Here is a 72,089-nt window from a genome sequence, read left to right on the forward strand (position 1 = left end):
AATGTTTAAAGTGAAAGGAGGGATTTAAAATAAGACATGAGAGGCTTTTTTTAAACAGAGGATGGTTTATGTGTGCAATTCACTTCCTGAGGCAGTGATGAATGAAAGTACATTTACAATATTTACAGGATATTTGGATCGATAAATGAATTGGGAAGTATCAGTGGAATTAACAAAATCTATTCATTCATGCCTAGTACATAATTTATTGCCCAGAGCGAAGTTCAGAATCAACCACGATATTATGGATCTGGAGTCACATCCCAGCCAGACCAGATAGGTATGGCAGTTTCCTTCCCTATCAGGCATTAATGAATCAGATCTACTGATTCAACATCATCATTAGACTCTAGGTATTTATTTAAATAAAATTCCAGCATCTGCCATGCCAGGGTTTGAACCCGTGTTCAGAGTTATATCTGGACATTCATATTAACAATGCAGCAATAATATCAAGAGCATTATTAATCCTCAGCAGTTACAAGAGCCGTCAGATGCGACTCGTTTACTTTGGCATTATGTTCAGTATGAGCTGGTAGGAGTAAAAGGCCTGTTTTCATGCTGTTTGAGTCTATGACTTTGACGCTATGAAACTGGCAGCTGGTTCGAATTAACAGCAGCGTTGACAGTTTAGTTGATCTCCTTCTGGGATATGTAATCTTGCTGGTTACTCTGGAGGTTCTTCTGCTCATTGAGCCCTTCCCACACGCGGGATTGTTGAATAGTATGTCCCCAGTTTGACTGAGTAGATGATTTTCCACTTCAGCAGGTAATTGAATCCCGTATTGCCCTGGTTTCTCTGTGATATCGGTGCCTTGTATATACCCAGGATGAACGATTGGTTCAAATCATGTCCATGCAGACGCAAGTCCCGTTGTCCATGTTGTGAATATGTTTTTATTCTTTCTGATAAACCTACAGGGTGTGGATGTCGCTGGTCAGGACAGCATTTGTTGTTCTTCCTGATTCGCTGCTGCCTCGCTGCACAGAAGACATGGATTCGATCCCAGTCTCGTGTGACTGTGTGCAGTTTGCACATTCTCTCTTTGCTTGAGTGAGTTTCCTCCCACAGTCTGAAGGTGTGAAGGTTACTGGGGTCAGCCATGGGAAATGAAGGGGAACGGAATAGTTATGGAGTGTGGGTCTGCTAGGATGTTCTTCAGAGAGATGGTGCCGACTGGAACGGCCGAATGGCCTGCTTTCCCACACGGTCGTCATTCTCGGATTAAGGGTCAGCTGTTTTGTTCAGGTCCTGGAGACACAAGTAGGCAGGATTGGGTAAAGACGGTAGCATCTCCTGTTTCAGCGACATTCATGAATGGGATTGCCGGAAAATAAAGACATGTCCACTATTCCTGAGATCAGGCGTTCATTCCAGGTTTTATTCATCGAACTTTAACATTACCAGGAAGCTGAGGAAGAAACAGGGTAAATCAATTTAGATGTCTGCGCAGAAACATTTTCCGCAGCATCATGAGGAAAACTGACAAATTGCTCCTCAGAACTGTTAGTTCACAGAGATGTTTTTTGTTCCACTCAAGCCCTTAAGAAATTGAATAACAATTTAACTAAGACTTGCAATGTTAGAACACACCAGGCGACGATTCACGTCTGGAAACTGTGTTTCCAAGCCAGATGTTTGATAACTGATCATGATGCAATAGGCTGAAGTACCATTGGCCATGTTTTTAAAAACTCAAAAACTGTCATTTTTCACCTGAACAAAATAGGCAAAAACAAAGTCATCAAGAAAAGTTCCAAGCATTGCACATGTCGTCCTTGGTGCGAACGTGCTGAAATGCAGCTGTCTCACTGCTATTTCCCAATGTTGATTTCCAGTCAGGGAAAAAAAATTGTTGTTCCTTATGGAAATCTTAAATTGAACATGAGTTCCTGACATTACAAAACAGCAAAGGTAACAGTTCTGTCAGAGTCAGTGAGAATTTCATATCGGAGATGAAATCAAATGGGAAGAAACGCTGAAATCAGTTGCCTTTGCCTGCTCAGACTCAGTACTACAAAATGATCCTTATTGAAACATAAAGGTATTTTCAAGGATTTAATAAGTTGGATGCAGAAAGTTTGGTTCTGTTGCCAGAGCACTTCGTATCGAATGACTTGGAGATGCCGGTTGTGGACTGGGGTATGCAAATTTGAATATCATACAACCCCAGGTTATATTTCAACAGGTTTAATTGGAAGTACTAGCTTTCGGACCACTGCTCATTCATCAGGTGATTGTGGAGTCCACAGTTGGAAGTCACAGAATTTATAGCATCTGTTTACCAGTGTGATGTAACTGAAATTGTACATTGAAAAATACCGTGATTGTTTGCTAAGTGGCCGATCTGTTAGAATATCCATGTTAGCTTCACTTCCTTCATATGTAAAGTGCAAAACTTTTTTATTTTAAAGTTTCATTCTCAGGTGAATTTTAACAACTGGTGTCTGACCCCCCTGTGCTGCTCTCTGTTCCATAATGTTTAGAATGATTCTAATTTATAAAAATGAGTTACCAGAGTCTTACATGGATTCATGCAGTTTTTCAGCAAAGTACAATGGAAATCTGCAAGTACAAATTCACCCCACAGACGTAAATATGTGTGTGTGTGTGTGGAGGAGGGTCTCTGTTTGTAGATAGGGCAATGGGATCACCTGTACTGTGACATGAACCCAATGACCATGGGTACCGAATTTAGCTATCAGTCTCTGTGGGGGCACTTTTAGCTGCTGCCTGTTCCGAAGACCGCCTTGGAGGATTGTCACCTGAAGATCCGAGATCGAAAGTCCTGGATCACTGAAGTGCTCTCCAACTGGGAAGGGGCACACCTGTCTGTTGATTGATGTGCAGCGCCCATTCCGTTGTTATCGCCTGTGCTCAGCTTTGCCAATGTACCATGTCTTAAGGGCATTCTTGCCTGCGATGTTGTTTTTTTTTTAGATTAGCATCAGTCTAAATATTATGGCATGTACGCAGCATACAGGGACTAACACCTTCAACATATTATCTGTGATGACACTAATTGGTAAAGTCCACCTGAGAACGTAACTGTTAAAATAAAGTTTTCCGATTTACATAAGAAAGAAATGAACTTAACATAGTCATTCTAACAGATGGAAGACTTAACAAGCAATCAAGGTATTTTTCCAATGTATAATTTCAGTGACATTACACTGTAACCTTTCGCTATATATTTTGTATCTCCACAGCCACCTGATGAAGGAGCAGCTCTCCAAACGCTATTGCTTCTATTAAACCTGTTGGACTATGACATGGTGTTGTGCGATTTTTAACTTCGTATTAGAATGCCGATCTCACAATTAAAATAGAGACGAAGAAGCATTTATTCTCTCAGACAGTTCTGGATCAGTGGACTTTCTTGTCGCAGAAGGCTTTTGAGGAAGTGTCATTAGGTGTAATGAGGCTGAGATTCGCAGATCTTCAAACTGCAAAGATATCAAGCGTTATGGCGAAAGGCAAGAAAGTGCAGTTCAAGTTTATCAGATCAGATATGAAATCATTCAATAGCGGAGTAGACTTGATGGTCTGAATGGTGTCTATCTGTTCCTAAACCTGTTGGCCTCAATATGAAGCTGCAAAACCGATCTCAGTAAAATGTGCCAAATTTAAAAAAGCGTGGTCCCCCAGAGCACTGACCGATGTGAAATGTAAAAAGAACAATACACAAAGGGCAGACGATATTGGGTAACTGATCTGCAGTGATCAGTATACCAAGATAAACAGGAAAACCGATATTCATTATCTACATTGAACCTGGCTCCACGAGGCATGTAGTTAACTCTCACAAACCACTATTCCCCTTCCGTTTTCCTGACGCCCCCTCCGTTCTTGTTTTAAACAAATTGATCGTCAGGCAATTGCAGATGACATTGCTGATGTGGAACTGTAGCATATAGAACATAGAACATTACAGCGCAGTACAGGCCCTTCGGCCCTCAATGTTGCGCCGCCGTGTCATACTAATCAGAAGCCCATCCCATCTCCACTATTCCATGTACGTCCATATGCCTCTCCAATGACGACTTAAATGCACTTAAACTTGGTGAATCTACCACCGTGACAGGCAAAGCATTCCAATACCTAACTACTCTCTGAGTAAAGAAGCTACCTCTGACATCTGTCTTATACCTATCTCCCCTCACTTTAAAGTTGTGACCCTCGTGTTTACCGTCCCCATACTTGGAAAAAGACTCTCCTTGTCCACCCTATCTAAACCTCTGATTATCTTGTATGTCTCTATTAAGTCACCTCTCAGTCTTCTCTCCAACGAGTACAGCCTCAAGGCCCTCAGTCTTTCCTCGTAATTCATTCCTTCCATACCAGGCAACATGCTGGAAAATCCCCTCTGCACCCTTTCCAAAGCGTCAACATCCTTCTTATAATGCGGTGACCAGAACTGTTCGCAATACTCCAAATGTGGCCTTACAGCTGCAGCATAACCTTCTGATTCGAGAACTCAATCCCTCTATTAATAAAGGCCAAAACACTGTTTTCCTTCTTAACAACCCTGTCAATCTGGGTGGCAACTTTCAGGGATCTGTGTATATGGATACCGAGATCTCTCTGCTCATCTGCACTCCCAAGAATCTTACCATCAGTCCAGAACTCTGCATTCCGATTACTCCGGCCAAAATGAATCACCTCACACTTGTCCACATTAAACTCCATTTGCCACCTCTCAGCCCAGAACTGCAGCTTATCTATGTCTCTCTGCAACCGGCTACATCCTTCGTCACTATCCACAACTCCACCGACCGTAGTGTTGTCCGCAAATTTACTAACCCACCCTTCTAAGCCCTCATCCAGGTTATTTGTTAAAATGAGGAATAGCAGTGCACCCAACATCGACCCTTGCGGAATGCTGCTAGTAACTGGACACCAAGATGAACATATTGCATCAACTGCAACACTTTTTTTTTCAGCGAGCCAATTACTGATTCAAACTGCTATGTCTCCCACAATCCCATTCCTCTGCATTTTGTATAATAGCCTACTGGGGGAACCTTATCGAACACCTTGCTGAAATCCATATACAGCACATCAACCGGATTACTCTCATCCACCTGTTTGGTCACTTTGTCAAAAACCTCATAAGATACGTGAGGCACGACCTACCCTTTACAAAACCGTGCTGACTGTCCCTGATCAGATTATTCTTTTCTAGATGATTATAAATCCTATCTCTTCGAACCTTTTCCAACACTTAACCAACAACTGAAGTGAGACTCACTGGTCAGTAATTACCAGGGTTATCTCTACTACCCTTCTTGAACAAGGGAACCACATTTGCTATCCTCCAGTCCTCAGGCACTATTCCTGTAGACAATGATGATTTCTAGATCAATGGCACAGGCTCGGCGATCTATTCCTTTGCTTCTCAGAGGATCCTAGGATAGATCCCATCCGGCCCAGAGGACTTGTCTATTTTCACACTCTGCAGTATTTCTAATACCTCTTCCTTGTGTACCTCAATCTCTTCGAGTCTAGATGCAAGTATCTCTGTATCATCGTCGCCAACAATTGCATTTTCTATAGTGCACAGTCAAAAAATATTTATTTAGTGTTTCCCATGTCTCCGCTGACTCCACACACAACTTTCTACTATTATTCTTGATTGGCCCTAATTTAAATCTCGTCATTCTTTTATTCCTGACATACCTGTGGAAAGTCTTGGGGTTAACCCTGATCCGATCCGCCAACAACTTCTAATGTCTCCTTCTGGCTCTTCTGAGCTCTCTTATTAGGTCATGCAGGGAAACTATTCTGTCTGCTGCACATCATTCTGCTTCGAAATATCAGGCAGTATTTCATATTGATTACTGTAAACGTTAACCTTTAAGAAGACATGACAGTAAAATCACTGAATCCTCATCACTATACTACCAGGGAAGATTTATGTTAACATCACCCTGGACACCATGAGATTCGCCATTCTATTCTCCAATCCTTCTGTGCGTGATCCCCTCGGCCCGATTCCGGTCTTGTTGGTTGGTTTACAATACTGAGGCCATCCAATCATCTTTGCATTTCAGTTTCTAAAGAACGAGACCTTCTCTCTGAGCTGGCAATGTGCGTGCTCAGTGGTGATAATACTGTCCTTGTAAACTAGAAAAGTGCTTGAAATAGGCCATTCCTGTTTTTCATTCCAAGAACTTGAGACAAACCGTTTGGCAGGACAGGAAATAGCGGGCGTGAGCAGTGATCAAGTTTGGCAGCAAGAACGAGGGAAGGCAGTATAAACTACAGAGCAATGGGGAAACAATGGGCCATAAGACCATAAGCCCATAAGACATTGGAGTGGAAGTAAGGCCATTCGGCCCATCGCTTCCAAACTGCCATTCAATGATGGCTGATGGGCATTTCAACTCCACTTACTAGCATTCTCCCCGTAACCCTTAATTCCTCGAGACATCAAGAATCTATCAATCTCTGCCTTGAAGACATTTAGCGTCCTGGCCTCCACTGCACTCTGCGGCAATGAATTCCAGGCCCACCAATCTCTGGCTGAAGAAATGTCTCCACATTTCTGTTCTGAATTTACCCCTTCTAATTTTAAGGCTGTGTCCACGGGTCCTAGTCTCCTCGCCTAAGGGAAACACTTTCAAGCGTCCACCCTTTCCAACCCTGCATTATCTTGTACGTCTCTATTAAGTCTCCCCTTAATCTTCTAAACTCCAATAAATACAATCCCAGGATCCTCAGCCATTCCTCATTTCGACCAACCATTCCAGGGATCATCACTGTGAATCTCCGCTGGACACGTTCCAGTGCCATTCTGTCCTTCCTGAGGTGTGGGGACCAAAACTGGACACAGTACTCCAAATGAGGCCTAACCAGAGCTTTATAAAGTCTCAGTAGCACAACGGTGCTTTTATATTCCAAACCTCTTGAGATAAGTGACAACATTGCATTCGCTTTCTTAATCACGGACTCAACCTGCATGTTGACTTTCAGAGAATCCTCGACTTGTGCTCCCAGATCCCTTTGTACATTGGCTTTACGAATTTTCTCACCGTTTAGAAAGTAATCTATGTTTTTATTCTTTTTGCCAAAGTGCAAGACCTCGCATTTGTTCACGTTGAATTCCATCAGCCATTTACTGAACCACTCTCCCAAACTGTCTAGAGTATTCTGTAGCCTCCCCACTTCTCCTCAGTAAAACCTGCCTGTCCACCTAACTTCGCATCATCTGCAAACTTCGCTAGAATGCCCCCAATCCCTTCATCGAGATCATTAATATATAATGCGAACGGCTGTGGCCCCAACACTGAACCCTGCGGGACACCACTCGTCACCAGCTGCCATTCCAAAAAAGAACCTTTTAGCCCAACTGTCTGCCTTCTGTCAGACAGCCAATCCTCAATCTATCCCAGTAGCTCCTCTCAACACCATGAGCCCTCACCTTGTTCAGCAGGTTCCCGTTTGTCGCCTTATCAAAGGCCTTTTGGAAGTCTAGATAGACGACATCCACTGGTTTTCCCGGATCTAACCTACTTGTCACCTCTTCAAAGAATTCCAACAGGTTTGTCAGGCATGACGTCCCCTTACTAAACCAATGTTGACTTATTCTAATCAGACTCTGCTCTCAGAATTTAGAAACCTCATCCATAATGATGTATTCTAGAATTTTACCAACAACCAAGGTTAGGCTAATTGGCCTATAATTTTCCATCTTTTGTCTTGATCGTTTCTTGAACAAGGGGTGACAACAGTGATCTTCCAATCATCCGGGACTTTCCCTGACTCCAGTAACTCTTGAAAGATCTCAGCCAATGCCTCCGCTATTTCCTCAGCCACCACTCTCAGAACTCTCGGATGTATCCCATTGGGGCCAGAAGATTTATCAATTCTAAGACTTTTTAGCTTTTCTCGCACTCTCTCTTTTGTAATGGCAACCATACTCAACTCAGTCCCCTGACCCCCTTTAATTGTTGGGATATTACTCATGTCTTCCACTGTGAAAACTGACGCAAAGTATTTGTTAAGTTCTCCTGCTATTTCCTTTTCTCCCATCACTAGGCTTCCAGCATCAGTTTGAAGTGACCCAAAGTCTACTTGTGCCTGTCGTTTGTTTCTTATGTATTGAAAGAAACTTTTACTATCATTTCTAATATTACTGGCTAGCCTACCTTCATATTTGATCCTCTCCTTCCTTATTTCTCTCTTTGTTATCCTGTTTGTTTTTGTAGCCTTCCCAATCTTCTGATTTCCCAGTGCTCTTGGCCACTTTATAGGATCTCCTTTTCTTTAGTACATTTCCTGACTTCCTTTGTCAGCCATGGCTGTCTAATCCCTCCACGGATAATCTTTCTTTTCTTGGGGATGAACGTCTGTAGAGTCCTCAATTATACCCACAAACTCCTGTCATTTTTGCTCTACTGTCTTCCCCGCTAGCCTCTACTTCCAGTCTATTTTTGTCAGTTCCTCTCTCATGCCCTCATAATTGCCTTTACTGAATTGTAACACCATCACATCCGATTTTGCCTTCTCTGTTTCAAACTGCAGACTGAACTCTACCATATTATGATCGCTGCTTCCTTAGGGTTCCCTTACTTTCAGATCTTTTATAAAGTCTGGTTCATTGCAAAGCACTAGGTCCAGAATAGCCTGCTCCCTTGTGGGCTCCATGACAAGCTGTTCCAAAATGCCATCCTGTAAGCATTTCATGAATTCCCTTTTTTTGGATCCACTGACATTATTTACCCAGTCCACCTGCATATTGAAGTCTCCCATGATCACCGTGACCTTGCCTTTCTGACATGCCTTCTCTATTTCCCGGTACATGTTGCGTCCCTGGTCCTGACCACTGTTAGGAGGTCTGTACACAACTCCAATTCTGTCTTTTTGCCTTTGTGGTTCCTCAATTCCACCCACACAGACCACACATCATCTGACGCTATGTCATTCAGTGCCATAGATTTAATTTTGTTCTTAACTAACAAGGAAAACCCACCCCCTCTGCCGACCTCCCTCTCTTTTCGATAAGTTGAAAATTATTGGAGGTTTAACTGCCAGGCCTGACCCCCCTGTAACCAAGTCTGTCTGATGGCTACCAAATCATAATCATTCACTATGATCTGTGCCATTAGTTCATCTGCTTTGTTATGAATGCTACGAGCATTCAGGTAAAGTGCCTGAATGCTAACTTTCTTATCATTAGAGATATTGGAAGTCATATGATGTCCTAAGTTATCCTTGCTCTTTTCTGCATTCCCAGTCTGCCTCAATTTTAAATCCACCTGGACACATGCTGTCCTGCTGCTGATCTTTCCATTTAATGCCATACTCCCTGTCGCTTTCATTTTCCCTTCCCCCCAACTCAGAAGTTTAAAGTCCTACTGACCACCCTATTTATCCTCTTCGCTAGAACATTGGTACCTGATCGGTTCAGGTGGAAACCGTCCCAACGGTACAGAACCCCCCCCGTTCCAAAACTGATCCCAATGCCCCATGAAGTGGAATCCCTATTTCCAACACAAATCCCTTAGCCACGCGTTTACTTGCCTAATGTTCTTGTCCCAATGCCAATTGGCACATGGCTCGGGCAATAAACCGGAGATTATGAACCTTGAGGACCTGTGCTTCAATTTCCTGCCCAGTGCTTCGTAATCCCCAAACAGGTCCTCCACCCTAGTCATGACTATATTGTTAGAACCAACGTGGACCACAACAACTGGATCCTCCCCCTCCCGCTCCAATATCCTTTTAAGCCGATTGGTGATGTCCTGCACCCTGGCACCGGGCAGGCAACACACCTTGCGAGACTCCCGATCCGGCTTGCAAAGGATACTATCTGTTCCCCCTAATTATAGAATCCCCTGTAACAACTACTTGTCTATTAACTCCCCCCTCTTGAATGGCCTTCTGCACCATGGTGCCTTAGTCAGTTGGTTCATCCTGTCCAGAGCCCTTTTCCTCATCCAAACAGGGAGCAAGAATCTCTTACCTGTTGGAAAAGGCCAAGGGCTGTGGCTCCTCCACTCCTGAACTCAGGTTCCCCCTACCTGCCTCACATACAGTCACACTCAGATGAGCCTGATCACTAGCTGAATGTGAATTACTTAATCTCCCAGGTGTGACTGCCTCCTGAAACAAAGAGTCCAGGTAACTCTCCCCCTTCCGGATGTGCCACAGTGTTGGAAACTCAGATTCCAGATGAGCAACTATGATCCGGAGTTCTTCCAGCAACCAACACTTGCTGTAGATGTGGTCACTGCCATTCACAATGGGATCAGCCAGCTCCCACATCATACAGCTACAGCACATCACCTGCCCAGCCATCTCTGCTGAGTTAATTAATTACTTATTTACTTTGCACAAGTTTGAGATAGAATACTTTCTGATACCTCTCTGCTATAGTCTTTCCCTAATAACGAATTAATATATATATATATATATACAAACAAAGTAAATTTTTAACCAGTCACTGGTAAAGAAATAGAAAATCCTTACCTTAAAAAAGAACAGTGTAGTTAAGGAGGTTAGAAAGGAGGGTGGGTGGGGGATATACCGGTGTAGAATCTCAGGTTTAGCCGCCTTCCTGATTTGTATACTCACTGCTTTCCTTTCCGGCTGCCCCTCTGGTAGCTATCATTTCATCTGCTGCTCCCGCTCTTTCTGTGAAGGTAAGTAATTTTAAAACAAACTGTCATACCTTAGCTGTAGTCTTCCGGGTTAGTTTTTACTCAGCCGCTGCTTCCACTCAAATGGGCAAGGAACACTGGGACGGGAGGGTTTGAACACTTCCTTTCTTTGCTGTAACCAGACATTGGTGTTGAACTCTGAAATGGGACAACATCAGACAAGTTGGTGAAATCTTACTTTCTGCTTGTTTTCTCCCGAGGCCTGTGTCACACTTGGGGAAATGTGTCTGCGTGCTTCGGTCTATGGGTAAAAATGGGCTTCAGTTCCCATCTCAAATTTTAATCCCATTTATCGTGTTTTACGAGATTAAAACGTTACAGAGAAATTAGCATTCAGGTGAAACGTCAGGGTTTACAAGGTTACAGACCAAGTGCTGGGAAGTGAGATGAAGGGACCCATTTCTGTGCTGTAAACACTCGATAATTCAATCATTTTTGAGGGGAAACATATCTGCAGTGACATAATTCCAAAAACGGTGTTATGAAGAAACGGTGCAAATGCTTCTGCCCTCATCCCTGGCGGTCTAGTGGTTAGTATTCAGCGCTTTAACTGAGTGGCCTGGGTTTCATTACCGTTCAGGAAATCAGGACTTCTTGATCCTGATGCAGAGAGCGCAGCTTTACCAGGAATCTGTTTCATGCCTTTGATCAGTCAATACCCCAGCTCTTCAAAGAAGGGAAAAGTGCCTTCCCTCTCTCTGCACAGTCGGACAGTTAATCCTTCATTCTCCTCTGATTCCACTTCCCAAAGAGTTTCAAAATATTGTCAAAACTGAGTCTCAGCTATTTCTTTTCTGTGCTTTTTATCCATAGAAGCTGCAGCGATTGATTGCGTTGGTTTTGAAAACGAAACGTACCCATGAGCAATGTATTGGGCTATTCCAAGATTGCCTTCTCTGACAACGGTGGGACATGACTGACGTTGTCTATGATATGGAAGTGCCAGTGTTTGAGTTGAGTAGACAAAGTTAAAAATTACACAATATCAGGGCAGAGCCCAGCAGGTTTATTTGGAAGCACTAGCTTTTGGAGAGTCGCTCCTTCATCAGGTGGGTGTTTTTCTGCAGAAACTTGGTGTGTACGTCAATATGCGCGATCTTTTGGAAGATCATCTGGACTTTAACCGACCGTTCGTGGTGTCGACGGTCCCCATGACTTGGAGGTGTTGGTGTTGGACTGGGGTGGATACATTTAATAATCACACAAAGAAATTTTAGATTCCAAGAGGTGACAAACACATGATGAAGAAACAGTGCATGGAACACTGGTGCTTCCAAATATGTCTGTTCAATACAATCTGGTGCTGTGTGATTTTTACTCTGATAGCTCTTGGCAATGTTTAACTGATCGAAGACAGTGAAAGAATTTTCGTTCGTGGAGATGAAAATTTCCAATATTACCCACCTCAGCATAACAAAAATGAGTAGGTTGGATGTGTGATGAATCTCCATAATGCGCTTGCGCAAAGTAAAAGTTGAACTTACAACCGCCTGATGCGTTGCCAGCTTTCCGAATGGTTGTGCCACTGGCCAGATGCACAGCTGAGGTTTTACACGCTGCAGAGCTGTGGTGTTAACAAGGACATGAGCAATAGCAGTAACAGTCACAAGGCGAACAAAGAACAAAGATAATCAACATCATTGATTCACTTCAAATTGTCCTCAAAAAAACGACCATTCACAATCTGATCAGCCAATCAATGAGGTCACTGCTGATCTTGGAAATTGCAACTGACTTTGCTACGTTTTCACCAAAATTTGAAGTAAACTCCAGCCTAATCATAACATCGCATATTCCCGTTAATTTTCAGCTTTAGATTACGTTAATGATCTGTCCGTATTTGCTGGAAATGAGTGAAAACGTCCTTCCGGTGAAGTAATCCAGTGCAGAGACTGCCAGAAATGAAAGGACAAAGACATGAAACATCACTCCCATTTCTCTCTGTACCAATGCGTTTTCCTGAGTTGAATATTTTCAGGACTTGTCTTTACTATCTAAAGAATTAATTATTTTCCCGGGAAAGATTCTTCGTAAATCAATTAACATCTGAGGTGTTGAAACATATTTTACTTTAGATTAAAATAGTTGAATATCCTTTCCCCCAGCCTAACGTCCCAATCCTCCCTCCTCTTCCATGTAAATGCAAGCTGATCCAGGTGATGTTGGAGCTCCCAACCTGACGTTCCAATGCTCCTTGCTGCTCCATGTCAATAGAAGCGGTTCTACTTGAAGTTGGAGCGCCCAGTCTGATGTCATAATGCTCCCTGCTCCATGTCAGTCGAAGTGGAGCAGTTCAGGTTAGACCTACCACTCTGATGTCCCAATGCGCCCAGCTGCTAAATGTCATTAATCGCTGATCCTTGTGAGGTTGGAGCTCCCAGTCTGATGTCCCAATGTTCCCTCCTCCATGTCAATAGAAGTGGTCCAGTTGAGGTTGGATCTATCACTCTGATGTCCCAATGCTACCTGCTGCTACATGTCATTAAAAGCTGCTCCAGGTGAGAGTGGAGCTCCCAGAATGATCTCCCAAAGCTCCCTGCTCCAGGCCAACTGAAGCTGCTCCAAATAAGGTTAGATCTTGCATTCGGATGTGTCAATGCTCCCTGCTGCTCCATGTCAATGGAAGCTGTTCCAGGTGTGGTTGGAACTCCTAGAATGATGCTACAATGCTCCCTGGTCCACGTCAAAAGACGCTGCTCCAGATGAAGTGGGAGCTCCCATCCCTGGCAGCTCACATACGTCCATACCATCATAGAAATACTGCCCACTGAACATTTCCACCACTGGAGCCATTGGTGGAATATCCACATCATGAGAAGCTAATATTATTTTTAGTCACCACCGAATCATCATTTCCAAAATTCATTCTTTCTTAAACCTTATTTAGAATGTGCATACTGCAGTCAATCCGAAGTAAGATAATGGTGCGAATTGATCTATGCTTAATAAACATTACATCCTATTTTTCATGTTGAGTAACTGCGAGTTAGCAAGGACAATGTTTATATTGAAATCACACTTTTATTCCAGGTGAGAGATTGTGGTTTGCATTTTTTAAAATGAACTTGTTCACTCTGTAAAATGATCAAATGAATCTCAATTTCAAAACAAAATTGGTAACGTTGTCATCTATCTTGAAATGTGATGTCTTCTTCTTTCAACCAGACGGGTATTATAATGAAAAGTCTATTAATGATATGCGTATAAAGACACTTTAAATCGCAAGGTTTGTGAAGGTTTGTAGCTCAGTTTGAGGTTTAAGGTGTAGGTTTGCTCGCTGAGCTGTAGGTTTGATATCCAGACGTTTCATTACCTGGCTCGGTAACATCATCAGTGGCGATCTCCAAGTGAAGCGAAGCTGTTGTCTCTTGCTTTCTATTTATACCTTTCTCCTGGATGGGGTTCCTGGGTTTGTGGTGATGTCATTTCCGGTTTGTTTTCTGCGGGGTTGATAGATGTGTTTGTTTATGGCATTGTTGTTGGAGTGCCAGGCCTCGGGAATTCTCGAGCATGTCTTTGTTTAGACTGTCCCAGTATCAACGTGTTGGCCAAGTCGAACTGGACTACCAAAAATCCATAAACCAGGATCCCCCTCAGACCCATAGTCTCATTACCCGGAACACCAACTTACAGACTGGACAAAGAACTACACGCAAGACTGAAATACCTCATAGAAGAGTCACAGCACTCCATCCACTCCACCCAGGAATTCCTAAAAATCATCAAAAACACCAAAGTAGAGGAAGGGGAAGCAATGGTCTCATTCGACATAATAGCACTGTTCACCTTCATCAACATCGACCTGGCAAAGGAAACACACTTTTACAAGAGACCATCACACACACCAACCACCATCAATCACATTACCAACGAAAACATCATGAAGCTTGTGGACCTGTGCCTCACCACCCACTTCACTTTCAACAACATAGTCGACAAACAAACCCCCAATGGCCCATCCATGGGATCTCTGCTATCAGGATTCATAGCAGAAGCAGTAATGCAAAGACTCGAACAAACAGCCCTAGCAACAATCAAACCAAAATCTGGGTCCGCGACGCAGATGACACCTTTGTCATCACAAAACGAAACAAGATAGTAAAGACATTTAACATCATCAACAACACTCTCACAGGCATAAAGTTCAACAAGGAGGAAGAAACCGACAACAAACTCGCATTCCTGAAAGACACAGTAGAAAGAAAGGACAACAGAGAACTACAAACCTTTGCATACAGAAAAGCGACAAACGCTGACCAAATACTTAACTACACCAGTAACCATCCCATCATACACAAACGAAGCTGCGTCAGAACAGTATTCCAACGAGCCACCACACACTGCAGCACAGACGAACTTCGGAAAACAGAGGAAAACCACCTTAACAATGTAATCGAGAAGAACAGATACCTAAAAAAATACAGTCCACACATTCCTCAAGAACAAACCACGACAAGCAGACCAAACACAGCCAGAAACCATAAGCACCTTACCATACATCAAAGAAGTTTCAGACATGACAGCCAGACTACTAAGACCCCTCGGAATCCTAGTAGCACACAAACCCACCAACACTCTCAAACAAAAACTAACAAACTTAAAAGAACCAGAACAATCCACAGACAAAACCAACGTCATCTACAAAATTCCATGCTAGCCAAAAAAAGACACGACCTTCTCTCCCTCGTAGCCCTACACACGGATTAAAAATACCACCATTTCGACTGGGACAACACATCTATCCTGGGACAGGTTAATCAAAGACACGCCCGAGAATTCATAGAGGCCTGGCACTCCAACCACAACGCCATAAAGAAACACATAGATCTCGATGCCATCTATCAACCCCTCAGAAAACGAACAGGAAATGACATCACCACAAACCCCAGGAACCCCATCGAGGAGAAAGATATAAATAGAAAGAAGGAGACAACAGATTCGCTTCACTTGGAGGTTGCCACTGATGATGATGTTACCTAGCCAAGTAATGAAATGTCTCGATATCAAAGCTACAGCTGAGCAAGCAAACCTACACCCTACATTTTAAATTATTTTTCATGTTTATATTGCATGAATCTGCGGTTATTGATCCACAGTTTAGTTTCACTCCCTAAAGGTAACATGCTGATTTCTCCAGTTGTTCATAGTTCAATGTGATGCATCCAGTGTGTGCATAACGAGAGGGAGCTTGCTTCCCACATCTTGTGTTTATCTGTGCCTTATGTCCAGCATTCATCAATGGCGAGAGCAAGGTGCGAGGGCGAGACCAATATGTAAGTCTTTCCGTGCCCATGCACGGCACCCACATTGGCAATTCTCCACTGTGCATTTACAGCCAGTTCTCAGTGCCCCTACACCCACGCCCTGCCCCTTTGAAATATCGCTATCATTTTGTGCTGTCTCGCTGTGCTCTTCTCACCATGATGAATTACTTCTATTCAATCTCCTTCAGATTTCATCTGACAAAACGTTCATTAAGAATTCCTTTGCATAAACATGCACTTCGCAGCTCTCGTTATTTGATTTTCCTGGATGTCTTTCATACTAAAAAACGTTCACAGCAACTTGATTTGCAAAAGGAAACCGCGCTCCCTTTCATTATCCAATGCAACCTACATTTCAATACAGTTTAGTCAACAGGCTCAGACCATTCTTTGAAATTTTGTAATAGTGTAAATGCGTATAAACTGACCATTAGCGTTGCAGTTTCAAAATGACAGCTGTGATCATCTGGAAACAGCATCACGAAAATGCTGTTGATGACAGCGACGAGAGCGGGATTCGAACCCACGCGTGCAGACCACAATGGATTAGCAGTCCATCGCCTTAATCTCTCGGCCACCTCGTCACAGAGGCAGCGACGGCTATGACCTTATGAATAATTGAATTGGGTAAATTATGCAGAGCAGCAGATATTTCTCCCTGGTGTTGGTAAAATGATAAATAACACAGTACGGTTCCAAGACTATGGTCTGACCCCTGGGTTGTGGGGCAAATGCACTCCCACTGTCACACTATGCACACAGTGATCTGAACAAAAATGAGGAAATGACTATGTAACAAGGTCTGTTGAATTCTGTGAAGATTTGAAGCTTTCGGAATGAAGAACCCGAGACAGCAGGAGGTGTTCTTTCAATAAAGAGTTGGATAGAGCTCTTAAAGAGAGTGGAATCAAGGGTTATGGGGATAAGGCAGGAACAGGATACAGATTGAGGATGTTCATCCATGATCATAATCAATGGTGGTGCTGGCTCGAAGGACAGAATGGCCGACACCTGCACCTGTTATCTATTGTCTATTAAATTGCCTGTGAAGAATTGTTTTCCAGACTGGAGGAGAGTGCACAGTGCTCAATGTCACTATTCGGAACACGTAACTTCCGCTCAGACGTTTTTGACACGCACTTGTGTACAGAACACAATTTCAAAATCCAAAATAAGGCTAAACTGACAATTGAACTCAACAATGCAAAAACCTTGATCTGTATCATGTTCCTGGGCCGTGCGACACCAAGTCACTGTATGATCACAGCAATACAGTGAGCAAGTGTCAGAAGGAATATGAGTGCAGTGCCAGTGCGCATGCAGGGAGCAGCAGGTGACACAAGGGGAAGTGGATTTCCCACAACAGGAACACTTCCCAAACAGCGGACTGCGGTGGAAGAATTCAGAGGGGGTTTATATTTTGGAATTTGATGCCAGAGACACAATGGAGATCTGCCATTGAGCCGATTCAAGATGAAGATTTTAAGATTGCTACAGTTGTAAAACAAAATAAAAAGCTCATGGGTTAGTGAAGGCAAAAGATGAAATTGTACATTTCATCAATCTACCCATCTTTACAATAAGTACCTCACCACTTTCCTCACTCGGGGACAGAACCACTGGTGAAGATGATCATATAATCCCCGTTACTAGCCATGGAATCAGAGAAAGTCGGTTTCCCAAACGTTCAGGTAAAACAAGGAATGTGGAGGTAAGCATTAATGTGTTGCTCCTGTGCTGAAGGTGACTAGTGCACGGTATCTCTGTTCCAGTACAGTGGGCTGTGCAGTGCCGAAGGTTTAATTTTGAGCCTCACATGGAGCAGTTCAATTTGTCGTCGTGTTGAGGGATCCGGACAGAAGGTGATATTGAGCAAAGCCAAGTTTATGGGAAAATACTCGTGTTTTTGGATTGAGAAACAACCTTTTCTGGATAATGACTCCTTGATCAACAAATATACTGCAAGTGTCTAAAACGTGAAGAGACATGTGTGTAGAGAGAGCCGAAGGTGATTTTTCAGCAGATGAATAACGTTTCCCATGTGCACTGCGTTAAATTCCGGGAAAATAGATATTGAACTGGTTTCATATTACAGAGTTTGTTGCAAATTCACAAACGTTATTGCAATAATAAAAAAAGAAATCACATAGGACCGTTTGAATATTGTATTGAACTGAATTTTGGTCTGAGCATATTTTATCTGAAATGGTGTGCTGCAGAGAAGTACAGAGGTTTAACAATACAAAAGGACAGAGTCTTCTTGGTGGATTTCTTGGGTGGAGTTAAGAATGTACGAAATATACATAGCATCATATGAATGTGGTCAAATCTTTAAAGTAGGTGTTGCGTCTCCAAGTGACGATTCAATTCCTACTCATTTGGATATCACTTCCGTCTGCAGTTATTTTACGACATCAGCTCCATTTACAGAGTTTCACCTTGAATAATACGCCACACCTTACCAATCCATGAACTTTTTATACTCAGTCTTATTCAGTTGTACGTGTTCATGAAATATCTTTGTTTCTGAAGTCAACAAATTCTAAATTGTCACGCAACCACACGGACTTTCACTCAATGGTAAATTCTCTCCTTGAACGTTTGTTCGTGTATCTTTTAAAACACTGTGAAATCAGCTTCTACGTTTTATTTCTGGAAAGTCGTTCACGATTTAAATAACTCTATTGAGTGGAAGACACTCTCATCCAAACTTTTGTTAATCATTCACTAATGGTTTTCAAGCTCTAACTAAAGTTATCTATTCACTAGAAAGAGGGACTTTCCCCGATTTACTCATTCAAACCTCGCGTTATGTGAAAATCTCATTTGTTTACATCAAACTTGCGTGTTTCTGCTCCAGCATTTCCAAATCTCGTGAATAAATTCCTTCATTCTTTCTATCATCCCGTTTGTATCCTTTCTGATATTTTTATGTCTCAGTAAACAACGTCACTTGGCTTTCTAATATCTTGCTCTCCAGGAAACAGCATCTCTGCTCTTTCTAACTTCTTCACATGTTTTTGGTGAAGAATGAGGACAAGGATTATACACAATGTTCCCACTGAGAGTGACCAAAAGATTTTACAGTTACGCTATGAACTCTTTGCTTTTTAAATATGACTCCTCTATTTATAAACTCCAATAAGGTAAATTACCATCTAATCAGTTCATGAACATGGTCTCCATGGAGACGAGAATTTTCTATGTCTTCCTTTCTTCTTCCACGGAATGTCTGAAAGGTTTGTAAGGCCAACATCTCTAAATCCCCATGTCCTGAGTCAGTCTCAGCTATTTCTAAAGGCGACTGAAGTTCAAATACTTCATAGGGTGTCTCCCATCATTCCAGTGCAGACTGGTTCTGGACAGTAAATGCTATCAATGAAGGCCACCGTGAATCTGAAATCAACAGTTTTCTCTTCGTAATTCTCGTAGCTATTGTGTATCGAATGTTCGTGGTCTTGTTCAATTTGTTCATCATTTCATGGGTCCCTGTGTTGAATTCTACTGAATGATTAATTAGTGAATGGAGACATTCCCTTCACCACTCAGTCGAAACTCCATGGAACATTGAAAGAATTTACTCATACGCTTCCAGAGGACAGTCCTGCCATTACTGGGATGAATCAATGAAAATTGCCCACGTATCCTCAAAGGCAAGGATTTCATTTTCCATTTTAGCAGAGCATTGCAGCACTGAATCCCATGAGTGCGTTCATTAAAACCAAAACAGTTGCAGCAAGAGTTTAAAACTAAGATTTTGCAATCTGCTTGCATTGTTTGTCCCAAAAATTACATTCCATATTATGGTATGTTTGTGGATGAAAGCACTTTCTGAATCTTGAGCAATTATATTTCAGTTTTGTCAATACATTATCAGTCGCTGTTCTCTCTTTCCCTTCCAGTTTCCCGTTTTATATCACGTATTTATCAGTTTATCTTAAGTATTCAATAATTTCAATCAATCTTCCTCCTGATTACCAATCCGAGAGAATGCCACAATTTGTCAATTTATATGCAGTGCAGCTGTAGTGCGCGGTGACCAAGTGGAAAGGCATTGGTCACGTGAAATAAAAGGAGCCGGCTGGTGGAATCTGGCTGTTCCATCACAGTCATATTTAAAACATTTAACGTAATCTTTAGCCAAATCATATTGGCAGAAAATAAGAAAACAAAAATGAAAAAATTGCTGATGTTGAAAATCAAACAAAAACAGACTTTGCTGGAATATTTCAGGACGTCTGGCAGCATCTGTGGAGAGACGGACCCAATGGATGTGAAATGTTAACTGTGATTCATCTGCACAGATGCTGCCAGCACACCTGTGATTTTACAGCAATTTCTGTTTTTGTTTCAGATTGGCAGATTTTGTCGCAGTCCATGAGAACAGAGCTCATTTGAATCAAACAGACAGCATGGATCTTGTAGTGTGAAATGAGAAAGTAATAATGAATGAGTGGAGAGTGTTGTACTGGAAAAGCACAGCAGGTCAGGCAACATTCGTGGAGCAGGAGAATGGACGATTTAGGCATAAGCCATTCATCAGGAATTAGGCTTGTGAGTCGGGCAGAGGAACAAAGCTGAAGCCAGGTGCCAACTCGCAGGCACCTCCTCCTACAGACCACGATCACAATCTCTCCTCCCCTCAACAAACTATCATCTCCCAGACCATCCACAATCTCATCACCTCTGGGCATCTCCCATCCACAACCTTCAACCTCATTGTCCATGAACCGCGCACTCCCCGATTCTACCTCCTTCCTAAAATTCACAAATCTGACTGCCCCCGTCGATCTCTTGTCTCATCCTGAGCCTGTTCCATCCGAATAATCTCTTCCTACCTTGATACAATCTTCTCTTCCCAGTTCAGGAAATGCCCACTTACATTCGTGATACCCCTATGCACTTCACCTCCTCCAAGAATTTCGTTTCCCTGGCCCCCAACGCGTCATCTTCACCATGGACATCCAGTCCCTGCACAAATCCATCTGCCATTACAGAAGTCTGCAAGCCTTCCATTTCGAAATCTCACACCATCCGAACCAGTACCTTTCCACTGACTTCCTCATCCACGTGGCTTAACTGGTCCTCACAATCAACAACTTCTCTTTCCAATTCTCCCACTTCCTCCATCGAAACCCGCATAGGACCTAGCTATGCCTGCCTGTTTGTCAGATACGCGGAACTGTTCATCATTTCGCAATTACACAGGCACCATCCTCCACCTGTTCCTCCGCTACATTGATGAATGTTTGGGACCACTTGGTGCTCCAACGAGGAGGTTGAATAGCTCACCAACTTTACCAACACCTTCCACTCCGACCTCAAATTTATCCGGATCATCTTGGCAACTTCACCCATCTTCCTGGACCTCTCCATCAGCGACTCTGGCGACTGACTAATTACAGTCATATACTACAAGCCCACCAACTCCCACATGTACCTAGACTACATCTCCTCCAACCCTATCTCGTGTAAGAACGCCATTCCTTATTCCCAATGCCTCCACCTCCAGCACATCTGTTCCCAGGATGACCAATTGCACCTCAGGAAGAGCCAGTTAGTCTCCTTCTTCCACGATCACAAATTGCCTTCCCACGTGGTTGACAGCGCCCTCACGTTCATCACCTCCATTTCACACACCACCACCCTTGAAGCCATGCCTCTCAACGCAACAAGGACAGAACCACCTGGTGCTCACCTTACACCCCCATCAAACTGCGCATAAACGCATCATATTCTGCCACTGATGCCACCTCCAAACAGACACCACCACCAGAGATATATTTCGCTGCCCAGCCCTGCCAACATTCTGGAAAGACCATTCCCTTAATGAACCCTTCTTCAGGTCCACACATCCTCCCACCAGCCCACAACCCTCTCCTGGCACCTTTCACTGCCACCAAAGGAAGAGTGAAACTAGCACCCACACCACTCCCCTCACCTCAGCCAAGGCCAGAATGGACCATTCCACATCCATTAGAAATTCACCTGTACAGCTACCAATGTCATCTACTGAATCCGTTGCGCCCAGTGTGGTCTCCTCTACATCAGGGAGACAGGAAACCTTCTTGCAGATCATTTCAGAGCACATCTCTGCGACACCCGCACCCACCAACTTCACCGTCCTGTGGCTGAACACTTCAACTCCCCCTCCTACCCCATCAAAGACATCCAGGTCTTGAACCTCACCACTGCCAAACCGATACCACCCAACGCCTGGAGGAGGAAAACTACACCTACCGGCTTGGGACCCTCACACCACACGTTATAAATGTGAATTTGAACAGTTACCTCATTTCCCCTCCCCCAAGCCCAAGCCTTCAACTCGCCACCGCCCTCTCAGCCCAATCCATCACTGGAATATCTGACCTAATTTCTTCTCCCTCCTATTCATCCATCTATTGCTTTCCAGCTATTTCCCCTCAACCCCACACCATTTCCATTTATCTCTCAGCCCGACTCACATGCCTTATTCGAGATTAAGGGCCTAAGCCTGAAACCTGAATTCTCCTGCGCCTCGGGTGCTACCAGATCTCCTGTGCTTTTATAGCATCACACTACCAACTCTGGTCTCCAGCATCTGCAGTCCTTACTTTATCCTTGGAATTATCAATGACCTGAGAGTGAATATAGCCCTCGATTGCAGTGATCACAGTGTGACTGAGTTTTCCATTTATTTTGGGTGAGGGCAGGCTGGATCTGAGACGAGCGCTCAACATCTAAACAACGGGAATGGTATCAGATCGCAAAGTTTGGGTGGGCTGAAGTGAAGTGGAAAATTATGTCAGAAGATGGGTCAGTACAACTGCATCACATCACCCAGACTGTAAATGACAAGCAGAGATAGAAAATCAACTTCAGTGTTGCAACAATGACAGGTAAAGTGGAAAGGAGACAATAGAAGACACTCAGGTGCAGTGGAATTAGTTATGTGAAAGGATTCGATATATAAGCTACACCTTTACATATGGACTGCCCTCACATTGGACAAAGGAATTTCCTGCAGTATAACGGCGATATTTGCCTGTGACATCACAATGCTGAGAGACACTGACATAGTTTCTTCTGAAGCAGCGTGGCCTCGTAAAAGCATGATCGTCCCATCAACCAGAATTCAATACTTCAAAGCTCTCCTCTGCGCTGTACAACTTATTTGCTGCTCCTGTAGTCAGATCTTAATCGCTTCACTGTGTATCTTCTTCTGCTTCCTGCTTCATGGAAACACTTGAAACGTGAACAATTCCACTTTCCACTTTCACCAATCTTTTGCAACTCCCGAGTTGGCACAGGTATGAGTGACCGCTTGGCCTTCTCGAGCGCTCTCACTCTGGTATGATCTGAATGATAAAGTGGACTGTGTCTGATCTGCAGAATGTCCCCACGCGGGACAGTGCTGTTTATTCCATCCCCAGGGACTGAGGTGTCTCTATTGGCAGAATATTCAGCCATTTCCCTCCACTTGCAGGCATTATGATGGGATGTAAATGCGGATATGCTCTGAAGCTTCCTCTCACGTGTTCAGCCAGGTGCAAGAGCCCTGCTGGAGCTTATCAACTTTGATTGCGAACTTCCTCCAAATATCATTTATTTGAGAGAAAGAGAAAGGCGCTGAGCTAGTGGGAAAGAGAGAAATGGGCCGTGGACTCTCTTCCCTCAGTAAAATGCAAATAAGTGCATTTTTGTGCTGCCCCTTTGATGTTCAGAATCAATCTTCGCAGAACAATCCAGCAGAAAGGCTTTTGATTCACAGGCATCGGTTTCTTTGCTGCAATCGGACTTCAGTTAACATCTGAGTCCCAACTGTCCCAGATGAAGCCACTCCGAATGAAACCCTCACTCACTGAGAACCAACCCCACAGCCAGGTGCTACGGGGCTGCAGGCAGTCCAAAGCGGAAAAGAGGATTAAAAACGAGCCATTATTTCTCCCTCAGCCACTCGGTCACAGAGACAGACAGAGGGACGGCAGAGACGTGTGACGTCATTCACGTGCCGACAGAAGCCGTTCAGCCCATCGAGTCCATGGTAAATCTCTATCGCTTGCTTCTCTCTGAGGTTATTCATCATCAGTGCTGCTTGTTCTAATATGAATGAACTGTATCTGTGTCGAAATGCTGTCTCCAACATGCTGAACCACATGTCATTCACGGCTGTTCATTTTACTGGAGGACCCTGCTGTGTGACACAGCGTGGGGAAGAACTGCAAGGCTGTTAAAATAATGACTGCAGATGCTGGAAACCACATTCTGGATTAGTGGTGCTAGAAGAGCACAGCAGTTCAGGCAGCATCCGTGTATCTTCGAAATCGACGTTTCGGCAAAAGCCCTTCATCAGGAATAAAGGCAGTGAGCCTGAAGCGTGGAGAGATAAAGCTAGAGGAGGGTGAGGTTGGGGGGAAAGTAGCATAGAGTACAATGGGGGAGTGGGGGAGGGGATTAAGGTGATAGGTCAAGGAGGAGAGGGTGGAGTGAATCGGTGGAACAGGAGATAGGCAGGTAGGACAAGTCCGGCTAAGTCATGGGGACAGTGCTGAGCTGGAAGTTTAGAACTCGTGTGAGGTGGGGGAAGGGGAAATGAGGAAACTGTTGAAGTCCACATTGATGCCCTGGGGTTGAAGTTTTCCGAGGTGGAAGATGAGTCGTTCTTCCTCCAGGCATCTGGTGGTGAGTGAGCAGCGGTGAAGGAGGCCCAGGACCTCCATGTCCTAGGCAAAGTGCGAGGGGGAGTTGAAATGTTGGGCCACGGGGCGGAGTGGTTGATTGGCGTGGTTGTCCTGGAGATGTTCCTTAAAGCGCTCTGCTAGGACGCGCCCAGTCTCCCCAATGTAGAGGAGACCGCATCGGGAGCAACGGATACAATAAATGATATTAGTGGATGTGCAAGTAAAACTTTGATGGATGTGGAAGGCTCCTTTCGGGCCTTGGATAGAGGTGAGGGAGGAGGTGTGGGCGCAGGCTTTCCAGTTCCTGCCGTGGCAGGGCAAAGTGCCAGGATTGGAGGGTGGGTTGTAGGGGGCGTGGACATGACCAAGTAGTCACGAAGGGAACGGTCTTTGCGGAAGGCAGAAAGGGTTGGGGAGGGAAATATATCCCTGGTGATGGGGTCTGTTTAGACGTAGTGGAAATGTCGGTGGATGATTTGGTTTATGAGAAGGTTGGTAGAGTGGAAGGTGAGTACCAGGGGCGTTCTGTCCTTGTTACGGTTGGAGGGGTGTGGTCTGAGGGTGGAGGTGCGGGATGTAGACGATATGCGGTGGATGGCATCTTTAACCACGTTGGAAGGGAAATTGCCGTCTCGAAAGAAGGAGGCCATCTGCTGTGTTTTGTGGTGGAACTGGTCCTCCTGGGAGTAGATCCAGCGAAGGCGGAGGAATTGGGAAGACGGGATGGCATTTTTGCAAGAGTTAGGTTGGGAAGAGGTGTGGAAGTGGTAGGGTGGGAAGAGGTTTGCATCAGGTCAAATCTCCGTCACATTCGTGATTGTTGTTCTTATGTTTATTTCTTCTCTACGTGTGCTGAAGTAACACAGTGAGGGATCAATTACTGTTGTCAGACATACATGTAGGGGCGTAATAAATGCTGAAGTTGTGAGATTCGAGCAGTGTTTATTAACATAGACCATTCACTGTTCGAAGCTCAGGCTCAGGAATTTGACAGAGAGCGAATTTGAGCAAAGGTTGAGCCGGGGCGTTTACCCCATGATGTAACACGAGTTTCTGCGGTTGCTTTGTTGTTCACCTCATTTCTGTGTCTTGCATCATTGAGGATTTTGAAGTTGTCCCCTCTATATAAAAGGTCCGTGCTTATGCAACATTGTAAAAAAGATGCAGTCCAATAACAGCCGATGCGAATTCTGTCGACTTATCCAGATATTGACCCCTGGAAACAGCACTGTGCACTCTCCTCGAGTCTGGAAAACAACTTCCTCACATATAATGCTACATTCTCGCTCTCAAAGTGCTGTTCATTCCATCGGCTTCTGTTTTTCACAGAATCCGATTCAATAGATCTTGTCACTGTGTCATTTCTTTCCATGTGGTCAGATCTTGTGAACAGAATATCACAGTGGGAGTGCCCTGGGCCCATAACCCAGAAGTCAGAGCATACTCAGGGAACCGTATTCTGGTCTTGATCATTTCATGAACACCAGGAAGAGATATCTATGCTCTTCAAAATTTAATTACCTGTTTTAAGAAGAAAGGTAAACAGTTCCTGGTTCCTGCTTTTGTTACCACACGGACCAAGATTGTAAATGCTGGAACCAGTCGAGACTGTCCGCTCTCCCACATCCAACTTATCCCCAGGTTGTGTTAAGATGATGGTCTGAATCGCTTCCCTCTCTTCCCTGTCACTCTAGGATGATGTGAGTTGTGAAATCTTTGACGTGAAGTGGAGGCAACGTGGAAAAATGTATACACAGCAGGTGCGTGAGCGACGGGACTCGCTGCAGTAACATCCCATGCTGATTCAGACAGCAGAAGCCTCCCAGTGACTTCGAGAAGCACAGACACTGTTCCCGGATAATGGGGAGAGATTCACTCTTTCCTCGCAGTTCTGCATTTTCTAGCTCTCTCCAGTGGCATTATTTGGCCAATGGTTCCAAAAAGAAGATGATTTCTTGTGCATGCACGATCTCCCTTTTCTACACCTTTCCAGAATTCCCATACTTCCCACTCCCGCCAGCCCCCTACTCCGCTCCACACACCCATGTTTGATAGGGAGCTAGAGATCGCGTTCAAGCTGCTCGACACTAATACTGCGTGACAATGGAGGATGAGGTCGTCCAGTTCTCAATGAAGATCGCCCTGTTCCGGGAAAGCAGCTAGCACAGCCTCCTGGGAGAAGCGAGTCAGAATGGAAAGGAGCTGTTATTAAATCTCTGTGCTTCTTTCACTCCGAAACAGCAGAAATAGCCTTAGTTAACCAAAAACTCACCTGATTTCTGGTTACCACGTCTGGCGCCGTTCTGGCTCGTTTGTCTCGGGTGTGACATTGCTTCAGACAGGTGACATATGTGCGAGAGCTCTCGCGTTCACATTGCGGATGAGCCTTGGAATTTTGCACACTACTTCATTTTTGACTGTGAAGATATGATTTCGATGAGATCGGTTTCAGATAAAGATTCCAAAGCTTGAAAACATACACAAGCAAGTTCAAGAACCGCTTCTTCTCGGCCATTGCTGCTCTGAGAAATGGATTGTATAACTTGAAATAATGCTGAACTTGCCAATGTGGATTTTGCTGAGCGCACGTCCGATACGGAGTAACCTGAATTCTTAAGTCTGGCCAAATTTTGCTTTCCTCACGCTGTGATGTGCATGTCCTTGATGACTATGATCCGACTTTACCATCGCAAACAACGCTTTCCACTGTACTTAGGTCCATGTGACAATCAATCAATCAAAACACAGTCATTTCCTCATTGCCTGGAGCCAGCAGAGCGCAGGTGGGCTGCATGGCCTCAGTCTGCAGTGTGACACATTTTGTGATTCTGATTGAAATTGCAAATTAAACAGCAGAATTGGGGAAGTTACACGGTGGTTATATTGACACAGCCGGGACACATATGTGCCACAGTGTATCACACAATAACAGTGAAGATATTTTTACGTCATCCTCGAAGGTACATGCTACAAAAACCTGAAGACTACGGGAAACCGCTGTGGTCAGCGATAACAGAGCGGCCCAAAGGGATTGTGGTGGGCGCATAATCCAGAAATTAATGAATGAAAAGCATCCTCTGCTCGATGACAATTCCAGCTTTCAGTGTGTGTACTGCAACTGCCAGAGTTTCGCTATAACAGTGCTCCGTTCTTCACATTACATATTGATGAGCCATCTGCATCCTGTCACTCAATGGTATCTGAAATAAATACAACCGCCACATTTATGCATTTGAGGAAACACACGTTTGAAGTTATGGAATATTTTTTTGCTGTTCTCTGTAGGTCTGTTATGAAGTGATTCGCAAAGTCACTTGACTAAGCTGGGAATACACTGGCGAAGGTGAGAGAAATCAGTTGGTGTGTGGGCCATACCCCTGACGCCTTGCAGTTATTCCCCACGCTGTGTCACACAGCAGGGACCTCCGGTGAAATGAACAGTCATGAACGACATGTGGATCAGTATGTTGGACACAGCATTTCAACACAGACACAGTTTCCTATTATTACAACAAGCACCACTGATGATGAATACCCTCAGAGAGAAGCAAGTGACAGAGATTGACCGTGGACTCGATTGTCTGAACGGCTTCTGTCGGCACGTGAATGACGTCACACGTCTCTGCCGTCCCTCTCCTTGTCTCTGTGACAGAGTGGCTGAGGGAGAAATAATGGCTCGTTTTTAATCCTTCATTCCGCTTTGGAATGCCTGCAGACCCGCAGCTCCTGGCTGTGGGGATGGTTCTCAGTGAGTGAGGGTTTCATTCGGAGTCGCTTCATCTGGGACAGTTGGGACTCAGATGTTAACTGATGCCCGATTGCAGCAATGAAAACGATGCCTCTGAAACAAAAGCCTTTCTGCTGGATTGTTCCGCGAAGATTGATTCTGAACATCAAATGGGCAGCACAAAAATGCACTTATTTGCAATTTACTGAGGGAAGAGAGTCCACGGCCCATTTCTCTCTTTCCCACCAGCTCAGCACCTTTCTCTCTCTCTCAAATAAATGATATTTGGACGAAGTTCGCAATCAAAGTTGCTAAGTTCCAGCAGCGCTCTTGCACCTGGCTGTGCCCGTGAGAGGAAGCTTCAGAGCATATCCGCACTTACATCCCCTCATAATGCCTACAAGTGGAGGGAAATGGCTGAATACTCTGCCAATAGAGACAGCTCAGTCCCCGGGGATGGGATAAACAGCACCGTCTCGGTGGGGACATTCTGCAGATCAGACACAGTCCACTTTATCATTCAAATCATACCAGAGTGAGAGCGCTCGAGAAGGCCAATCGGTCACTCGTACCTGTGCCAACTCGGGAGTTGCAAAAGATTGGTGAAAGTGGAAAGTGGATTTGTTCACGTTTCAAGTGTTTCCTTGAAGCAGATAGCAGAAGAAGATACACAGTGAAGCGATTGAGATCTAACTACAGGGGCAGCAAATAAGTTGAACAGCGCAGAGGAGAGCTTTGAAGTATTGAATTCTGGTTAATGAGACAATCATGCTTTCACTAGGCCACGCTGCTACAGAAGAAACTATGTCAGTGTCTCTCAGCATTGTGATGTCACAGGCAAATGTCGCCGTTACTCTGCAAGAAATTCCTTTTTCCAATGTGAGGGCAGACCATATGTAAAGTAGCTTGTATATCGAATCATTTGACAGAAATTGTTCCACTGCACCTCAGTGTGTTCTATTGTCTCCTTTCCACTTTACCTGTCATTGTGCCTGCACTGAAGTTGATTTTCGACTTGTGCGAGTCTTTTACAATCTGGATGATGTGATGCAGTTGTACGGACCCATCTTCTGGCAGTATTCCACTTCACTTCAGCCCGCCCTAACTTCGCTATCTGATACTTTCCAGTTGTTTAGGTGTTAAGTGCTCATCTCCGACCCAGCCTGCCCTCACCCAAAATAAATGGAAAGCTCAGTCACAATTTGATCACTGCAATCGAGGGATATCTTCATTCCAAGGTTATTGATAATTCCAATGATAATGTTAGGACTTCAGATGCTGGAGATCAGAGTTGGTAGTGTGATGCTGAAAAAGCACAGCAGATCAGGTAACATCCGAGGATCCGGATAATTCCGGTTTCAGGCTTAAGCCCTTCATCAGGAATAAGGCTTATGAGTCAGGGCTGAGAGATAAATGGAAGTGGTGTGTGGTTGAGGGGAACGAGCTGGAAAGCAATAGATGGATGAATAGGAGGAAGAAGATAATAGGTCAGAAGTGGCAGTGATGCAATGGGTCGAGAGGGCGGTGGCGAGCTGAAGGCTTATGCTTGGGGGAAATGAGGAAACTGTTCGAATTCACATTTATCCCGTGTGGTGTAAGGGTCCCAAGGCAGAATGTTTGGCATTCCTCTTCCAGGCGTTGGGTGGTAACGGTTTATCAGTGGAGGAGGTCCAGTACCTGCAAGCCTTTGATGGGGTAGGAGGGGGAGTTGAAGTGCTCAGCCACGGGACGGTGAAGTTGTTGAGTGCGGGTGTCCCAGAGATATTCTCTGAAATGATCTGCAAGAAGGTATCCTGTCTCACTAATGTAGAGAAGACCACACTGGGCGCAACGGATGCAGTGGATGACATTGATAGCTGTACATGTGAATTTACAACGGATGTGGAATGATCCCTTCGGGCCTTGGTTGTAGATGAGGAGAGTTCTGTGGGTGCTAGTTTCACCCTTCATTTGGTGGCAGTCAAAGGTGCCAGGACACGGTTATGGGCTGGTGGGGGGAAGTGTCGACCTGAAGAGGGGGACATGGAGGGAATGTTCTTTCTGGAGTGCTCGCAGAGCTGGGTAGCGAAATATATCTCTGGTGGTGGTGTCTGTTTGGAGGTGGCACCCAGTGGCAGAATATGATGCGTTTTATGCGGAGGTTGGTGGGGTGGGAGGTGAGCACCAGGAAGCTCTGTTCTTGTTGTGTTGAGAGGCGTGGGGTTCAAGGGTGGTGGTGCGTGAAGTGGAGGCGATGCACTGGAGGGCATTGTCAACCAACCTGGACAGGCAATTTGTGACCGTGGATGAAGGAGACCAACTGGGACTCTCTGAGGTGTAATTGGTCATCCTGGGATCAGATGTGTTGGAAGCGGTGGAATTGGGAATAAGGAATGTCGTTTTTACACGGGATAGGGTTGGAGGAGATGTAGTCTACACACCTTTGGGAGTCGGTGGGCTTGTAGTATATGTCTTTAATTAGTCAGTCGCCAGAGACGGTGATGGAGATGTCGAGGAAGGCTGAGGAAGTTGCCAAGATGATCCGGATAAATTTGAAGTCCGTGTGGAAGGTTTTCGTAAAGTTGCTGAGCTATTGAACCTCTTCGTTGGAGCACCAAGTGGCGCGAATACATTCATCAATGTAGCCGAGGAACAGGTGTAGGATGGTGCCTGTGTAACTGCGAAAGATGGACAGTTCCGCGCATCTGACAAACAGGCAGGCATAGCTAGGTCCTATGCGGGTGCCCATGGCTATCACCGTCGTTGGAGGAAGTGGGAGAATTGGAAAGAGAAGTTGTTGATTGTGAGGACCAGTTCAGTCAGGTGGGTGAGGATGTCGGTGGAAGGGTACTGGTTGGGATGGTGTGAGATTAAGAAATGGAAGGCTGGCAGACGTCTGTCATTGCAGATGGATTTGTACAGGGACTGGATGCCCATGGTGAATATGGCGTGTTGAGGGCCAGGGAAACGAAATTCTTGGAGGAGGTGAAGTGCATAGGGGTGTCACGACTGTAAGTGGGCATTTCCTGAACTGGGGAGATAGGATTGTGTCCATGTAGGAAGAGAATATTCGGATGGGACAGGCTCAGGATGAGACAATAGGTCGACTGGGGCAGTCAGGTTTTTTTATCTTAGGAAGGAGGTAGAATCGGGGAGTGCGCAGTTCACGGACAATGAGGTTTGAGGTTGTGGATGGAAGATGCCCAGAGGTGATGAGATTGTGGATGGTCTGGGAGATGACAGTTTGGTGAGGGGAGGAGAGTTTGTGATCATGGTCTGTAGGAGGAGGTGCCTGCGAGTTTGGACCTGGTTTCAGCTTTGTTCCTCTGCCCGACTCACAAGCCTAATTCCTGATGAATGGCTTATGCCTAAATCGTCCATTCTCCTGCTCCTCGGATGTTGCCTGAACTGCTGTACTTTTCCAGTACAACACTCTCCACTCATTCATTATTACTGTCTCATTTCACACTACTAGATCCATGCTGTGTGTTTGATTCTAATGAGCACAGTTCTCATGAACTGCGACAAAATCTGCCAATCTGAAACAAAAACAGAAATTGCTGTAAAATCACAGGTGGGCTGGCAGCATCTGTGCAGATGAATCAGTTAACGTTTCACATCCATTGGGTCCGTCTCTCCACAGATGCTGCCAGACGTCCTGAAATATTCCAGCAACGACTGTTTTGTTTGATTTTCAACATCAGCAATTTTTTAGTTTTTGTATTCTTGTTTTCTGCCAATATGATTTGGCTAAAGATTATGTTAAATGTTTTGAATATGACTACGATGGAATGGCAAGATTCCACCAGCTCGCTACTGCTACTTGGTTCACGTGACCAATGCCTTTCCACTTTGTCACCGCGCCCTCAAGCTGCACCTCAGATAAATTGACAAAATGGTGGCATTCTCTCGGATTGGTAATCAGGAGCGAGATTGATTGAAATTATTGAAAATTTAAGATAAACCGATAAAATACAGGATATAAAACGGGAAACTGAAAGGGAAAGAGAGAACGGCGAATGATAATGTTTTGACAAAACTGAAATATAACTGCTCAAGACTCAGAAAGTGCTTTCATCCACAAACATACCAGAATGTGGAATGTAATTTTTGGGACAACCAATGCAAGCAGATTGCAAAATCTTAGTTTTAAAGTCTTGCTGCAACTGTTTTGTTTTTAATGAACGAACCCATGGGATTCGGTGCTGTAATGATATCCGAAAATAGAAAAGGAAATCCTTGCCTTCGAGGGTACGTGGGGAATGTTCACTGATTCATCTCAGTAATGGCAGGACTGTCATCTGGAAGCATATGTGTAAAATCTTTCAATGTTCCATGGAGTTTCGAATGAGTGGTGAAGGGAATGTCTCCATTCACAAATTAATCATTCAGTAGAATTCAATACAGGGACCCATGAAATGATGAACAAATTGAACAAGTACACGGACATACGATACACAATATTTACGAGAATTACTATGTGAAAACTGTTGATTTCAGATCCACGGTGGTCTTTGGTGATGGTATTTGCTGTCCAGAACCAGTCTGCACTGGAATGACGGGAGACACACTATGAAGTATTTGAACTTCAGTCACCTTTAGAAATAGCTAAGACTGACTCAGGACACGGGGATACAGAGATGTTGGCCTTACAAACCTTTCAGACATCACGTTGAAGAATAAAGGAAGTGATCGATAATGTTCGTCTCCAAAGACGATGTTCATGAACTGGATAGATAGTAATTAACCTTATTGGTCTTTATAAATGGAGACGTCATATTTAAAAAGCAAAGAGTTCATAGTGTAACTGTAAAATCTTTTGGTCACACTCAGTGGGAACATTGTGTGTAATCCTTGTCCTCATTCTCCACCAAAAATATGTGAAGAAGTTAGAAAGGGCACAGACGCTGTTTCCTGGAGAGCAAGATATTAGAAAGCCAAGTGACGTTGTTTACTGAGACATAAAATTATCAGAAAAGATACAACCGGTTTCATCGTGATGATAGAAAGAATAAAGGAGTTAATTCACGAGATTCGGAAATGCCGGAGCAAAAACACGCAAATTTGATTTAAACAAATGAGATTTTCACATAACCCAAGGTTTGAATGAGTAAATCAGGGAAAGTCCCTCTTTCGAGTGAATCAAGAACTTTCGTTCGAGCTTCAAAACCATTACTGAATGATTAAGAAAAGTTTGGATGAGAGTTTCTTCCACTCAATAGAGTTTTTTTCAATCGTGAACGACTTTACAGAAATAAAACGTAGAAGCTGACTTCAGAGTGTTTTAAAAGATACACGAACAAACGTACAAGGAGAGAATTTACCATTGAGTGAAAGTCAGTGTGGTTGCGTAACAATTTCGAATTTGTTGACTTCAGACACAAAGACATTTCATAAACATGTACAACTGAATAAGACTGAGTATAACAAATTCATGGATTGGTAAGGTGTGACGTATTATTCAAGGTGAAACTCTGTAAATGGAGCTCATGTCCTAAAATAACTGCAGACAGAAGTGATATCCAAATGAGTAGGAATTGAATCGTCACTTGGAGAGGCAACACCTACTTTCAAGATTTGACCACATTCACATGATGTTATGGATATTTCGTACATTCTTAACTCCACCCAAGAAATCCACCAAGAAGACTCTGTCATTTTGTGTTGTTAACCCCCTGTACTTCTCTGCAGCACACCATTTACGATAAAATATGCTCAGACCAAAATTCAATTCGATGCAATATTCAAACGGTCCTACGTGATTTCTTTTTTTTTAATCATTGCAATAACCTATGTGAGTTTGCAACAAACTCTGTCCATGAAACCAGTTCAACATCTATTTTCCCGGAATTTAAAGCAGTGCACATGGGAAACGTTATCCATCTGCTGAAAAATCATCCTTGGCTCTTTCTCTACATACGTCTTTTCACGTTTTAGATACTTGCAGTATGTTTGTTGATCAAGGAGTCATTATCCAGAAAAGGTCGTTTCTCAACCCACTAACACGGGGTATTTTCCCATAAACTTGGCTTTGCTCAATATCACCTTCAATCCGTACCCCGCAACACGACGACAAATTGAAGCTGCTCCATGTGAGACTCAAACTTAAAACTTCGGCACAGCACAGCCCACTATACTGGAACAGAGATACCGTGCACTGGTCACCTTCAGCACAGGAGCAACACATTAATGCTTACCTCTACATTCCTGGTTTTACTTTAACCTTTGGGAAACCGAGTTTCTCTGATTCCATGGCGAGTAACGTGGATTATATGATCATCTTCACCAGTGGTTCTGTCCCCGAGTGAGGAAAGTGGTGAGGTACTCATTGTAAAGATGGGTAGATTGATGAAATGTACAATTTCATGTTTTGCCTTCAATAAACGATGAGCTTTTTATTTTGTTTTGCATCTGTAGAAATCTTAAAATCCTCATCTTGAACAGACTCAATGGCAGATCTCCATTGTGTCTCTGGCATTAAATTTCAAAGTGTAAACCCCCCCTGAATTCTTCCACCGCAGTCCGCTGTTTGGCAAGTGATCCTGTTGAGTTAAATACACTTCCGTGTGTGTCACCTGCTGCTCCCAGCATGCGCTCTGACACTGCACTCATTTTCCTTCTGACACTTGCTCACTGTGTTGCTGTGATCATACAGTGACTTGGTGTCGCACGGCCCAGGAAAATGATACAGATCAAGGTTTTAGCATTGTTGAGTTCAATTGTCAGTTTAGCCTTATTTTGGATTTTTAAATTGTCTGTTCTGTACAAAAGTGCGTGTCAAAAACATCTGAGCGGAAGTTAGGTGTTCCGAATAATGACATTGAGCACTATGCACTCTCCTCCAGTCTGGAAAACAATTCCTCACAGGTAATTTAATAGACAATACACACAGTTGCAGGAGTAGGCCATTCTGCCCTTCGACCCAGCACCACCATTCATTATGATCATGACTGAACATCCTCAATCTGTATCCTGTTCCTGCCTTAGTCCCATAACCCATGATTCCACTATCCTTAAGAGCTCTATACAACGCTGTATTGAAAGAAAACCTCCTGCTGTCTCGGGTTCTTCATTCCGTTGACTTCAAATCTTCACAGAATTCAACAGACCTTCTAACATATTCATTTCCTCATTTTTTATCAGATCACTGTGTGCAGAGTGTGACAATGGGAGTGCACTTGCCTCAGAACCCAGAGATCAGACCATATTCCTGGAACTGTACTGTGTTATTTATCATTTCACCAACACCAGGGAGAAATATGTGCTGCTCTGCATAATTTACGCAATTCAATTATTCATAAGTTCATCCTCGTCCCCGCATTGGTGACGTGATGGCCGAGAGGTTAAGGCAATGGTGTACTAATCCATTGTGCTCTGCACGCGTGAGTTCGAATCCCACTGTCATCGACTGGTCTCCAATGGCTACAGATGTTGTATTGAAATCGGGACTCCAATGGTCAGTTTGTCTGAATCAACGCTATTCTGCAATCTCAAAGCATGGTTTGACCCTGTTGACTAAACTGCATTGAAATGTCGGTTGCCTTGGGATAATGAAAAAGAGCGTGATTGTCTTTTTCATGTCAAGTTGCTGTGAACGTTTTTCCGTTTGAAAGTCATCCAGGAAAATCAAATAACGAGAGCTGCGAAGTGCATGTTTATGGAAAGGGATTCTTAATGAATCTTTTGTCAGATGAAATCTGGAGGAGGTTGAGTAGAAGTTATTCATCCTGGTGAGAAGAGCACAGCGAGACAACAAAAAATAATGGAGATACTTCAAAAGGGGCAGGGCGTGGGTGTAGGGGCACTGAGAACTGGCTGTAAATGCACAGTGGAGAATTGCCGCTGTGGGTGCCGTGCATGGACACGGAGAGACTTACACATTGGTCTCGCCCTTGCCCCTTGCTGTCGCCATTGATGAAGGCTGGACATAAGGCACAGATAAACACAAGATGTGGGAAGCAAGCTCCCTCTCGTTATGCACACACTGGATGCATCTCATTGAACTATGAACAACTGGAGAAATCAGCATGTTACCTAGAGGGAGTGAAACTAAACTGTGGATCACTAACCGCAGATTCATGCAACATAAACATGAAAAATGATTTAAAATGTAGGGTGTAGGTTTGCTCGCTGAGCTGTAGCTTTGACATCCAGACGTTTGTTTACTTGGCTAGGTAACATCATCATCAGTGGCGTCCTCCAAGTGAAGCCAAGCTGTTGTCTCCTGCTTTCTATTCATATCTTTCTCCTCTAACGGGTTCCTGGGGTTTGTGGTGATGTCATTTCCTGTACGTTTTCTGAGGGGTTGATAGATGGCATCTCGATCTAAGTGTTTGTTTATGGCATTGTGGTTGGAGTGCCAGGCCTCTAGGAATTCTCTGGCGTGTCTTTGCTTAGCCTGTTCCAGGATAGATGTGTTGTCCCAGTCGAAATAGTGATATTTTTAATCCGTATGTAGGACTACAAAGGAGAGAAGGTCGTGTCTTTTTGTGGCTAGCTGGTGTTCCTGTATCCTGGTGGCTAACTTTCTTCCTGTTTGTCTTCCGTAGTGTTGGTGGCAGTCCTTGCATGGAACTTTGTGGATGACGTTGGTTTTGTCCACGGGTTGAATCTGTGTCTTTTAAGTTTGTTAGTTTTTGTTTGAGAGTGTTGGTGGGTTTGTGTACTACTAGGATTCCGAGGGGTCTTAGTAGTCTGGCTGTCATTTCTGAAACTTCTTTGATGTATGGTAAGGTGGTTAGGGTTTCTGACTGCGTTTGGTCTGCTTGTCGTGGTTTGTTCTTGAGGAATCTGCGGACTGTATTTTCTGAGTGTCTATTCTTCTCGAATACGTTGAATGGGTGGTTCTCCTCTGTTTTCCGAAGTTCGTCTGTGCTGCAGTGTGTGGTGGCTGGTTGGAATAGTGTTCTCATACAGCTTTGTTTGTGTGTGTCGTGATGGTTGATGGTGTAGTTAAGTATTTGGTCAGTGTTTGTCGGTTTTCTGTATACGCAGTTTTGTAGTTATCCGTTGTCCTTTCTTTCTACTGTGACGTCCAAGAATGCGAGTTTGTTGTCGGTTTCTTCCTCCTTGGTGAACTTTATTCCTGTGAGGGTGTTGTTGATGATGTTAAATGTCTTTACTATCTTGTTTCGTTTTGTGATGACAAAGATGTCATCTACGTAGCGGACCCAGATTTTTGGTTTGATTGTTGGCAGGGCTGTTTGTTCTAGTCTTTGCATTACCGCTTCTGCTATGAATCCTGATACCGGAGATCCCATGGGTGTGCCATTGGTTTGTTTGTAGACAATGTTGTTGAAAGTGAACTCGGTGGTGATGTGCAGGTCCACTAGCTTCATTATGTTTTCGTTGGTAATGTGATTGATGGTGGTTGGTGTGTGTGATGGTCTGTTCTAAAAGTGTGGGAAGTGTTTCCTTTGCCGGGTCGATGTTGATGAATGTGAACAGTGCTGTTATGTCGAATGAGATCATTGCTTCTTCTTCCTCTATTTTGGTTTTTTTGATGATTTTTAGGAATTCCTGGGTGGAGTGGATGGAGTGCTGTGACTCTTCTATGAGGCATTTCAGTCTTGCGTGTAGTTCTTTGGCCCGTCTGTAAGTTGGTGTTCCGGGTAAAGAGACGATGGGTCTGAAGGGGGCTCGTCGTTTATGGATTTTTGGTAGTCCGTTTCGACTTGGGAAACGCATTGATCCTGAGACAGTCTCAGCAAAGACATGCCAGAGAATTCCCAGAGGCCTGGCACTCCAACCACAACGCCATAAACAAACACATAGATCTAAATGCCATCAACCCCTCAGAAAACGAACAGGAAATGACATCGCCACAAACCCCAGGAACGCCATCCAGGAGGAAGATATTAATAGAAAGCAAGAGACAACAGCTTCGCTTCACTTGGAGGTCGCCACTGATGATGTGACGGAGACAGATAATGAAACGTCTGGGTATCAAACCTACAGCTCAGCGAGCAAACCTACACCCTAAACCTCAACCTGAGCTACAAACCTTCATAAACCTTGCAATTTAAAGTGTCTCTATACGCATATCATTAATAGACTTTTCGTTATAATACCCGTCTGGTTGAAAGAAGAAGACACCACATTTCAAGATGGATGAAAACGTATCCAATTTTGAAATGAAATTGAGATCTATTTGATCATTTTACACAGTGAACAAGTTCATTTTAAATAATTCAAACCAAATTCTCTCACCTGGAATAAAAGTGTGATTTCAATATAAACATTGTCCTTGCCAAGTCGCAGTTATGCAACATGAAAAATAGGAAGTAATTTTTATTAAGCTTACATCAATTAGCACCACTATCTTACTTCGGCTTGACTGCAGTATGCACATGCTAAATAAGGTTTAAGAAAGAATGACTTTTGGACATAATGATTCGGTGTTGACTAAAAATAATATTAGGTTCTCATGATGCAGATATTCCACCAATGGCTCCAGCGGTGGAAATGTTCAGTGGGCAGTATTTCTATGATGGTATCGAATTATGTGAGCTGCCCGGGATCGGAGCTCCCACTTCATCTGGAGCAGTGTCTTTTGACGTGGATCAGGGAGCATTGTGACATCAGTCTGGGAGTTCCAACCACACCTGGAGCAGCTTCTGTTGACATGGAGCAGCAGGGAGCATTGGCACATCCGAATGCAAGGTCCATCCTCATTTGGAGCGGCTTCAGTTAGCATGGAGCAGGGAGATTTGCGAGATCCATCTGGGAGCTCCACCCTCACCTGGAGCAGCTTTTAATGACATGTAGCAGCAGGGAGCATTGGGACATCAGAGTGATAGATCCAACCTCAACTGGACTTCTTCAATTGACATGGAGGAGGGAACATTGGGACATCAGACTGGGAGCTCCAACCTCACAAGGACCAGCGTTTAATGACATGTAACAACTGGGAGCATTGCGACATCAGAGTGGGAGCTCCAACTTCAAGTAGAGCCGCTTCTATTGACATGGAGCAGCAAGGAGTATTGGAATGTCAGGTTGGGAGCTCCAACATCACCTGGCAAAGCTTGTATTTACATGGAAGAGGAGGGAGGATTGGGACATTAGGCTGGGGGAAAAGATATTCAACTATTTTAATCTGAAGTAAAAAATTATTCAACACCTCAGATGTTAATTGATTTATGAAGAATCTTTCCCGGGAAAATAATTAATTCTTTAGATTATAAAGACAAGCCCTGAAAATTTTCGACTCAGGAAAACGCATTGGTACAGAGAGAAATGGGAGTGATGTCTTATGTCTTCGTCTTTTCTTTTCTGGCCGACTCTGCACTGGATTACATTACCGGAAGGACATTTTCACTCATTTCCTGCAAATACGGACAGGTCATTAACGTAATCTAAAGCTGAAAATTAATGGGAATATGCGATGTTAAGATTAGGCTGGAGTTTACCTCAAATTTTGGTGAAAACGCAGCAAAGTCAGTTGCAATTTCCAAGATCATCAGTGACCTCATTCATTGGCTGATCAGATTGTGAATGGTCGTTTTTTGAAGACAATTTGAAGTAAATCAATGATGGTGATTATCTTTGTTCTTTGTTCACCTTGTGACTGTTACTCTTATTGCTCATGTCCTTGTTAACACCATAGCCCTGCAGCGTGTAAAATCTCAGCTGTGCATCTGGCCAGTGGTACAACCATTCGTATAGCTGGCTACGGATCAGGCGGTTGAGGTTCGGCTTTTACTTTGCGCAAGCGCATTGTGGAGATTCATCACACATCCAACTTCATCATTTCTGTTATGCTCAGGTGGATAATATTTGAAATTTTCATCTTCACGAGCGAAAATTCTTTCACTGTCTTCGATCAGTTAAACATTACCAAATGCTATGAGAGTAAAAATCACATAGCACCAGATGGTATTGAACAGACGTATTTGGAAGCACCAGTTTTCCATGTACTGTTTCTTCATCAGGTGTTTGTCAACTGTTGGAATCTAAAATTTCTTTGCGTGATTATTAAATGTATCCACCCCAGTCCAACACCAACGCCTCCAAGTCATGGGTACCGTCGACACCACGAACTGTCGGTTAAAGTTCAGATGATCTTCCAAAAGATCGCACATATTGACACACACACCAATTTTCTGCAGAAAAACACCCACTTGATGAAGGAGCGGCTCTCCGATAGCTCGTGCTTCCAAATAAACCTGCTGGACTCTGCCCTGATATTGTGTGATTTTATAACTTTGTCTATTCAACTCAAACACTGGCACTATTCCCAATTTCTCCGCCATGCCATCCCGTATTCCCAATTTCTCCGCCTCCGCCATATCTGCTCCCAGGAGGACCAGTTCCACCGTAGGACACACCAGATGGCCTCCTTCTTTAGAGACCGCAATTTCCCTTCCCACGTGGTTAAAGATGCCCTCCAACACATCTCGTCCACATCCCACACCTCTGCCCTCAGACCCCACCCCTCCAACCGTAACAAGGACAGAACGCCCCTGGTGCTCACTTTCCACCCTACAAACCTTCGCATCAACCAAATCATCCACCGACATTTCCGCCACCTCCAAAAAGACCCCACCACCAGGGATATATTTCCCTCCCCACCCCTTTCCGCCTTTCGCAAAGACCGTTCCATCCGTGACTACCTGGTCAGGTCCACACCCCCCTACGACCCACCCTCCCATTCTGGCATTTTCCCCTGCCACCGCAGGAACTGTAAAACCTGTGCCCACACCTCCTCCCTCACCTCTATCCAAGGCCCTAAAGGAGCCTTCCACATCCATCAAAGTTTCACCTGCACATCCACCAATATCATTTATTGTATCCGTTGCTCCCGATGTGGTCATCTCTACACTGGGGAGACTGGGCGCCTCCTAGCAGAGCTCTTTCGGGAACATCTCCGAGACACCCGCACCAATCAACCAAACCGCCCCGTGGCCCAACATTTCAACTCCCCCTCCCACTCTGCCGAGGACATGGAGGTCATGGGCCTCCATCACCGCCGCTCCCTCACCACCAGACGCCTGGAGGAAGAACGCCTCATCTTCTGCCTCGGAACACTTAAACCCCAGGGCATCAATGTGGACTTCAACAGCTTCCTCATTTCCCCTTCCCCCACCTCATCCTAGTTTCAAACTTCCAGCTCAGTTACTGTCTCCTTGACTTGTCCGACCTGCCTATCTACTTATCTACCTATCCACTCCACCCTCTCCTCCTTGACCTATCACCTTCATCCCCTCCCCCACTCACCCATTGTACTCTCTGCTACTCTCTCCCCAACCCCACCCTCCTCTAGCTTATCTCTCCATGCTTCAGGCTCACTGCCTTTATTCCTGATGAAGGGCTTTTCCTCGAAGCGTTGATTTCGCTGCTCGTTGGATGCTGCCTGAACTGCTGTGCTCTTCCAGCACCACTAATCCAGTATTCCATATCATAGACAACATCAGTCATGTCCCACCGTTGTCAGAGAAGGCAATCCTGGAATAGCCCAATACATTGCTCATTGGTACGTTTCGTTTTCAGAAACCAACGCACTCAATCGCTGCAGCTCCAATGTATCAAAAGGCAGAAAAGAAATAGCTGAGACTCAGTTTTGAAGCAGTTGCACCATATCTTCATAACACAGTTTTTGGAATTATATTACTGCAGCTATGTTTCCCCTCAAAAACGATTGAATTATCGAGTGTTTACAGCACAGAAATGGGTCCCATCATCTCATTTCCCAGCACTTGGTCTGTAACCCTGTGAACTCTGATGTTTCACCTGAATGCTAATTTCTCTGGAACGTTTTAATCTCGTAAAACACAATAAATGGGATTAAAGTTTGAGATGGGAACTGAACCCCATTTTTACCCATAGACTGAAGCACGCAGACACATTTCCCCAAGTGTGACACAGGCCTCGGGAGACAACAAGCAGAATGTAAGATTTCACCGACTGTTCTGATGTTGTCCCATTTCAGAGTTCAACACCAATGTCTGGTTACAGCAAAGAAAGGAAGTATTCAGCCCCTCCTGTCCCAGTGTTCCTTGCCCATTGTTTCCCCATTACTCTGTAGTTGATACTGCCTCACCTCGTTCTTGCTGCCAAACTTGATCACTGCTCACGCCCGCTATTTCCTGTCCTGCCGAACGGTTTGCCTCAAGTTCTTGGAATGAAAAACAGGAATGGCCTACTTCAAGCACTTTTCTAGTTTACAAGGACAGTGTCATCGCCTCTGAGCAAGCACATTGCCAGCTCAGAGAGAAGGTCTCATCCTTTAGAAACTGAAATGCAAAGATGATTGGATAGCCTCAGTATTGTAAACCAACCAACTAGACCGGAATAGGGCAGAGGGGATCACGCACAGTAGGATGGGAGAATAGAATGGCGAATCTCATGATGTCCAGGGTGATGTTAACAGAAATCTTCCCTGGTAGGATAGTGATGAGGATTCACTGATTTCACTGTCATGGCTTGTTAAAGGTTAACGTTTACAGTAATCAATATGTAATACTGCCGGATATTTCGAAGCAGAATGATGTTGTGCAGCAGACAGAATCGTTTCCTTGCATGACCGAATAAGAGAGCTCAGAAGAGCCAGGAGGAGACATGAGAGCCAGGAGGAAACATTAGAAGTTGTTGGTGGATAGGATCAGGATTAACCCTAAGGCTTTCCATAGGTATGTCAGGAATAAAAGAATGACGAGAGTTAAATTAGGGCCAATCAAGAATAATAGTGGGAAGTTGTGTGTGGAGTCAGAGGAGACATGGGAAACACTAAATAAATATTTTTCGACAGTGTTCACTATATAAAATGAAAATGTTGGCGTGGAAGATACAGAGATACTTGCATCTCGATTCGAAGAGATTGAGGTTCACAAAGAAGAAGAATTAGAAATACTGCAGAGTGTGAAAATAGACAAGTCCTCTGGGCCAGATGGGATTTATCCTAGGATCCTGTGGGAAGCAAGGAAGGGGATGGCCGAGCCTGTGCCATTGATCTAGAAATCATCATTGTCTACAGGAATAGTGCCTGAGTACTGGATGATTGCAAATATGGTTCCCTTGTTCAAGAAGGGTAGTAGAGACAACCCTGGTAATTACAGACCAGTAAGTCTCACTTCAGTTGTTGGTAAAGCTTTGGGAAAGGTTACAAGAGATAGGATTTATAACCATCTAGAAAATAATAATCTGATCAGGGACAGTCAGCACGGTTTTGTAAAGGGATAGGTTGTGCCGAACGAATCTTATGAGTTTTTTGACAAAGTGACCAAACAGGTGGATGAGAGTAAACAGGTTGAAGTGCTGTATATGGATTTCAGCAAGGTGTTCGATAAGGTTCCCACAGTAGGCTATTATACAAAATGTGGAGGAATGGGATTGTGGGAGACGCAGCAGGTTGGATCAGTAATTGGCTTGCTGAAAGAAAACAGAGTGTTGTAGTTGATGCAATGTTCATCTTGGTGTCCAGTTACTAGCGGCTTTCCGCAAAAGTCGATGTTGGTTCCACTGCTATTCGTCATTTTTATATATGACCTGGATGAGGGCTTAGAACGGTGGGTTAGTAAATTTGCGGACGACACTATGGTCGGTGGAGTTATGGATAGTGACGAAAGATGTAGTAGGTTGCAAAGAGACATAGATAGGATGCAGAGCTGGGCTGAGAGGTGGCAAATGGAGTTTAATGTGGACAAGTGCGAGGTGATACACATTGGACGGAGTAATCGGAATGCAAAATACTGGGCGAATGGTAAGATTCTTGGGAGTGCAGATGAGCAGAGATCTCGGTGTCAATGTACACAGATCCCTGAAAGTTGCCACCCAGATTGACAGGGTTGTTAAGAAGGAAAACAGTGTTTTGGCCTTTATTAATAGAGGGATTGAGTTCTGGAATCAGAAGTGTCTACTGCAGCTGTACAAAGATCTGGTACGGCCACATTTGCAGTATTGTGAACATTTCTGGTCACCGCATTATAAGAAGAATTTTGACACTTTGGAAAGGGTGCAGAGGGGATTTTCTAGCATGTTGCCTGGTATGGAAGGAATGTATTACGAGGAAAGACTGAGGGCCTTGCGGCTGTCCCCGTTGGAGAGAACACTGAGAGGTGACTTAATGGAGACATACAAGATAATCAGAGGATTAGATAGGGTGGACATGGAGAGTCTTTTTCCAAGTATGGGGACGGCAAGCACGAGGACCACAACTTTAAAGTGAGGGGAGATAGGTATAAGACAGATGTCAGAGGTAGTTGCTTTACTCAGAGAGTAGTTCGGGCAAGGAATGCTTTGCCTGCAACCGTGGTAGATTCGCCAAGATTAAGTGCATTTAAGTCGTCATTGGAGAGGCATATGGACGTTCATGGAATAGTGGAGATTGGATGGGCTTCTGATTAGTATGACAGGGCGGTGCAACATCGAGGGCCGAAGGGCCTGTACTGCGCTGTAATGTTCTATGTTCTATATGCTACAGTTCCACATCAGCAATGTCATCGGCAATTGCCTGACGTTCAATCAGTTTAAAACAAGAACGGAGGGGGCGTCAGGAAAACGGAAGGGGAATAGTGGTTTGTGAGAGTTAACTACATGCCCAGTGGAGCCAGGTTCAACGTAGATACTGAATATCGGTTTTCCTGTTTACCTTCGTATACTGATCACTACGGATCAATGACCCAATATTGTCTGCCCTTTGTGTGTGGTCCTTTGTACATTTCACCTCGGTTCAGTGCTCCGGGTCCCATGCTTTTTTAAAATTTGGCACGTTTTACTCAGGTCGGTTTTGCAGCTTCATATTAAGGCCAACAATTTTAGGAACAGATAGACACCATTCAGACCATCACGTCTAATCCGTTATTGAATGGTTTCATATCTGATCTGATAACCTTGAACTGCACTTTCTTGCCTTTCTCCATAACGCTTGATGTCTTTGCTGTTTGAACATCTGCTGATCTCAGCCTCATTACACACAATGGCACTTCCTCAACAGCTTTCTGCTACAAGAAAGTCCACTAATGCAGAACGGTCTTAGAGAATAAATGCTTCTTCATCTCGATATTAATTGTGAGATTCGCATTCTAATACAAAGTAAAAAATCGCAGAACACCAGGTCATAGTCAAACATGTTTAATGGAAGCAATATCGTTTGGAGAGCTGCTCCTTCATCAGGTGGCTGTGGAGTACACAGTGGTAGGTACAGAATTTACAGCGAAAGGTTACAGTGTAATGTCACTGAAATTATACATTGGAAAAATACCTTGATTGCTTGTTAAGTCTTCCATCTGTTAGAATGACTATGTTTTGTTCATTTCTTTCTTATATAAATCGAAAAACTTTCTTTTAACAGTTACATTCTCAGGTGGACTTTACCAATTAGTGTCAGCATAGATAATATGTTGAAGGTGTTAGTCCCTGTGTGCTGCGTCCATGCCATAATGTTTAGACTGACGCTAATCTAAAAAAAACAACACGCTGCAGGCAAGAATGCCTTAAGGCATGGTACATTGGTGAAACTGAACGGAGGCTTCAACAACGGAATGGGCGCTACGCATTAATCAACAGACAGGTGTGCCCCTTCCCAGTTGGAGAGCACTTCAGTGATCCAGGACATTCGACCTCGGATCTTCGGGTGACAATTCTCCAATGTCTTCGGAACAGGCAGCAGCTAAAAGTGCCCCCACAGAGACTGATAGCTAAATTCGGTACCCATGATCATTGGGTTCATGTCACAGTACAGGTGATCCAATTGCCCTCGCTACAAACAGAGATCCTCCTCCAGACACACACACATACACACACACACACACATATACGTCTGTGGGGTGAAATTGTACTTGCAGAGTTACATTGGACTTTGCTCAAAAACTTCATGAATCCATGTAAGTCTCTGGTAACTCATTTTTAAAAACTAGAATCAGTCTAAACATTATGGAACAGACAGCAGCACAGGGGGTGGGGCGTAGACATCAGTTGTTAAACTTCACCTGAGAATTAAACATTAAAATAAAAAGGTTTTGCACTTTACATATGAAAGAAGTGAAGCTAACATGGTCATTCTAACAGATTGGAGACTTAGCAAACAATCAAGGTATTTTTCAATGTACAATTTCAGTTACATGACACTGTAAACATATCCTATAAATTCTGTGTCTTACAACTGTGGACGCCACAATCACCTGATGAATGAGCAGTGGTCTGAAAGCTAGTACTTCCAATTAAACCTGTTGGACTACAACCTGGTGTTGTGTGATTTTCAAATTTGCACACCCCAGTCCAACTGATTTCAGCGTTTCTTCCCATTTGATTTCATCTCCGATATGCAATTCTCACTGACTCTGACAGGACTGCTACCTTTGCTGTTTTGTGATGTCTGGAACTCATATTCAATTTAAGATTTCCATAAGGAACAACATTTTTTTTTTCCTTTTCTGGAAATCAATATTGGGAAATAGCAGTGAGTCAGCTGCATTTCAGCACGTTCGCACCAGGGACGACATATGCAATGCTTGGAACTTTTCTTGATGACTTTGTTTTTGCCTATTTTGTTCAGTTGAAAAATGACAGTTATCGAGTTTTTAAAAGCATGCCGAATGGTCCTTCAGCCTATTGCATCATGATCAGTTATCAAACATCTGGCTTTTAAACAAAGTTTCCAGCACGTGACTCATCGCCTGGTGTGTTCGAACATTTCAAGTCTCAGTTAAATTGTTATTCAATTTCTGAAGGGCTTGAGTGGAACAAGAAACATCTCTGTGAACTAACAGTTCTGAAAGACAAACTTTTTCTCGGAGCTATTTGTCAGTTTTCCTCATGATGCTGCGGAAAATGTTTCTGCGCTCACATCTGAATTGGTTTCCCCTGTTTCTTCCTCAGCTTCCTTCTTCTTTCTATTAAATGGTTCAGACTCCAGTACAGACACGAGGTGCGGGTTGCGGAAGTCACGTGTTTGCACTTGCATTGACACTCTGTCTCACCGGGAGCTGTAGACCTTCCCCACACTGATTCAGATAGCACTGTCCTTCCTGTGACATTTCCCATGGAGAATGGAAGGGCAGGCATTAATAACCCGGACTTGGAAACCGAGCGACAGTTTTAAAACATTTACAGAGCCCCAGCCAGGAATTGAGCTCCTAACTCCCGCATAATATACGGCGACACGAACCACTATGCTAGCAATGACAACAGTTTCAAAGGAGACACTTCAGCCCTTTGTGGTTGCATTTGTCAAAAGCAACTGCTTAACAACCCGAATGGTTTAGCCCATAGCCTTACCTTCTCGAAGATGTCTTGGCAGAACATATTCTCATCTGCATATTCCTTCAGGTTATAAGAGTTGCTGCCTCTCTGACCCTTACAGACTGTGTGTTCCAAATTCAAACATCCGCCGGCCTAAACCGCTTTTCTCCACATCTACTTTAACCTTTATGCCTTTCTCATTAAATTTCTGGCCCCCTGTGATCGTTTTTTCCATCGATGGGAAACGCTTCTTTCAGTCTACCTTATCTGTACCCCTCACAAACCCCTCTGCTCGGTGACAAACAACCCCAGTTTGTCCTGTCTCCCTTCATGACTGAAACTCTTTAACCTCGACACTATCCGAGTGAATCTCTCCTACAACTTTCCCAGTGCGATCTCATCCCTGGACAATTCTAGCACTGAGCCGAATGAACATATTTCCATTCTGTAACAGCATCGGAATTTACTGCAGCATTTATTGCCTTCTGGTTTGGAGTCACGTGGTCGCCAGACCAGATAAGGACAGTAGTTTTCTTCCCTCAAGGACGTCAGTGAAACAGATGGGTTTTTCAGACAACGTATTCTTAATTCTCGGCATTTATTGCATTCACATACTATCATCGTCGTGGTGTGGTGGGAATCCAACCCGTGTCCACAGAACGTTACCTGGCTTTGCTGTGTTAACAATCCAGCGATAATACCACAAGGCTATCGCAGAAAGCCCTCCTGGGGGATCTTTTCCAATGCAGTCTCTTCCCCCCAATTATTCCCTATGCCATTTTATTGAGCCTCACGCTCCAATAATCTCTGGTCCATGTCAGTAAAAGCTGCTAAAAGAGAATTGATCTCACAGCCACGATATCCAAACGGATCGAATGATTTGAAGGTGGCAATGAAGAGCTTGGGGCAACAGTGAGTGCAACGGCACAGACTGGACGGTATCAACGTGAAAATGTATGTTAGATTGTGCAATGCCTCAGTCAAATGGGATGAGGGACGCAAAAGAGAGCTCGGGAGAGTGCGAGGGAGAGACATCTTCGAGAACTTTTGGTTTTAAATCCTGGTATTTGAAACGCAGAACAACAAAATTCAATGGAAAAGAAATCATCACCTCGGAGAATATTATCTTCTAAAAAACGATTAATTTTTGACCGTGTTTCACCAAAAGTAAAGCTTTGAGAGAACTTACCGCTATGGTGTGTATTAGAGCCGAGGTCGCTGCAATCACAACGCAGAATGCGAACTACTAAACGTATGGTGCAGTGGAAGGTTGCAGCATTCCACAGACCACGCTTGCAAACTGCAACCAGTATGGCAGCAGAGGAAATGTCAGGAAGAATGTACAATATCAGGACTTAGCGACAGGCATGTAGGAACGCAAAATGAACCGAATCTTTAACTTTCGCATCCCCAGAGACTGTGGAGGTTCCATGAATGAGAGTACAGGAGAATGGGATTAATGAAACCATCCAAACTTTTGGGAGAGTGCAGAATATTGTTGAAACGTATGCTTCAATAGCATTATATCTGAACATTGGCTACTTCATCACTTTGCCCACACAAGGCAGGACCAACTGCTGCATGCAATCACACATAGTCCCAGTTCCAGATCCGGAATCAGAGAAACTGTGTGAAGCAGCCACGAAGATCCAATTGGAAACTGGGATGGAATGACAGGAGAGAGGCGCATGCATTTCCGAGGTTGGTCATGGTCAAAAGCGGGGCGGAAGGGAATACTTGCCCCCATTTATAATATTATGACCATAAACAGTACATGTTGCTGAGACAGCCGATTGGCGCATCCAAAGCATGTGGAGACTTTAACTTTGGAGTGGCAAGGTACGAAATTTCATTTTCCTGTTTGGATCAGTGGTTTTGACATTGGCTCCTGTTTATGTTCGCATCAACTCAGAATCAGCTTCTTGTTCCCAATAAATACTGCAACCTGGAGAAGGTGGTGTTGTGGTTATATAATAAATTAGTCATCCTTGGGGACTCACACACCGAACTGGTCATGTTAAAGTTCGACGAATAAAACCTGGAATGGAAGCCCGACCTCAGGAACAGAGAACATATCTTTAATTTCCTGCAATCCCATTCATGCATGTCACTTATCCAGGGGATGCTAACATCTTTACCCAATCCTGCCTACTTGTGTCTCCAGGACCTGAACAAAACAGCTGACCCTTAATCCGAGAATGACGACCGTGTGGGAAAGCAGGCCATTCGGCCGTTCCAGTCGACACCATCTCTCTGAAGAACATCCTAGCAGACCCACACTCCATAACTATTCCGTTCCCCTTCATTTCCCATGGCTGACCCCAGTAACCTTCACACCTTCAGACTGTGGGAGGAAACTCACACAAGCAAAGAGAGAATGTGCAAACTGCACACGAGACTGGGATCGAATCCATGTCTCTCGAGCAGCGAGGCAGCAGCGAATCAGGATGAACAACAAATGCTATCCTGACCAGTGACATCCCCACCCTCTGGGTATATCAGGAAGAATAAAAACACATTCACAACATGGACAACGGGACTTATGTCTGCGTGGACATGATTTCAACCAATCGTTCATCCTGGGTAGATACAAGGACAGCGATATCACAGAGAAACCAGCGCAATGCGGGATTCAATTACCTGCTGAAGTGGAAACTCATCGATTCAGTCAAACTGGGGACAGACAGTTCAACAGTCCCGTGTATGGGAAGGGCTCAATGAGCAGAAGAACCTCCAGAGTAACCATCAAGATGACATATCCCAGAAGGAGATCAACTAAACTGTCAACGCTGCTGTTAATCCCAACCAACTGCCAGTTTCATAGTGTCGAAGTCATAGACTCACGCAGCATGAAATCAGGCCTTTCACTCCTACCAGCTCATACTGAACATAATGCCAAACTAAACGAGTCGCATCTGACGGCTCCTGTAATTGCTGAGGGTTAGTAATGCCCTTGTTGTATTATTACTGCATTGTTAATATGAATGTCCAGATATAATTCTGTGGACACGGGTTCAAACCCTGGCATGGCAGATGCTGGAATATTATTTAAATAAATACCTAGAGTCTAATGATGATGTTGAATCAGTAGATCTGATTCACTAATACCTGATAGGGAAGGAAACTGCGATACCTATCTGGTGTCTGGCTGGTGTGTGACTCCAGATCCATAATATCGTGGTTGATTCTGAACTTCCCTCAGTGCAATAAATAGTGTACTAGGCATGAGTGAATAGCTTTTGTTAATCCCACTGAAACTTTCCAATTCATTTGTCAATCCAAATATCCTGTAAATATTGTAAATGTACTTTCATTCATCACTTCATTTCATTGCACACATAAACCAACCTCTGTTAAAAAAAAGCCTCTCATGTCTTATTTTTAATCCCTCTTTTCACTTTGAACATATACCCTCTCGTCTTGAAGTCCCCCCTCCTTGGAGAAAAGACAGTTACAGTTAACTCCAGCCGAACTCTCAATAATTTATAAATTTCTTTCAGGTCGCCTTTCAAACTTCAGTGCTCGAGTGAGAATATTGTCAGCCTATCGAGCCTTTCGTTACAACACAAACCTTCCCCTGTAGCCATACGCTGGTATACCTGTTCTGAACCTACTCCAGCTGAATAATTTCCTTTCTATTACTGGGCGGCAGGAACTGGACACAGTATTCCCGAAGACGCATCACCCAATGTCCGATTCAACTTCAACAAAACGGACCAACTCCTACGCTCAAAGGACTGAGCAACAAAGGCAGTATGACATTTTTTTAACCATTCTGTCTATATATGAAGGACACTAAAATTAATTATGTACTTGCATTCCTGGCCTCCGTGTTCCACAACACGATGAAACGCCCGATCATTAATTGTATAAGCCCTACTCTTAGTTGATGTAGCGAAATGCAATACCCTCCATTTATCCAGATTGAACTTCATGTGACATTTTTCAGCCCAAAGACGCAATGGATTAAGATCCTTTTGGAATCTTAGATCACCTTCTTCATAGTCTCCTATTCTGGTGTCCTCTGCAAGCTTATGAAATATGGCTTCGATGAGTTCTATTGTTTTCTCATATAGGTCAACGATTTTCAATTATTTGTCGTGGCCATCATTTAGCAGTTTGCAAATCATGTGACAATTAAGTCATGTCATTAACCATGAGGAAGATAGTCATAGACTTCAGGGAGATTGGAAACAATTGGCAAGAAAATGTGCTGAAAGGAATTCAATCCAGTGAAGTGGCTGATAATGAAGTTGAGGACGCACAATGAGAAAAGTGTGAATGCTGAGTGGTTTAAAGTAATAAAAGAGAAATTGGAGTAGACATTCACGAATGTTTGAATGTGATTGGACAAGGGATCAAGTGGTATCGAGAGGTTGGAGATACTTTCTGTTCTTGACCGCAGGTGGGAATATAAGAGCAGGGAAATGATGCTGAAACTTTAGCAACGGCGTATTCAAGATCAATGGACAGGGGAATCAGATGGACGGAAGTGCGTCCTGCAGGTGCTGGATATCAGAATCAAAATTAGAGTGGTGCTGAAGAAGTACAGCAGGTCAGGCAGCATCCGACTTGCAGAATAAATATAACGTTTCGGGCAAACGCCCTTCATCAGGAATAAAGCTGGGAGCCTCGAGGGTGCTGAGATAAACGGGAGGACTGGGTCTGTTAAGAAATTAGCTGAGAGTGCAAGAGGTGGATAGAGATGGGGTTAAAGGTGATAGGTCGGAGAAGAGGGTGGAGCGGATAGGTGGAAAATAAGATAGACAAGTGGGTCAGGTCAGTAGAAACTTGGAACTCAGATAAGGTGGCCGTGGGGAGATGAGGAAACTGGTGAAGACCACGTTGATGCCCTGGGTTTGAGGGTCTCGAGGTGGAAGATCTGGCGTCTGGTGGTGAGGGAATGGCGGTGGAGGAGACCCAGGAACTGCATGTCCTTGGGAGAGTCGGGGGACGTGGTAATTGATGTTTTTGGTATTGGGGCGTTAGAGTTGAATGTTGCGGTTTCCCTGGAAATGTTCTCTGAAACGCTCTCCGAGAATGTGTCTGTTCGCCCCAATGCAGAGGAGGCCGCATCGCGAGCAACAGATGCATTAAATGACATGTGTGGAAGCGCACACGGACATTTGATGGATGTGGAAGGCTCATTGGAGCCTTGGAAGGATGTGAGATGGAAGATGTGGGCGCAGGTTTTGCAATTCCTGTGGTGGGAGGGGAACGTGCCGTGAGGGGAGGGTGGGTCATTGGAGGGCCTGTACTTGAATAGGTAGTCATGGAGGAAAGGGTCTTTGTCAAAGTGGATAGGGGTGGGGAAGGAAACATAAAATTCCCTATCACTGCAGGAATTGCAAAACCTGCACCCACATCGACCTCCTCACCTCTGTCCAAGGCTCTAATGGAGGCTTCCACATCCCTCAAAGTTTCTCCTGCACTACCACACATGCCATTTCATGTATACATTCCGCCCGATGCGGTCTCCTCTAAGTTGGAAAGAGGAGATGTGTTCTCACACAACACTTCAGAGAATATCTCCAGGACACGCGCAAGAATCAACACCAGTGCCCCATGGCCAAACATTTCAACTCCTCCTCCCACTCTCCCGAGGACATGAAGGTTCTGGGCCTCCTGTATCGCCACTGCCTCACGACCCGATGCCTGGAGGAAGAAAGCCTCATCATTTGCGTCGGGACCCTTCAACCCCATGGCATCAATTTGGACTTCACCCGTTGCCTCATTTCCCCTCCCCTACCTTACCCCAGTTCCCACCTTCCAGCTCAACACCGTCCGCCTGATTGCACCACCTGTGCATCTTCATTCCCACCTATCCACTCCACCTACTTCTCTGACATATCCTGTTCACCCCTCGCCTGCATACACATACAGCACTCTCAGCAACCTTCTCCCCAGGCCCACCCCCTTCCCATTTATCTCTCCATCCCATGTGATCCCAGTCTCATTCCTGTTGGAGGGCTTTTGACTGAAACGTCCATTTTTTTCTGCTCCTCAAATGCTCCCGGACCTGCTGTGCTTCTCCAACACCACTCTAATCTTGAGGCGAGTCTGTTGATTGAGAGGATTTTCAGGTATTTTCTATTGTTGACCACAGGCTGTGGATGACAGCAGAACTTTAGCAACCACCAGTTTAGGAAACAGCTAAAGGACTGAGCACAAGTCTGGTCACGCATAAATCAACATTTTTCTTAAAATTGTAAGATAAAAGATGGAAGGCTGAAGTATGCAACTTTGCCCATCAAGGCCGTTTCACCAATGAGTTTCTCACTGATTCCTTTCCAAGTCAGGGTGCAATGGGCCTTGGAGGGGAACTTGAGAATGGTGGCGTTTCGTTGCATCTTCCAAACTTGTCCTTATAGTCAGTACAGCTGTTGAGTTTTGAAGGTTGTCAAAAATGCCCGAATAACTTACTCCAGTGCATCTTACAGTTGGTGAACTCTGCTGGAATTGTGCCTTAGCAGTTAAGGGAATGAATATTGCAGGTGTTGAAGAGGGTACACTCAAGTGACTGCATTGTCGTGGACGGTGTCCAGTTCCTTAAGTGTTATTGAAGTTACACCCATCTAGGCAAATGGAGAGAGTTATATTCCACGTCTCATTTGTGCCTTGCAAACGATGTAGGATTCACAGAACAATGAGTTGAGTTTATAATCAAAAAATCTCTCAAGAACATGTTATTGTTGTCAAAGTGTTTATGTAGCCAGTTTCTATAAGCTTTTTTCCCCGAGATAATAGCTCTGTGGACGATAACACGGGGTAATTTGTTTTCAGTAAAGTTATTGAATGTCAATGAGATATGATTAAATTTTCATTTGTCAGAGTGATCATTACTCTATTTCGTCCTTGTGTGGACCAATCTGATTCCAGTCACTGTCTGATTTCAAGATCCAATTGCTGTCTGTGCTTGAAGTTTCAACCGTTTCTTCGCATAAATGTCTACACCTGCCTTAATAACATGTAAGGAGGCGACAGGGGACAGCAGAGATTAATGAACATGTTGTCAACACTGGAGAAAATTGAGCTTCGTGGAATGATTGGTTAGGCTGGGATTATTCTCCTTGAAACAAAGGAGAGGGAGGGGACCTCTATAATCACATAGTAACATTTATAAACGTTCAATATTCATTGGATCTTGACAGGGTAGATACAGGTAGGTGATTCACCCTCTGGTATGAGGAGAGCACCAGAGGACATGAACTCAGAATTAGATATTGTCTATTTAATTCAGAAATGAGGAGTAATTTCTTTGCTCAGGATCCAATGAATCGGTGGAACTCCTTGCCGAAATTGTTGTTGAGGCTGAGTTGTTGAGTATTTTCCAACTGTGCCAGACAGATATTTAACCAGAAAGATGATGAAGCTTTGTCGTGGCAATGCTGGAGAATGGAGTTGAGGATTATCAGATCAGCCATGAGTTTGTTGAATGGTCGAGCAGACTCAATGGGCTGAATGGTCGACTTCCAGTCCTACGTCATTTGGTCTAACGCCTTATTTTATTGATGCCTTGAGAATTCTGAGGGATGGGATGAAGTGATAGAAAAGGTTTCTCAAACTGAACAGACCTTTCAGGAACTAAGCTCATAAGTTCATGAACAAGAAATGTTCTGTGGCCTGGATACAACAAATGGCACAGGGCACACCGCAGATGGGTATGTGCAGATGTTGTGATTGTTAAGAAAATTGGTAGATCTTATATGATTGCCAATTTGGTGATCACGCTGGATGATGGATCGCGGTATGATTGGCACAGCAAAAGGTTGTGAAAGAATGAAAAATTCGTTTCATTGGAAAAGTTTCCTGCGGTCCCAATTCAATTAACTGTTTAAAATACTGATCAGAACTTTGTGTGGAGTATTACATTAAAATTTACAATCCCACTGGATAAACTATTGCACCCGATCTCTCCTTATTTGTTCCTCTTTCATTCGATGTAAATTCATAGGAAGTCAAGATGGAATGAAAGGAGAATAGAAACGTTTGCCCTCCTTTTCATTATCCCAATGTAACTTACAACAGAACCAAATTGCTCTACTTCGACTTTGATGAGGTATCGATTTATCACAAATCTCCGGTGCAATGAAGGGCAAGAGGAAGATACTCCATCCAATGTATCCTAAAGATGCGAGGCACAAAAGGAAACCTCACAGCTGCATAACATCCAGAGAAGTATTCAAATCCACACAAGCACAATGGAAGAGCAACCCGTCGCCTGAACCCCTGGGAGACTTCAGCCCATTGCAAAGGGGCTCACATGTGACCCCGTCAAGATCACATATGGTGCACCGAGGGGATAAGAAATTCCCTGAACGGAATCGAATCCACACCATTATGTTTCTGCTTTCAGCAGAATAATAATACCAGCAAAATCAAAGTGATTCACCTCGTCCTTGGAAGGAATACCTTGTCCTTGATTTATTCAGAGTCAGAACTGTTTCAGAATGACCCAGAAAACATGAAATTCCCGTCACATTCACATTCACATTTAGTCTTTTGCGCATAATTTCTTCAGACAGTTTCTCTCTCACGTGAAGAAGTATATACGGAGACAGAAGTGAAGGTGATGTTTTAGCTCGATGGTCATTCTCATATGGCTGAACCTGAACTGGGTAAAATTCCCGGAAATGCTGTGTTGTTCGTTTCATTTTATTAATTTTGCTGCAACTTCACTCTGTTCATTGCAATGATCGGAAGTGAATTGGATTTATGTGATTGGAACGTTAAATGTTGCGTTCAATTTTGCTCCGAATTTATTTCAGCTTAAAGAAAATACTGATGAGAAAAACAGAAGGTTAAACTACAAAACAAGATGTCAGTTTTGATGCTCATTTACTTTGGCAGATTTCAGTGGGTGTCAAATGAACCCAACATCATGGCGATTGTCCTCCCACCTTTAAACCATGGGATTAAGGCAGGAAATCGATCTCTAAGAGACGGGTCACTTTCTATTCATTATGGAATAGCTTTCCATGACAATATACCAAATCTGCTCAGTTCCATTTTTAATGCTTCATGTGGAAAATTAATAGAAATCTTTCAAAACTCTGAGGTTTTTTTTGCTGAATCTTACTCAGCTGCAGAAGTTTCCGATATTTCTTTGCATCTGAAGTCGTCCAAATTAGATATTTTTTCCTCGCACCTTCTACCCCCCACACCCCACTTTTACACTTTTACCTGGCCACAGGCTGCATGTCTCCTGGTGAAACTCACTGCTTGTGGGTCTCTAAATGTACCTTTCCAAATATTTTGGAAACGGATTTACTGAGTGACACAAATTCTTCTCCCATCATTTATTTGTCCTACATCCATGGTTTTGAAAGCCTGACGTTCAGAAATATATGAACTTGAAAGATGGAATTAACCACATTTTAATCTCGCCAAACCTCAAATACTCTTGAAAACGTCCATTCGGTTTTCCTTGATTCAGTGTCAAATTTTCCAAAACACAAATAAATAAAATTCCATCCCCACTGAACGCCGTCAGCATCGTCTCTAATGTCTTAACGGGCCTGTAAACGGTGGCAGTGTCCTCTCTGATAGAATCACAGATTCCCTACAAGGCAGAAACTGCAGTTCAGACAATCAGGTCTGTAGGGAGACTCTGAACATCATCTCAACCAGACCTAGCTCCCTTCTCAATCCCTCCAGGCCTCTGGCTTGTGATTTCAAATAAACCTGCTGGAATAAAACCTGGCATCGTGTGACTGCTGACCTTATCACTGCGTTCCCCATGGCTAATTCACTTAAATTACTGAATTCACTCCCTGGACACATCAGCGCAACTTAACAGGCCAACCAACCTAACCTACAGACTTAACAGCTGTTCGAACCACTGAATAAATGTACCATCTCATTGAACACTATCTGTATCATTTACACAATGGTAACTCAGCCGAGTGAAAGCAAGCTGCGCCCATCAACCTGAATTCAATGCATGCAAACGCGGTTCTGCGCTGTACAACCTCAGTAGCTCTGCTAGAAATGTTTCTGCACTCAGGTCTGAATGGGTTTGCTCTTTTCTTCCTCAGATTCCTGCTTTAAATAACCATATCACCCAGGAACATCTCTATATAATGGTTTTCATTGCAACACAAACACAATGTGCAGTTGGCTGAAGTTACGTGTTTGCACTGTCACTGACAATCTCTCTCCCCAGGAGCTGCAGACCTTCCCCACGCTGATTCAGACAGCACTGTCCTTCCTGTGACATGTCCCATCGAGAAAGGAAGGCCAGGCATTAATAACCTTCACTGGGGAACAGAGCGACAGGTTTAAAACCTTTACGATGCTCCCAGCGGAGAATTGAGCCCTGTGACAGGCGGGGACACTAACCACGATACTGTGGAGGAGGACAACATCGAAGGAGACTCTTCAGCCTGTTGTGGCCGCACTTGTCAAACACAACTGCTTAACGACCTGAATCACGTATTCCATCGTTTAGCCAATAATCTTACATGTTTTGGCATCACAATTTAACATCTCAATTTTTTTTAAGGTTAGAATGATTTTCGCCTCTCTGTTCCTTTCCGCAAATCTACTCAAACTTTTCTGCCTTTTCCCGAAATCACTTGGCCCCAGTGTTCGATCTGTCCTTCAATAAGAAAAGCTTCTTTCAGTCTGTCCTATCCATATCCCTCAATATCTTGTACATCTCAGTCATGTCTTCCTCAATTTCCTCTGCTCGGCGACAAACGACCCCAGTCTGTCCAATCTCTCCTCACAACTGAAACTCTTCAGCCAGACAATATCCCAGTGAATCTCTACTGCAACGTTCCCAGTGCGATCACGTCGATGCAGTACTCTGAATTGCAGAACTACACACAGTAATCTGGCTAGGGCCGAATGAACTTTTTTTTTCTATTCTGTTACAGTATGAGGGCGTCGCTGACAGCAACAGCGACCACAGCCACACAGACTAATCGGTATCAATGTGAGAGTCTGTATTAGATTCTGCAATGCCTTACTGAAATAGGAAATGACTCCACAAACACATGAGGAAAGAGCAGCGCTCAGAAAGAAAGTGCTTCAATAAAACCTGTAAGACCATAACCTGGTGTTGTGTCATTTTTAACTTTGTACTCCATAGTCCAACACCGGAATCTCCAAATTAATGAAAGGGGGGTATGGGATGGAAAGTTCGGTCAGTGATCTTAGGAGGGAAGAGATCTCTGAGAACGGGTGGATTTGAATTCTGACATATGAAACAGAGAGATGTGAGCGAGCAGAGCTTGAAGGAAAAAAAAATCACCTTGGAGAAAATCAAAACTTTCAAACAACTGATCCCTTTGTGTTTCACAAAAGCTTGGGACACATAGAGCAATTACTGCCATGACTCACATTCGAACCGAGGTTGCTGCGGCCACAACGCAGAGTACTAACCACTATACGATCACGGCAAACCACACACGAACGCGCAAAACACACGCAATAAGTAAAGTATCATAAGAGATGCTCTTGTTCAGACTTTTTACAGTATACTTTACCCATTCAACCCAGGCATTTGCATCCGTGTACACAGTTTCTATTTCGATAGTCTGTTGCAAGTCCTTTACCTCTGTAATTTTTACTACTTTAAGGTCATCAGGAGGGGTGAAAGGTTGTATCTTATTATCCAGTAGTTCTGCCCATTTTCCCTGCTCTCCGCTCTTCAGAAACAACAGCCTGAGAAATCATTCCAGTTTGTTTTCATTTCTATCCCAAATGTTTCATTTAATTATACCCCGCACACCCCCCGCCAAGAATTGCTTCGTGTCCTGTGGTTTTTTTGATCGTTAAGTATATTGGGTTACACTCTATATCGGGACAAACCAGAGCTGGTCGGAAGGTGGCCCGGTGTACTGTGACGAGACCATTATACCAAGTACCATCCCCAAGGCCATCCCCATATGATTTAAGATGTATCTCTGAGCTGCACTGTTTCTGATTATCTCCATCCCCACAATTTACTAAACGACATGAATCAGGTCTATTACTTGTGGATTATCAGACTCAGGGACCATAAATAACACGAATGAAAATGATATTTGACAAAAACCCAATAGTAATAGAGCTAGCATCATAACTCTAAGCATCCCCAGCAGTCTAAAGAAAGTGCTGAAGCACCAAAAGACTTAATATACAATCTTACAGAAATAATCCCGCGCTCGCGTCACCACTGTATAATCAGTTACTCAAATTCGCTTTAGTCTGAGTTTCAGTGGATCTTGCGTTGATTCGGCTGTCCAGATTTCTTCCTCAACTGGAGGGTCCACTGGCCCTTTGATCCGAGTGTAGTGAGTCCAGCCTTTCCCCACCGTCCTTATTGCCGTTTCGGTAGTCAAAAGAGCCTGATACGTCCCTTCGCATCTGGCTGCAATTTAGTCTCTGTCCATGATTTTACTGAGACCCAATCTCCCGGCCGGATGGGATGAACGGTGAATTCAAGGGATGGAGTCTGTGCCAATAAACCCTGTTCCCTGAGGAAAGACAAAGAGGAGGACATATATATATTTCTTTAAGAATATATATATTTCTTTAAGAAAAAATCTTTAGGTTCGGGAATTGGCTATTCTCCCTTCCTTCGAAGATAAGGTAATCCAAATAAGATTTCATAAGGTGATAGTCCCAAATCTTTCCTTGGGGCTGTTTGTTCTCGCAAGAGAGCTATAGGTAAACATTTGGTCCAAGGGAGTGTGGTTTCTGTTATCAATTTAGAGAGCTGTCATTAGAGTGTTTGGTTCATTCTCTCAACCTTTCCTGATGATGGCGGGTGCCATGGAGTATGGAACTCCCAGGAAATTCCCAACCCTTTCGTTACCCCCTGTATCACTTTAGAGGTAAAATGAGTTCCTTGGTCGGAATCTATATTGTTCCCTAGCCCATATCGGGGAATTATGTGCTCTAATATTGTTTTAGACACCCCACTCGCAGTGGCAGTAGCTCGGGGGTATACCTCAACCCAACCAGATAGATGATCTACTCCGACCAGCATATATTTTCGTCTTCCTACTCTGGGTATTTCAGTATCATCTACTTTTATACTCTGGAAGGGTCTCAGTCTGGGTCTCTTCCTCCTGGGGTCTGTTTTCTCAGGACTTTCTTATTTACCTTTCTGCATATTATACATCCCTCACATATATGTTTATCAATCGGAAATATTCCTTTACATCCATATTCTCTAAGAACTAAATCACACATGGCTTGTACTCCCCAATGGCTGCCATGATGTGGGACAGACATAATGTCTCGCATCATCATTTTGTTGAACGTTTACCTTCCATCAGGTAACCTCCAATGCCCGTCAGCTGTTTTTACAGCCCCTAAATCTTGCAATTCTTTTTCCTCTCTTTCAGTAAAGGTAGGAGCTCCCCGAGGACCTGGGACAGGAGGTATTAGGAAATGGATCACCACTTCTTATGGGCTCAGGGCTGCTTCCTTCGCCACTTCATCAGCTAACCTATTCCCCCTAACTTCTGGTTCATTTCCTTTCTGATGACCATTTACATGCACTACCGTTATTTCTTGGGGGAGTAATAGGGACTCCAAGACCCGTTTAATCAACTCCTCATATGCTAATTCATTTCCCCGGCTATTGATCAGTCCTCATTCCTGTCATATCTTTCCGAACGTGCCAACACCAAATGCATATTTAGAATCAGTGTATACTGTTCTCTCTTTATTTTCAAACACCCTAACGCTCTTTCCAATGCATAGAGTTCGCAGGTCTGTGCTGACCACCCATTTGACAACCTTCCTGCCTCTACCACACTACATTCCGTCCCATCGACGACTGCATACCCATTAAGTCTTTTCTCTTCAATCACCCGGGATGATCCGTTTATAAAATGTGGGGCTCCTGCATGAAGCGGAACATCTCTCAGGTCCATGCGGGCCTTAGTTTGGTATTCTATGATGTCAAGGCAGTCGTGCTCTGGATTCTGAGGAGATTCTCCTTCCCCTTTCCAAAGAAAGGCAGCTGGATTTAAACAATTGTCAGTGACCAACACTAGATCATCCTTTTCTATTAATATTGCCTCATATTTCAGAATCCGCGAGTCAGTCAACCATCGCCCAGCTTTTTGGTTTAGGATCGTTCTCACTTGGTGTGGGGTGCTTACTCTTAGGGCTCCCCCAAATGTAAGCTTTCTGCTTTCCTCCACCAACAGTGCAGAGGCAGCCACGGCCTGCACACACTCAGGCCACCCCCGGGATACTGGATCCAATAGCTTCGAAAGATATGCAACTGGCTGTCTCATTCATCCCCACCTCTGGATAAATACTCCCAAAGCCGCTCCCTTATCTATGGTAGCAAAGAGGTGGAAAGGTTTATCTAGAGAAGGTAAGGCTAACATGGGGCATGGACGAGATCTCTTTTGAATTCTTAGATAGCTTTTCCTTTTCTTCCAAACTCAGACACTTTGGTTCCTTCTGTAATAGTTTGAGATATAATTTATTCGTCTTTTGAGCATAAGAATCAATCCACAATCTGCAATATCCCGTTAAACCCCAAAGATTACGTAATCCCCGTTTGCTCCTGGGCAGCGTAATCCCCATTATTCCCTCTACTGTTCCGGCCTTATCTTTCGCTTTCCCTCACTAACTAAATGTCCCAAGTATTTCACTTCTTGCTCCACAGATTGTAGTTTGTTTTTAGATACCCTCAGTCCTTGCTGACCCAGGAAATTCAATAATTTGTTAGTTGCTTCTACTACTCTTTCTCTTCTTTTTCCTATTACTAAAATGTCGTCTACATATTGCAACAGGGTCGTCCCCTTGGGGCTGCTAAATTTCTCCAATATTTGTTCTAACATCTGTCCAAATAAATCCGGGGATTCCGTAAACCCCTGGGGAGCACGGCCCACCGGTATTGCTGTTTCCATCCTGTCTAGGGATCTTCCCATTCAAAGGCGAACAAATTCCTACTTTCCTCCACCAAGGGACAAACCCAAAAGGCATCCTTTAAATCTATCACACTAAACCATTCGTGGTCATGAGGGATCTTACTTAATAATGTATAGGGATTTGGCACCACTGGGTGCCTGATCTGTACTATTCAATTCAATGTTCTCAAAACCTGCACCAATCGATAAGTTCCATTTTCGCACTGGTAGAATTGGGGTATTAAGAGGAGACACACATGGCTCCAACAGTCCATCTCTAATCAGTCCCTCAATTACTGGCTGCAGTCCTCCTTTACCTTCTATGGAAATGGGACATTGTTGCTCATAAACAACGTCCCCTTAACTTTTTAAACTTATTTCTAGGGGACAGATCTGTATTTTTCCATGATTCCCTTCTCTAGCCCATACAATAGAGTCTATCTCTCTCTCCACATCTTCTGTCAACATTGTCATTTGTACAACTAATTATTTTTCCTAAATTCAAATCTCCAGTCCTAAGAGGATAATTAAGTCTCTCCCGAATAAGTTACTTCCTATATCAGGGATATACAGCGGTTCCCCTGTGACTCTATCCTTAGGACATCTATCATCATAGGTTCAAATACTGGAACAGTAAATCCTTCCCCTTTTACCTCGGAACAGTAATTGACCGTGTTGGCATTCCTTCTTTCTTTGGTTTAAAATTCAGCGATGACTGTGCTGCCCCCGTATCTACGAGGAGGACTACGTCTTCCCTACAGGGTCCCTCTTTCAGGTTTATCAAGGGGTCCTGGTCGGCCCCCGAGGGCAGGAACCCCTGACAACCCTATTCTTCAACAAAATTCATAAGCGGAATTGCCCTTTCTTCCCTGTGTAGATCAGGACACTCCAGCTTAAAATGCCCGGGTTTCTGCAATAACAGCATCCTGCCTGTGGAGACTTGCATCTCTGCCCCTGTCGGCCGAACCCTCTATCAAATGCTCCCCCTTTTCTTCTCCTTCTCCCTCTTCCTCTCTGTCCTACATGATGCCATCTACCGCTCCAGTTGCTCACTATTGGTTCCATTCTTTTCTTAACTACCTCATCAACCGTAGCTACCATCATTTTTGCCTTCTGTTTTTGTCTCTCATCCTCTCTCTTTGCAAACGCTTTCTGTGCCTCTCTTAACAGTTCATCTAATGGTATTTCACTCCTCCCTTCTATCTTCAGTATCTTTCTCTGTGTCTGGCAATTCCTTTGTCACAAAACATACTTTCAAAAGACCCTGTGCCACTGGGTCCTCAGGGTTCATTCTAGAGTATTTCCACATTGAGTCTCTTAATCTTTGCAAGAAAGCTGAGTGTGTCTCATCTTTCTCCTCTTTAACTTCAAAGGCTTTAGTCAAATTCTGTGACTTCGGAACTGCCTCTCTTATTCCTTTTAGAATCAGGTCTTTCAATTCCATCATTTATTTCCTATGCTCCGGGTTTTGATTTTCCCACTGGATGTCACTGAGGGGAAACTCCGTCTCTCCCTGTCTAGTATCCCCATCCCCAATGGGAAGTTCCCATATTTTAATGGCTGTTCCGGGTATAAGTCCCCTTTCTTCCCCAGTAAATAGTACATTCTCAATAGACATTAACTCAGTCCACGTATACAGACTGGGCACCAAGAATTGATCAATTTGTTCAGACAACCCTACCGATCCTCAATCAGGACCTTCATCTCCTTTTTAAATGTTCTGACCTCCCCACTGGTGAGGGGGACAGTTTCAAACCCAACCTTTTTGTCTGCTATTCGTACCTCCCGAAGGGGATAAGACTTTATATTCTTCCCCTTTTTTTGTTTTGGTATTTCCCCCTTAGGCTTTCGTTTAGATACTCTAGAGGCCTCCTCTACATCTACTTTATCTTCCCTTCCTTTTGTTGCGGATTGATAGTGAGGACCAATAACATCCCCGTGCACCACCCCTTCGTTCTCCTCTTGTGGGTCATCCGTTCCCTGTCCCTGTCTGTCTGTCTATGGCCCTCCCCCATTTTCACCCAATATGATTTCATGGTACGGTGGGGGAGGGGGGGGCAGGGGGGGTGGGTGTGTGCAAACAGGCAAAAGGATCCCAGGGACTGGGTCGGGTAGAGGGGGAATCCCTTGTCTTCACTACCATCATTCCCAAGCTGCCCTTCGTTCAGGACGCATTCTCCGCCTCTTCTTGACTAAAAGTTTGTTTTTTATTCACATACATACCTAAATACTGACAGACCCAATCCTCGCCTGAACCGTACTTTGGCCAGAAGACAGCCGGACGAAGGATTGGGTCTTTGGTCCATACTAAACAACAATATTTCATCATTTTCTTTTTATCTTTTTCCCTTGTACAAGTGTTACTTGTCCATTCCTTCAACATCCTCCCCAACGGACATTCAGGAGGAATATTACCAGGGACTTTTTCTTCCTTTACTCAGTGACAGTTCGACTTTCTCTGCCTACACCCCATTTCTTGGGGCCCTCACCAGTCACTCAGTGATTATTACCCCTTTTCCTGGCCACCAAGTTTATACTTAAAAGTCAGTTTTCTGATGTTGGTCTGTTCACAGAGTTGCCTGGCCCCTTTTCTACATATTTTTTATCGACCTTGTTTCACTGTCTGATTCAGATATCTCTCTTGTGGGATTCGTACCTGTCACCCAAGGGAGAGGACAAAATTGGGACAAGAAACCGCTCCTCAATTGTGAATGGGAGGCATCTTCGCAGTGTCCAGGGCCAGGCACTCCCCCCGGCGATGGAAGAATATCCAGGATGATCCCGCAATTGCGAGAAACTTAGCCCACTCACTTCAATAATTTCAGTGCGAGATAAGATCTGAAGCAATCAGTATGTTTATTATACGCTTGCAAGCGTGGTGCCTGAAATAGACTCGCAGAGTTTAGCAAGTACATAGGATTCACTACTCCAAACCCGGTGCCCATTACTATTGTTTCTCTCTTGCCTTATCTGGCCTTGTGCATAACAAAGTACAGGTTTTACTTGGCCTTTTCACCACATCCTGACTGTGGTCAACTGTAAGGTATATCCTCCTTCACTGTGATCTATTTCCCTCACTTGTGACATTCCCTCCCTTTGCAGAACCATATTGAAACTTACGACCTTTTAATTGGGGTTTGGTTTTTGTTTTTGCAGAAATGGGAAACAAATGCTTATAACTACTGCTTGTACAAGCATATCTGGCTTAACCTACATCCTCACAGCACCTTAACTATTTGTCTGTACCATATACTATTGCTTGCAGACACCTTTCATTCTTGTATGCACATTTTAGCTAATTTGAAAACAATTATATATTTCCTTCATGTAGGTTTCATTCTTGTTGACTCAGCTCTATTTTGAAACAATTACAAACTGGTGTGAGCTCATTTACCTTGCATAAGTAATTATGATTGCAGAAGTAACACTACTTCACCTGAAACCCATCGTTAGTAGTGTCGTGAACAAAGAAGAACAAAGAATACAGAGAATGTGCAGCCCAGGAACAGGCCCTTTGGACAGCCGAGCCTGAGCCGGTGCAAATCAACTATCTAAACATGTCGCCCAATTTCTAAGCATCTGTATCCCTCTGCTTCTCACTTACTCATGCGTCTGTCCAGGCGCACCTGAAATGAATCTACCGTGCCTGCCTCTACTACCTCTGCTGGCAACGCATTCCAGCACCTACCACCGTCTGTGTAAAACACTTTTCATGTCTATCTCCCTTAAAAGTTTCACCTCTCTCATTGAACGTGTGACCTCTCATTATTGAATCCCTCATCTTGGGAAAAAGCTTATCTCTATCCACCCTGTCTGTACCCTTCATGATATTGTAGACCTCAATCAGGTCCCCTCAATCTCGTTTTTTTTTCTAATGAAAGCAGAAGTAATCTACTCAACCTCTCTTCAGAGCTTGCATCTTCCATACAAGGCAACATCTGCGTAAACCTTTCCCGCATTCTCTTCTAAACGTCGACATAATTTTGGTAATTTGGCGACCAGAAATATACAAAGTATTCTAAACGCAGCCGAAACAAACTCTTGTACAATTTTAGCAGGACTTGCCTGCTCTTATACTTAATGCCATATCCGGTTAAGGCAAGCATACCATATGCTTTCTTGACCACTCTATCCACCTGTGAAGTCACCTTCAGGGTACAAAGGACCTGAACTCTCAGATATCTCTTCTCATCAAGTTTACCCGAGTCTCTTCCGTTTACTATATTACTTTGCTCTGGAATTAGACTTCCCCAAATCATCACCTGACATTTGCTTGGATAGAACACCATTTGCCACTTCTCTGCTCAAGTCTTCTGTCTATATTCCCCTTCATTCTTTGACAGTTCCCTATGTTTTCTGGCTACTCCACCAATCTTTGTGTCATCTGCAAATGTAGTGGTGATATACTGGGCTATCAACCTTTGAAGATTGGAATATGGCAGTTGTTTATCCCATGCAGCAAGGAACCATGTTTGATGCTTTTTCCTAGTGAAGTACCACTGTTTCCTGATGTAGATCAATAATTCAAACTTTTTTATTAGGAGTCATGATTTAGAAGTTTACTGCTGATACATAGTCTTGTAGTTGACTCTGATGAATAATGTCAGGGATCGCAGGGATGTATCCTTCAGGTGGAAAGGCAACATGGTGAATGGAATTGAATCCAGACCAATGAGTGGTGGTGAATTGGGGGAGTTGTAACAATAACAGTGAGGATTCTGATTGGTGAACAGGAACAAAGAGATCTTGGAATGGGCATTTACAGATCCCTGAAGACAGGGACTGGAAGATCATTTGTTCGAGAGGATTTTGGATATTTTCTATTGTTGACCACAGACTGTGGATGATATTCGATCTTTAGCAACCGCCAGTTTAGGAAACAACTAAAGGAATGAGCACAAGTCTGGTCCATGCAATAATCTACATTTTTAATAATTGAAAGATGAAAGATAGAGGGCTGAAGTATCAATCTTTGCCCATCAAACTATTTCACCACTCAATAAATTTATCACTGTTCCCTCTCCAAGTCATGCTGGTATTTGGCTTGGATGGTAATTTGCAAATGGTGATGGTTCAGTGCATCTTCAACCTTGTCCTTATGGTCTGGACAGTTTTTGAGCTTTGAAGGTTCTGTCAACAAAGCCTGGATGACTTACTCCAGTGAATTTTCTATGTGGTGCACTCTGCTGCAATTGTGCCTTAGCAGTTAAGGGAATAAATATTCAGGTGTTGAACAATATACAGTTAAGTGACTGCATTGTCGTGGAGGGTGTCCAGTTCCTTAAGTGGTATTGAAGCTACACGCACCTCGGCAAATGGAGACAGTTCTGTTAAACATCTAATTTGTGCGTTGCAGACGATGTAGGCTTCACGAAGACAAGAGTTGAGTTAATAATCAAACAAAGTCGACCAACGGACAGATTTTTGTCGTCAACTTCTTTATAGGGGTGGTCAGGTTCCATTTTTCCTTAATCCGAGCTCCAAGGACGATTACACGGAGGAATTCAGTTACATTGAAGTCATTAAATGTCAATCGAATATGATTAGATTCTCATTTGTCAGAGTTATCTTCGCTGTATTTGGTCCTTCTGTGGGTCAATCCGATTCTAATCGCTTTCTGATTTCAAGTTCCAATTCCCATCTGCGCCTGAAATTTCAACCCGTTTCCTCGTCGAAATTTCTTCACCTGTCTTAATAATATGTAAGGGACAGCACAGACTTACTAACATGTTGCTTACTCTGAATACAGTAGAACATCGTGAAATGATTGGTTAGGCTGGGATTATTCTCCTTCATCAAAGGAGGAGGAGGGGAACTTTATAATCACATAATAACAATTATAAATGTTCAATATTCGTGGGATCTTGACAGGGTAGATACGGGCAGGTGGCTTGCCCTGTTCTCTGAGGAGAGCAACAGAGGACATAATCTCAGAATTAGATATTGCCTATTTAATTCAGAAATGAGGAGCAATTTCTTTGCTCAGGGGTTAAAGAATCTGTGAAATTTTCCAATAACCGCTGTTGAGACTGTGTGGTTGGGTACTTTCAAACTGTGCCAGACAGTAAATCAGAAAGATGATGACACTTTGTCGAGCTAAGTGAGCAGAAAGAAATTCAAGATTATCAGATCAATATGTTAAAAATCACACAACACTAGGTTATAGTCCAACAGGTTTAATTGAAAGCACATTAGCTTTCGGAGCGACACTCCTTCATCAGGTGATAGTCAGGTGACTATCACCTGATGAAGGAGCATCGCTCAGAAAGCTAGTGCTTCCAAGTAAACCTGTTGGAATATAACCTGGTGTTGTGTGATTTTTAACTTAGTCCAACACCGGCATCTCCAAATCAGATCAATCATGAATGGTTGAGCAGACTCCTTGGGCTGAATAGCATATTTCCACTTGGTTTGACATTTCGTCTCAGGCTTTATTTTATTCATAGGTTCAGAATTGTGAGGGGATGGGATGAAGTGACAGGAAAGCTTTATTAAACAGATCAGACAGATCAGGAACAAAGCTCATAAACACAGGAAAAAGAAATATGCTGTGACCTGGGGGCAACAAATGACACAGGGTCCCAGCACAGGTGGCTGTGCATGGAAGCTGTGATTGCTGAAGGAAGGTGCTTTATCTTATACAGTTGGCAGGTCAGTGATCACGCTGGACGATGGATCGTTGTATGATTGACACACAGCAGAAATTGGTGAAAGAATGAAATGTTTGTTTCATTGGAGAAATTTTCTGTGGTTCCAATTCCGAGTGACTGTTTGAAATACTGATCAGATCTTTGTGTGAAGTGTTAGGTTAAATTACTCATGAACAACCTCACTGGATACACTTGTGCGCTCGATCTCTTGTTATTTTTTTCTCTTTGTTACGATGTAAATTCATAGAAAGACAAGATGGAATGTAGAGCAGAAAGAAAAATGCGTTCCTTCTCATTATACCAATTTCATCTACAATTGAATAGAATGACAGCTCTCACTCTTCATTTCGACTTTAATGTGATGTCGATTATTTGTGAATCGCCCGTGCAGTGAAGGGCAAGAACAAGATTCTCGATCCAGTGTATACCAGAGGGTGAGGTGCTAAGGAAAACTGCTAGAGCGGTGCGTAAAGTTAGCAACCAGAGTGTGACTCGAACCCGTGAATGTGGAGCACAGCGGTGTAATAAACCAGCACCGTAATCTCACAGTCTCCTCTGCACATTTTGTAGTGGGGTGACATGTGACCTCATCAGGTTACTTGTAGTGAAAGTCATGGATGAGAAAGTTCCAGAGCGAAATCAAATCCACACCATTGTGTTACTGCTTTCACTAGAATTATCATAACAGCAAATCCCAATAAATAGCCAAGCTGGTCAGAATGAATAGCTGTCATTAATACATTCTGAGTCAGAACTGAGTGCTAGATCTTATAGTCAGGATGAAACAGGACAAGAATTTTCCGTCATATTTACACCTACATTTGACTCATAATTTCTTCAGTCACTTTCTCTTTCACGTGAAGAAGCAGCCATGGTGAGTGAAATAAAGGCAATGTTGTTGTTCAATAGCCTTTCTCATATGGCTGAAGCTGAATTGGATTCAATCGCAAGAAATGCTGATTTATTCGTTTCATTGTAATTTTGCTGAAACCTCACCAGGTTCATTGTAATAATCAGAAGTGAATTAGATATATCTCATTGGAACGATTAATGTTGTATTCAAATTTGCTCTGACTTAATTTCAGCTTAAGGAAAATACTGCTTAGAAAAACAGAGGGTTAAAGTGCAAAAGAAAACCCACCAGTTTTGTTTCTTGTTGCTTTGGCAGATTTCACTGAGTATTAAATGGACCAAATATCATGGTGTTTGTTCTCACATCTTTAACGCATGTGATGAAAGCAGGAAGTCGATCTCGAAGCAACTGGTCACTTCCTACTCATTATGTAATATCTTCCGTTCACAATAAATAAAAATCCACTCAGTTCCATTTACAATGCTTTAGGTGGAATAGTATGCCAAATCTTTCAAAATGCAGAGTTTTGGAAGCGAATCTTATTCAGTTTTGCACACATTAAAGAAATTTCTTTACATTTAAAGTCAACCAACTTCGACATTGTTTCCCGCAACTTCCGACCGACTACAATCCACCTCTGCACCTTTACCTAGCCACACGCTGTCTCTCTCCTTGTGAAATTTATTCCTTGTAAGTCACCAATTGTGCCTTTCCAAATATTTTGAAAATCAGATTCTTGCAGTGATAGCAAATCTGTTCTCATCATTTCTTTGTCCTTCCAAGGTTTTATCAAAGGTATTGAAAGCCTGTCATCTAGATGTTTACTTACTTGAAAGAGGGAATTTTCCACCTATTTAGTCTGTTCAAACATTTCATAACCTGAAAAAATCCCATTAAGTTTTCCTTGGTTCAGGGATAACTGTTCTCAATTTTCCAAGAAGACAAGTGAATAAAATCTCATCCTCAGTTCACCCCCATCAGCATCTTCTCTAATGGCTTTACACCCCAGTAAACACCGTCATTATCAATTCATAGAATCAAGGAATCCTACAGTGTAGAAAGAGCATTTCAGTCAATCGAGCCGGTGTCGACTCTCTGAAGAGCATCTCACCCAGACCTAGCTCCCCTCCCTATTTCCTTATATTTCACCTGAAGAAGGGGAATCCCTCCCCCTTATGATTTCAAATAAACCTGTTGGAGTATAACCTGACGTCATGTGACTTCTAACCTCATCCCCACGTTACCCATGGCTAATTCACCTAATTTACTTAATTCACTCCCTGGACACGAGAGGGCAATTTAACTTTGCCAATCAACCTAATCCTCCCTCTGAACAGCAATGCGAATTACTGAGACAATGTTGCATCATACTGAGCAAATGCTGTATCATTTTTTAATGGTTTTCTACCCTGGTAACAGCCTCATCAAAACAAATGAACCCAAATTCAATGTATGGAAACTCTACTCTGAAATTTACAATTTCATTCGCGCTGCGGGAAATTTTTCCGCACTCATATTTGAATGCGTTTATGTTGTTTCTTCCTCAGCTTCCTGCTTCTAGTAAACACTTCAATCCGGAACAAGTCTGTCAAATGCTTTTCATTCCAGCACAGGCACAAGGTGAAGTTTGCAGAAGTCACGTGTTTGGCCGTTCACTGACACTCTGACTCCTTGAGAGTTGCAGTCCTTCCCCACCTTTAAGGAGAAAGTGAGGACTACAGATGCTAGAGATCAGAGCTGAAAATGTGTTGCTGGAAAAGCGCAGCAGGTCAGGCAGCATCCAAGGAACAGGAGAATCGACGTTTCGGGCATAAGCCCGTCTTCAGGAATCAGGATTCCTGAAGAAGGGCTTATACCCGAAACGGCGATTCTCCTGTTCCTTGGATGCTGCCTGACCTGCTGCGCTTTTCCAGCAACACATTTCCAGCTTCCCCAACTTTATTCAGGCAGCACAGTCCTTCCTGTGACATGCCCCATCGAGAATGGATGGACAGGTATCAATACCCACATTTGGGAATGGAGCGACAATTTTAAAATGTTACATTGTCCCCAGCAGAAAATTGATCCCTGTGTCAGGCGGGGACATTAACCATTATACCACTGGGGACAAGAATGTCAAAGGAAGGCCTTCATCTAAATGTGGCCACACTTGACAAAAACAACTGCCTAATGAACTGAATCCCATTTCACAATGCTAACCCCACAGCTTTATATGCCTTGGTATCAAAAGTTCGCATCTGACTTT

General features: G+C 43.7%; 1 non-coding gene across 1 annotated transcript; it reads right to left on the bottom strand.

Annotated features, from left to right (window-relative positions):
- Window positions 1-16,431: 16,431 nt before the first annotated feature.
- trnas-gcu (transfer RNA serine (anticodon GCU)) lies at window positions 16,432-16,513 on the bottom strand. The gene has a single exon. It is a non-coding gene; the product is annotated as a tRNA-Ser (tRNA).
- Between the last annotated feature and the right edge of the window lie 55,576 nt (window positions 16,514-72,089).

This window comes from Chiloscyllium punctatum, chromosome 18, assembly GCF_047496795.1.
Source record: "Chiloscyllium punctatum isolate Juve2018m chromosome 18, sChiPun1.3, whole genome shotgun sequence".
NCBI classification, from domain to species: domain Eukaryota; kingdom Metazoa; phylum Chordata; class Chondrichthyes; order Orectolobiformes; family Hemiscylliidae; genus Chiloscyllium; species Chiloscyllium punctatum.